Source organism: Panthera onca, chromosome C1, assembly GCF_046562875.1.
Source record: "Panthera onca isolate mPanOnc1 chromosome C1, mPanOnc1 haplotype 2, whole genome shotgun sequence".
Taxonomy (NCBI): domain Eukaryota; kingdom Metazoa; phylum Chordata; class Mammalia; order Carnivora; family Felidae; genus Panthera; species Panthera onca.
Window position 1 is genome coordinate 201,689,745 of NC_138346.1, and position 60,948 is coordinate 201,750,692.

At 47.4% G+C, this 60,948-nt stretch overlaps 2 protein-coding genes and 1 non-coding gene across 5 annotated transcripts; all 3 read right to left on the bottom strand.

The window, feature by feature from the left end:
* Positions 1-1,754: 1,754 nt before the first annotated feature.
* On the bottom strand, positions 1,755-1,856 carry LOC132674037 (U6 spliceosomal RNA). Its single transcript, XR_009608360.1, has one exon. It is a non-coding gene; the product is annotated as a U6 spliceosomal RNA (small nuclear RNA).
* A 7,614-nt stretch (positions 1,857-9,470) lies between these two features.
* On the bottom strand, positions 9,471-43,299 carry DHDDS (dehydrodolichyl diphosphate synthase subunit). Of its 3 annotated transcripts, none has more exons than XM_060624453.3 (14): positions 43,177-43,299; positions 42,566-42,683; positions 40,758-40,874; positions 37,793-37,935; positions 34,285-34,401; positions 33,268-33,369; positions 26,776-26,890; positions 24,686-24,793; positions 13,626-17,245; positions 12,576-12,620; positions 12,348-12,377; positions 11,934-11,984; positions 10,751-10,846; positions 9,471-10,311 (listed from the first exon to the last, which is right to left on the bottom strand). In XM_060624453.3, exons 2-9 carry the CDS (start codon positions 42,626-42,628, stop codon positions 17,009-17,011), a joined length of 1,002 nt encoding a protein of 333 aa, XP_060480436.1. In that variant the 5' UTR covers positions 42,629-42,683; positions 43,177-43,299; the 3' UTR covers positions 9,471-10,311; positions 10,751-10,846; positions 11,934-11,984; positions 12,348-12,377; positions 12,576-12,620; positions 13,626-17,008. The 3 variants fall into 3 exon arrangements, with proteins under 3 accessions (XP_060480436.1, XP_060480434.1, XP_060480435.1); XM_060624451.3 differs by having other exon boundaries at positions 13,626-17,248; XM_060624452.3 differs by having other exon boundaries at positions 13,626-17,248; positions 43,157-43,256.
* A 4,275-nt stretch (positions 43,300-47,574) lies between these two features.
* On the bottom strand, positions 47,575-58,866 carry LIN28A (lin-28 RNA binding posttranscriptional regulator A). The gene is made up of 4 exons (XM_060626475.1): positions 58,836-58,866; positions 58,186-58,370; positions 48,609-48,793; positions 47,575-47,922 (listed from the first exon to the last, which is right to left on the bottom strand). The coding sequence occupies exons 1-4, from the start codon at positions 58,864-58,866 to the stop codon at positions 47,703-47,705; spliced, it is 621 nt and encodes a 206-aa protein (XP_060482458.1). The 3' UTR covers positions 47,575-47,702.
* Positions 58,867-60,948: the final 2,082 nt, after the last annotated feature.

Genomic DNA, 60,948 nt, shown 5'->3' on the forward strand with positions numbered 1-60,948 from the left:
CTCCTTATCTGGGTGGGTGGAGGAGAGAATGGAGGGTTGGAAATGGTGATGGAGAATATGCTTCTTTGGGGAGCTTCGCTGTAAAGGGGAGAAAAGAAATGGGGTGGTGGCTCAAGAGAGCCAAAGGAAGATGCTTTCAAGGTGTTTGCAGGTAGGAATGACCCAGCAGAGAAGAAATGGATAAGGCAAGAGAGACAGGGGACAACTTCACGTGGGTTTAGTCTCAGAACGGAGAGGGATGGGTCCAGATCACAGGTTGAAGGCTTGGACTTAGAGAAGAGAGAGGGTCCCCCCAGAGTAGGAGGGGATGTGGGGTGTGGCCGCACTACACTGTAGGTAGTAGAGGAAGAGGAAGACGAAGTCACTCCGTTCTGACTGTGTTGTCTAGAACTGAAGTTTGAAGGGAAGGCATCGAAGAGGGCGTTGGAGACGGGAGAGAAGATGAAGGTGGGAAGTAGGTTATCCGAGCGAAGAAAGGGGAGTGTTTCAGGGACACGTAACAGGAGAGCTTGGCGGCGCCGAGGGCCCACTTGAAGTGCGGTCCTACCCATGGTGTGAGTCGGGTTAGCCTGGCGGTGGGTGCTCTGCAGTGTTGAGCTGTGTGGGTGCGGGTGCCGGTGAGGTGCCGTGAGTGTGAAGAAGAGGAGGGAGCAGAGCGTGGCTTCGAGGCAGGCAATGAAATCTGAGCTGAGTCAGAAGGAGGAGAGGTGAGAGAAGAGGTGGCTGGTGGGGAAAAGGTGAAGAGGTAGGGTCAGTGAGGCTGGAAGCAGTGACTGTTATTCCATAAAGGCAGTAATAATATAAAGTTAACCACTGGACGAAAACACCCAAATCAAACAGCTAAAAGAAAAACAGAAGAAAAAATAATAGACAACGTAAGGACTATATATAACAGACACGGGGGGCGCCTGGGTGGCGCAGTCGGTTAAGCGTCCGACTTCAGCCAGGTCACGATCTCGCGGTCCGTGAGTTCGAGCCCCGCGTCAGGCTCTGGGCTGACGGCTCGGAGCCTGGAGCCTCTTTCCGATTCTGTGTCTCCTTCTCTCTCTGCCCCTCCCCCGTTCATGCTCTGTCTCTCTCTGTCCCAAAAATAAATAAAAAAAAAAAAAAAAAAACGTTGAAAAAAAAAAAAAAAACAGACACGGAATACATGTAAATATAACACGAAACAGTATGATGGGTAGAGGCCAAACATAGTTCCCATTCTGCGTTGCTGTGTAAGAACTGAGGAATGTCTACGTCTGCCCAGCACACACTGTTGAGTGAATAAGGAGGGTGGAGAAATGTATTGTATGCTGTCTTTATAGAAAAAAGGGGAACTATGCCATACTTATGTTTAAATTTTTAAAAAGATGGGAATGATTAAATCGAACATAACAGGCCACTAAATGGGAAGGGAGGGCGTAAAGTGGAGGACAGAGGAATAGAAATTAGACTTTGAATCGATCTTGTTTTGTAGATTAGACTTGGAACTATGTCAATAGTTTACATAATTAAACTGAAATTCTTTTTTTAATTCTGTAAGGAAATGCGAGTTGACATTTTCTCATTTCTGAGATCTGTAGAAAGGACGTATTTGCATATAGAATTTCCAGGTGTAACTCAGCTTTGCTCACATGTCACAAAAGGCTTTACAGGAATATTCTCACAGTGAGATATCATATTTTCATTATTCAGGGCCACACGTTGTACTTTGACTCTCATCATGTCCCCCGAGTTAACCCACAAAGGGTGGCAGGACGCTGGAGAGCTGCCCGAAGTATGGAAGCTTTACGAGTTTGCGTGTCATCCTTGGGCAGGGGCCGTGCTAGTCCCCTCAGTAGTGTTCCAATTCTAGTATATGCTGCCACTGAAGCAAGTGCAAGAAACTCTTAAGAAATGGAAAACTAGGGGCGCCTGGGTGGCTCAGCCGGTTAAGCGTCCGACTTCGGCTCAGGTCACGATCTCGCGGTCCGTGAGTTCGAGCCCCGCGTCGGGCTCTGGGCTGACGGCTCAGAGCCTGGAGCCTGCTTCCGATTCTGTGTCTCCCTCTCTCTCTGCCCCTCCCCCGTTCATGCTCTGTCTCTCTCTGTCTCAAAAATAAATAAAAAACATTAAAAAAAATTTTTTTTAAAAGAAATGGAAAACTAAAACAGGGAGGTTAATGTAAATGCGTATCCAGTTAGTGGCAAGCCACACAGAGAAGAACTATAGCAAGTTTAATTTTTTTTAATGTTTATTTATTTTTGAGAGAGAGAGAGAGAGAGAGAGAGAACGGGCAGGGGAAGGACAGAGACAGAGGGAGTCATAGAATCCGAAGCAGGCGCCAGGCTCCGAGCCCGACACGGGGCTCGAACTCACGAACTGTGAGATCGTGACCTGAGCTGAAGGTGGACACTTAACCTGAACTACAAACAAAACCTTAAACTCCCTTTTGTTATTCTGATACTGTTGTGTGATATGGGTTTCACACCTGAATAACTGGGATAATCTAATGTCATAATTCAGGTTACAAACGAGAACTGGGATTCTCAATGTTGAGGAAACAATACATAAGATAGTAAAGAAAAAGCTTTTAAGTCTTCAATTTGGATAGAAAGTATGAACATGTGTTATCTTTTAAAAAAAAAATTTTTTTTTTAACGTTTTATTTATTTTTGAGACAGAGAGAGAGCATGAACAGGGGAGGGTCAGCGAGAGGGAGACACAGAATCTGAAACAGGCTCCAGGCTCTGAGCTGTCAGCACAGAGCCCGACGCGGGGCTCGAACTCACGGACTGCGAGATCATGACCTGAGCCAAAGTCGGCCACCCAACCGACTGAGCCACCCAGGCGCCCCTGAACATGTGTTATCTTAAAAAGAAAACGGGTCCTAGCTTTGTATCCCAAAGGCCTAGAAACGATGACCAACACAGCAGCAATGGGCATTCTAGAGCCTAGATTTTGGTCGTGCGATACCATTCACCACCAAAAGGAATGCAGGATTTTGTTTTTTTCTTAGAAATAGCTGACTCCAGGTCTGGAGCAGAAGATATACAAGATAAGGCTGGAACATCCTATCATACTAGATAACAAGGAAGTTACCAAATGCTACCTAACCTACCAAAGGATTGTATCAGAAGGGCTCAGCAGCCACTTGAAGGGTGGCCCGTTGGATAAAAATAACAATTTGAGCATCATGAAGTCGAATAAACGCAATGAATTCAAACACACAAAATATGTTTAATTCAGTGATCATGATACTTAATGATGCTAAAAAAACAATCCACTGGTCACTTTTAGAGGATGCTGGTAAACCAACTCGTTACTTTGAAAACTGGCCAAAACTCGTTACCTTGAAAACTGGGCATTGTATCCTCTTTTTCCAGTATGAACTGTAATTCCTAGTAACCAAATGGCAGACGAGTAAAAGTTTCTCTTTTCAACAATATTTCGGGTATTGTATGAAGAAGGAATGGCAAAACTAGAATATCATTTTGCAACCCTTGATGAATTAATGAATCTACGTATTATGCTTCGATGGCTACAACATACAGAGACACCCAAATACGATGCGTCTCTTGATGAAAGCACACAATGCTGAGGTTTTCTTATCGCTGTTTCTGAATCCAATCATACCTCTGGATCTATTCCTATTTTTAATAGGAAATACAAAGGATAAAGAAAGCTATGAAATGACACCAGAGACATAATAGCAAAATCCAGACTGGGAAACAGAGATGGAGGGAATCTACAGGCTCCGAGATTACAAGAATATGCCAACCATTTACCCCACATAGACCCCATTTGGATTCCCATTCAAACAAAAAAACTACTTAAGAAAAAAAGCAATTAGAAATTTGAGAATTTAAGTATTTCATAATATTAAGGAGTTGATGTTATTTTTTGGTATGCTAATAGTATTATGTTTTAGACGTTCCTATCCTTTAAAGACACATATAAATATTTATGGATGCAATGATACATCACCTTACTGTAAGGGGGAGGAGCCAGTGTTATAAATTAAGCAAAATTAGCTAGGAGTTTATAATTGCTGAGGCTATGTGATAGGTACATGGGGTTTTGTGGTCCTTTTTTCATATGTTCATATATATATATATATATATATGGCAGCAAAAGACTCTGTTTTTGTAAGTTTATTTATTTATTTATTGAGAGAGAGAGAGAGAGAGCACGCCTGCGGGAGGGGCAGAGGGAGGGAGAGAAAGAATCCCAAGCAGGCTTCCCACTGTCAGTGCAGAGCCTGATATGCGGCTTGAATTCACAAACCGTGACATGACCTGAGCCAAAACCAAGAGTCGGACATTTAACCGACTGAGCCACCCAGGCGCCCCAGGCTTTGTCACCTTATTCTTTTGCACATATTTGAAATTTTCCATGACAAAAAAATTTTTCCAAAGCCAAGTCACCACGATTTAGGCTCTCACTGGAAATGTATGATGATGGGGAGGGAAGGAAGTATCTGGGGTAACTTTCAGGTTTCTTGCTCGAGGAATGGAATGGGTGGTGTTGTTTTACCAGATCTAGGAAAAGTAGGGGAGGTGGGTTTGTGAACAAGAAGAGTTCTATTTTGATCATGTTGACTTGGGGTGCCTGTGGTATATCTGGGTGGGACTGCACAGAAGGTTGGTGGAAATACTCAAGAGAGATGTGGGCAGGGAACGAAAATGTGAGTCACTGGATGACATCATAGGGAGAAACTGTAGAGAAGGGTGCACCAAGGGATTTGAGGAGTGGTCAACTAGACTTACAGTATCTTAGAAACTGGAGGGCCCCAGAGAGGTCTAGAACAGCTTATATATATAATTTATTTTGAGAGAGAGAGAGAAAGAGCACGCATGAGTGGGGAGGGGCAGAGGGAGAGAGAATCCCAAGCAGGCTCTGCGCTGCAGCACAGAGCTGGATGCAGCGCTCAATCTGGCAAATCACGAGATCAGGACCTGAACTGAAATCAAGTCATACGCTTAACTGAGCCACCCAGGCACCCCTAGGACAGTTTTTTTTTTTTTAAGTTGACTATTTTAATTTATTGTCAAGTTGGCTAACATTCAGTGTGTACAGTGTGCTCTTGGTTTTGGGGGTAGATTCCCATGATTCATCACTTACATACAACACCCAGTGCTCATCCTAAGTGCCCTCTTCAATGCCCATCACCCATTTTCCCCTCTCCTCCACCCTCCCATCAACCCTCAATTTGTTCTCTGTATTTAAGAGTCTCTATGGTTTGCCTCCCTCCCTCTCTGTTTCTATTTTTTTCCCCTTCCCTTCTCCCATGGTCTTCTGTTAAGTTTCTCAAGTTGAACAGCTTTTAAAAGAAAGGAATAGAGTCTTACCTCACGCTGTATACAAAAATGAACTCAAAATGTTTTAAGACTTCAATAGAAGAGCTAAAATTATTTAAAACTCTTAGAAGACACAGGTTTAAATAGTCTTTATGACCCTGGACTGGGCAACAGATTTAGATAGCACATCAAAGCAAAAGCAATAAAAATTTAAGTAAACTGGACTTCACCAAAACTAAAAACTGTTTTGTGTCAAATAACACTATCAAGTAAGTGAAGAAAACCCACAGAATGGGAGAAAACACTTGTAAATTGTGACTCTGGTAAGAATCTAGTATCCAGAGTATACAAAGGGGCTCCTGGCTGGCTCAATTCGTAGAGCGTGTGCCTCTCGATCATGGGATCATGAGTTCAAGCCCCATGCTGGGCGTAAAAAGTTTACTTAAAAAAAAGGCGGGGGTGGGGGGCATGGGCACCTGGGTGGCTCCGTTGGTTAAGTGTCTGACTCTTGATCTTGGCTCAGGTCACGATTTCACGGCTATAGTTCATGAGATCGAGCCCCATGTTGGGCTCTGCACTGACAGCACAGAACCTGCTTGGGATTCTCCCTCCCTCTCTGCCTCTCCCCAGCTCATGTGCACATGCTCTCTCAACATAAATACACATTTAGGAAAAAAAAGAAAAAGGCAGAGGATTTGAATACTTAAAAAAAGTTAACAAATGTCCAATAAACATGGGAAAATGCCCAACATCTTACGATTAGGAAGATAAAAATCAAGAGGTGCCTGGGTGGCTCAGTTAAGCATCTGACTCTTGGGTTTCAGCTCAGGTTATGATCTCACAGTTTTGGGAGTTTGAGCCCCACATTGGGCTCTGCTCTGGCAGCACAGAGTCCGCTTGGGATTTTCTCTCCCTCCCCTACTTGCACCATATTTCTATCTTTCATGGAATAAACTTTTTTTTAAAAAAAAGGAAAATGCAAATCAATGCCACACCAAAATATCACTTCATACCCACCCTGATGCCTATAATTAAAAAAAAGATGGGAAAATATGTGATGAGGATGTGGAGAAATTGGAACCCTCCTACATTGCCGGTGGGAATGTAAAATGGTAAAGCTGCTATGCGAAAGTGGTCTGGCCATTCCTCAAAAAATTAGAGATTCAACCCAGCATTTCTACTCCAAGGTATAAGCCTGAAAGAACTGAAAACATATGTCCACACAAAAATCTGTACACAATACAGTAGTATTCATAATAGCCCTAATGTGGAAACAACCCAAATGTTTCTCAACTGATCAACGAATGTATGAAATATGGGACAGGTTTTCCCCGCTACCCAAAAGTAGAGCATTCCAGTGAAACCTTCCCTAAGCCAAATGGTATAAAGTGAAGCAATTACCATTAATTATTAGGGAAACATTTTTGAGCTTTCCCAGACCCAAAAAATGTCAGGCTCTTCTGAGACCTTAGGATACTCTCGGTAATGGAAAACACAGGATAAATGGAGATAAAGCAGAGATACGCACACAGTTTAAAGCTTAGTGCAGTGGTTTGATGCAGAGTGTAATTCCTGGGGAAGGGGCCTTGCAGGGCCACCCCGGCTGCTCCGGGTGAGTGCTGCCTGGAGATGTGCTCATGACAAAACCAACAGCGAACACTGTATTTCCACGTTGTGCCTTTCTTTTTAGGTCTTTTGTAAAAGCAAAGTGGCATACTGTGAACTTTTAAAAAGTGGTAGATCCGTAAAGTAAGGTTATCTGACAAGTGGAACGAAAAGCACTCTGTAGCTCAGATGAACCTTAACTACCCCATGCTAGGGCGCCAGTCACAGGATGACACATTCTAGGATTCCCTGTAGGGGAAAGGTCCAGAAGGGGGGAATGGGGAGTGACTGTGAAGCACGGGGTTTCTTTTTCGAGTGATGAATATTCTGGAATTAGTGCTGATTGTTGCACTGCCTTGTGAATATCCTAAAAACCACTGAATTGTGTGCTTTAAAGTGGTGAGTTTTTAATGTGGATTCTATCTCCACTTTGGACTTGTGCTCAGCAGATGCTGCAGTGAGGCCAGGCCAGGGGGTGCTTGGAGACCGTGGGACCCCAGCACAGCAGCGGCTGTCCACTCACTCACTCACTGCACCTGCCCTCTTCCATCATCTACCCCTCCCCTATTTAAGTCCAGGAACTGGCTGAATCCTAAACAGATTGTGGCTTCATCTTTCTTGCCATGATTGGCTTGGGAGTAGGCAGGCCATCCAGTTCTGCCCAAAGAAACTCAGGTTGCCGAGGGGCTTCTGGGAAATAATTCATGATTTTCAGGACAAACAGGTCTTCTGCCTCTGGATACTGGAGTGTCAAGTTGAGGCCCAGAGCAGCTGCCTTGGGAGGTGAGGTGGTTGGACAATGTACTGAGGGCAACAGGGCAGAAAAATTGGAAATAACCAGCTGGGTCCTTAGAACCACCCTACCTCAGGACTTCTCATAGGGAGACAGATCTTCCTCCAGTTGGAAGTCATTTTCTTTTACTTAAAAGTCCAAAGCAACTATCCTAATACAGGGTATGGTGACTGTTCCCCACGGATGGGATAAAAGCTTGGGGATGGGGCCAGAGGGAGATGTGGCCATCTTATTATCGCACTATGATCAAACTTAGTTCAGGTCAAGGCTGGCACTGAGCATGATATTGTGGCGGTCTAAAATATCCTTACCATGTTTCCAAGCCCAGTGTCTTGGTTTCTAAGCCCAAGTACTCTCACGGTCCATAGCTAGGCGAGTCGAGTCAGCCAAGTGTATCCCGTGAAGGAAAAATAAAGCTCAAGCTCGCTCTACTCATCCTAATTTCTAGGTAGCAAAAATAGAGGGTTACTACTGGGTTTAACTTCAGCCAGTCACTCCACATCTGTTTTAACTAGAAGATGGGGGTTAAGACCTATACAAGATTAGCACAAAGACTGTTAAGTAAGAGTATCTGGCTGAGCTCCTAGCATGGTCTATAGCTCAACACATTTTATTGAATATGAAACCCTACATATATTGATTAGAGGAACCCCAATTGTGGCTTTCTCAAATTCTGCAACTTCTACTCAAAGACCAAGCTGTTGTACCCCTAATAGTAGTCACGTTCCACCCTGGAAGACAACACCTCCCGAATAAGAATTAGGAATCTATAACCTAGAACTATTTCAGCAATAAAGAAAGCAAGTGGCTGCAAATTGCCCAGGTGGACAAATTTTACTTTATCCAAAAGATGCCTCCAAAAAGAAGTCAGAAGTTATTTTTAAATAAAGCTGGGGGGTTGAATCCAGATTTTTGCTACTCACTCTATGTACACAGAACCCTGAACAAGTTTCTTCACCCGAGCTCATTTCCTCACTCATAAAAAGAGTTAACACTTGCATTACACAAGCATCCCGAGACCGATGACTGGAGGTAATACACAAAAATTTACCAAGGAAGAGCTTAATAGGATAGCTCTACTCTTTTGACTAAGGGGATACACAAAGCAATCGAAGATATTTTTTTACAGTCTCCAATTTACTTTATTTCCCCCAAACGATAGAGGTGACCTGTGAAAGTGAATTCAAACTGCAAGCAACAATTTATCTTCTTGCTAGGTCACCAAGAGGAAAGGGGTTCTCTGCAGGGTCGCTAAGCTGAAGCAATCCGAAAAGTCCTCATTAACATCTGTTTTTGGAGCTAGAGCAGTTCACCAGCAAGGACACGAATTTAAGAAGTCCCAGAAGACTTGCAGGTCTGTTTACGAACAGAATGTCATGATCGGTCTTACACACCCAATGGCCAGCTGTGTATAGACACAGAAGCACTTTTCCCCGACACAAGGACTAGAGCCGGACCCATTCATTTTCTCATTCTAGAGACTTTAAATGTGAATGAAGTGGAAAGGCTCTTCTGCTGTCAGCTACCAGGCCACAACCTCCGCTCTATCCAAAACTCTGCCTTTAAAAATACGCTTCAGAAGCAAGTACAGAAATCACTCCTCTGCTCCCAGCCACTCACCCCCAGTCCACTGCAGGGAGTTTTCCTAACTCCACCTAACACTGTGCTCTCCACCTACAGACGGTCTCAAAACCAGAAATGGCCATCCCTGAAACCTCCACACCTCACACCAGAATGCATCCTGTCCCGAGAGACCTGGAGAAACCAGGCTCCCCCACTCCTGGGAAAAGATTAGAGGCAGCATTCCAAGCCAAACTGTATCCAGCTTTATTAAAGATACTTTTCATAAACAATCATGGTATTTCAGGCAGGACATGGGCAGACAATCGTTAACAGTATACAACAACTTTCAAACTCCCTTCTTCAATGGACTACCAAAATCAGAAAGCCACTATAAAACCCAATGAAATCTTCATTTGATGCTCTGAACAGGGAAAGTTTAGAGTGAGGGTTGACATTTCACATTTAGCATGTTGTTTAACAACTTTTCACAAGCCGACCCTGACTTTCAGGAAATGAAATGAAAATGGCAGAATTATCAATCTGAAGCTCCACAAGCTAAAAAAGGAACTCTTTTGAGGGATGCCATCTCCATGGTGACACTGTAAAGTCCAGATTGCCTGACATACTGGGAACCATTTCTTGGGGTCAGGTTCCAACAGGTCTCTGGGTTTAAGGGAGTCAAGTCTATGTTGAAGGCAGAGGGAGAAAAGGACATAAAAAATGAATTTTAGATTTTCCACCCTACAAGGCGTTTGTGCCAAGGTGGCTAATGTGTGTCAACATCAAGGAATTGCTCCTCCTGGGAACCAAGAGGAAGTTTCTCAGAACTAGAAGGGAATGATGTTTTTCCCCTTGAATCAATCTAGCTTCGGAGATATTCTATTAGTGACATATGCCCTTCCCCCAAAACAACAATGAAGTGTTCTGTGTGCTAACAACATAGCTTAAAAAAAAAGTAAAACAAAATTCTGCATTTTTATAAAACTTGATAAAAAATAGTATTTCAAACTGTACAGTCACCAGAAGTACACAGTTATCAAAAATGCACACACTTCACTTGGCGTCTCCGGCACCTTCAGCTTTCTGTGCCTGGAAGAAAAAGATTAATAAACATTACCACCTGTAGATTGCAAAACTAGTTGCGTTCACATTCCATCCCTAGCATCACTTTGCTCCCAGGCCCAAGTTTGGGGTCTAGATCCTTGGTTACCTTGGTAGGTAACTTTCCTTCTGGACCTTACTGTAAAATTGGGAAAGGGGGCACATTAGAAGACTAGAGTTTATTCCCAGCTTGAAAACTCTACGGTGTAGCAGGAGCTTAGGACAAGGATCTCACACTACAGTGCCCTTTATTGGACCGCAAAGGTTTTAAGAATCCAGAATTTAAGTTAAGAGAAAAACCATAAGCGAACTCTCTGGACTGAAAAGCATACTTCAAGTGAGAGACACAGAAGAAAGGCCATAAAAGCTTTTGGGATCACTAACGGATTCAGAGCGGACTTAACAAAAAGTGAAACGGCAGGCATACCTGGTCTGTTTTGGCATCTCCATTCTCTGCTGGGTTATTCCCATCCTTGCCAGCATCAGCTTTCCCCTTTTTCCCTTTGGGTACCTTCTCTCCCTTCTAAAAAGGGGAGGGAGATAAAAAAAAAAACAGCAGTTTCTTCTAACTTCATATTAGCAGGGTATTGTCTGTAAAGTTCTGTTAAGAAGTAGGATTATTTATCAAAAGATAACACACACACACACACACACAAAACCTATAAACCCCTCCGCACTGGTAAGGCCAAATTATCTATCATTTACTGTGGTCTTTAAGTATATGTGTCTTTATGTGGATGTAAAAAATAACTAAGTAAATAAAAATACTTGGGTTTCGGGGCGCCTGGGTGGCTCAGTCGGTTAAGCGTCCGACTTCGGCTCAGGTCACGATCTCGTGGTCCATGAGTTCAAGCCCCGCTCAGGCTCTGGGCTGATGGCTCAGAGCCTGGAGCCTGTTTCCGATTCTGTGTCTCCCTCTCTCTCTGCCCCTCCCCCGTTCATGCTCTGTCTCTCTCTGTCTCAAAAATAAATAAACGTTAAAAAAAAAAAATTTTTTTTTAAATACTTGGGTTTCAAATGTACAATTTCCTCTAAATGGAGGACATTCTCCCTGACTCTTGTTGTTCACGTATTTTTATTCTGATAAGAGTTCTTGATTAGAAAACATTACAAACGTCAGGAATAAGGCAAGCTAGCCAAACAATTTAGAAGATCCATTAATGGTGTGTCACCATGATGCTGAATTAAGACACTGAAAGACAGACCTCACTTGGTGAAAATGATCAATTCCAACGTTTTTTATTAAAAAAAAAAAAAAATATTTTGAGAGCGGACGAGATCACGAGAAGGGGAGAGTGGGGAAGAGAGAGACAGACAGACAGAATCCCAAGCAGGCTCCACACTGTCAGCGCAGAGCCTGACGCAGGGCTCCATCTCGTGACTGTGAGATCGTGACCTGAGCCGAAATCAAGAGTCAGGCGCTGAACCGACTGAGCCACCGAGACCGCCCCCCGACATAATTTTAATGCCCCGTCCAAATTAACTTTCTCACAGCTCAGGTTTGTGCCAAAGGGGACGCCGTTCTACAGCAGTACTCCTGTCGGCAACATGGGAAACTGCACAGCGTTCTGCAACACCTAGAAGCCATCTGGTGTCTCCGCTCCACTCACCTTTGCAGGGGCCTTTTTAGGTTTGGGCTCTGGCTTTGGAGGAGCAGGTTTCTTTTATTTCAGAAAAAGAAGACGACACTATTAGTATGGTGGACCAAAGAGACAACCCATCCCCAAACCACGGTACCACTGGCACAGAAGTTTCTCTTATTTCGTTAAGTTTTTCAGGCTGGCTTTCAGCTGGAATATCCGGTCTTCAGAAACCCACTTAACTAACACACGCAAGTGTCCCGCTCTCGCTACAGCCATCAGCATTTCAGAACCAGCAAATGTATCAAATGGGTGAGCGTCCACAATAGAGCGGATCATTCACAACCAGCCACTGACCCAAACCCATGGGACACAAAAGGAGATTGTTCTTAGTGCTTTTTTAGTTGCAGGGATAAACACGATAATTTAACAGCAGACACTTACAGCAGATAACCTTGCAGATCTTCTCTGTGGCTATTAAGATAACGAAAATAAAAAAAGTTAGAAATAGGGCAGTTGAACTACTCAAGAAAAACTATTAAGATTAAAAAATCCGTTTGTTCTAGACGACAGAAAAGGAGGGAGCTTAGGGTAATTCAGCACTAGGGGTATGGTTAAGCAAAGGAGCCCAAAGGCTTTAAGACTCCAGAAAAGAGACGAAGAAAGACTTACCTCATCCTTCACCTTGGCTTTATCTCCTTTAGCATCCCCTTCAGCCTATAAAAAACAAACAAGACCTAAGAAAGTTGTAGCTTCTGAGGCCATTCTTAAGGACTCTCTAAGCTTAATTATCCCAAAGGAAAGAAGTGAAGGGAAAGCCTTGCGCACAACTTCTCTAGGACACGCAAATCTTCCGGTTTTAGCATCCCCAGCTCCCGTGACGCTGCCCGAAGTGCTCGGAGAGGGGACTGCTCTTCTGTGTAAGCGTCGCGCCCGAAGTGGCCCAGAGAGCGCAGGGACAGCGGGTACCCGGGCCCCAGCCTGCCCAGAGTCTCCGTCGAGCCGCCCCGGGCGGCGCGCGCTAAACCGGAGCGAGAAGCGCGGAGCAGCGCGGCCCGCGCCGCCGCGCCAGGGAGAAGCAACAGCTGCAGATGGTGCAAACAAACCCCTCCGGAGGCGGGGCCCGGGCGCCGTTACCATAGCAGCCGTCGAGGGCGGGAGACTGGAGGCGCGCGCAGCCGGGGGAACTCGTGGGCGGCAGCGGCGCGCACCGGCGCGAGTCTCGTGCGCCGGGGCCGTGGGCGGAGGCGGGGCCACACTGCGAAGCCCCGCCCCAAGGGACATGGGCCCCGCCCCCTCACGGCGGCGGTTTTTTGGCGGCAGCGCGCTCCCCCGCCCGCCAAACCCGAGCGCCGCCTTCCCGCCCTTTCGGGTTTGAATTGCCCGCCCGCGGGGAGGGGAGGGGGCATGGCGATGGGGGAGGGGGCGCGGGGCGGGCACGTCGAGCCCGAGGGGAGTGGGATAAACAGCCGCCAACATGGCTCCTCCCGCCGCGGCCGCCGCTCCTCCAATATGGCCTCTGGCGCCCGCGGGCAGCCGAGCCGCGCAGGGTTAGCCCGGGGCAGCCTGACACCGTCTCGAGCTCCTGTGTAGGGCGCCTGAGCCTGTCCCGGACCGGTGCCGATCCTCGCGCCCCAAAGCCGGGGAAGCGGCAGCGGCGGCAGCAGCGGTGGTGGCGGCGGCAGTGGCGGCCCAGCGCCTGAGGGCCCTCGCGCCACGTACCTTTCTCTTGGGCATGGTGGCGACGGCGGCGGGACGTAGGCGCTGGACGCGGGGATGCAGCGGCGCGCGGGCTTTGGCCGGTCCGGAGGTCGTTCTCGCCTCCTCTTCTTCACACTGCTCGGGCTCCGGGGGGTTTATAAAGTTTTTATAGCGCTGGGAGCCCCGGACCGGTTAGAACCGGATTTCACCTCCCGCCGCCGCTCATTGGCCCAGCTGGGGTCACGTGGGCGGGGTTTAAACTCACCTCCTCTGGAGGGAGTGAGGAGGGGGGTACGGGGGGGGGGGGAGGGCGCGCGAGACGGCGGCGCGCCTAGGGGGTGGGGGCGCAGTGGGGGAGGCGCGCGTCGAAGGCAATAAACGAGGAGGGGGGGAGCGTGTGTGAGTCGGCGGGCTTTGCGTTTCGGCTCCCGCCAAGAGCTGGCTCTTGCAAACTACCAAGTTCCTTCCACCTTATGCAACCAAGCTACCCACTTCTCCAAGCCATGCGACACTTAGGGCGCATCTCGGCCGCTTTCCTTCCTGTTCCCGCTGGGGGCCCCAGAAGAAGGGTTTTAGAGGCCTGGCCGCACCACCCTTCTCCGCCGGAGGCGGGAGGAAGCGCGCGGCTTGGAGGCACAGGCTGCAATTCCCAGGGCCAAGGCTGACGCTGAAGTGGGGAAAGAGCGGGGAAGCCAGCTTGGCGCAGCCGGACGTGCATCCTTCCAAGCTGCCACTCCAAGGAATCCCTTCGTGCTCCTCACCTGGAAGGCGGTCCACTCGAGGTGGGGTGGGGGTCCGAGGGGGAGACTTGACACGCCGAGGTCCCTTTCGGGCGCAGTGGGGCAGGTAGGAGCTGTCCTTTCAGCACCCGTTTCTCAGCCGCCTCCCCAAATGCCAAGGAAGCCCCCCCACCCCAAAGCCTGTCGGGTGGCTCCCTTAGGTCCCTGTGTTCGCGGACCTCAAGACCCCGCCACAGAATGACGGAAAGCAGCCGCCTAGGCCTACCAGCACTCCCCTCCCCCTATGCTCCACCCGCTCCGGAGACATCAAGCTCAGCTGCCCCCACCCGACGCGGCCACCAAGCCTGGGCGCTGCAAACGCAGCTGGCGAAATCCCTCCTTCCACACTGGCAGGCTGGCTTCCTCTTACTTGCGCGAGGACAAGGAGGGTGGAGGAGAGAGTCCGGGGATTAGGAAACAAGTAGAGGAACAGGTGTTGCGATGGCAAAGGGCTCTTCCACTGGCTCCCCCACCCCACGCGCCCCCAAAGCTGAGGATTCTGGAGGTCGCCAAGCGCACCTGTGAGAGGGCAGGCCATTGCAGCCGCAAAACAAGGTGTTCCCTCTGCTGTACTATTTGTAAACAAGTTATACATCTAAGAATGTTTAAAATTCTATTTGAAACCCAGGAGAACACGAGAACACAATAAATATCCTCAAGTGGGGGATTGGCTCACAGGTGAGACATTTAAATAGGTCCCACTTAGTTTCTTGAGGCAAAGGATGAGCCGGTTTGTACAAATCCTACCGGTAGAAAACAATCACAATGAGTTCATATCCACTGTTTGCAGCCCCTGCTCCTTGGCAGTGGTGATCCCTCCACCCCTACCCATCCCACTCTGTGTCTCTTTCTCAGAATACAGGACCTAAGGCCAAAGAGATACCAGCTCCGTTAATCATCTGTACCCCATTCATATTGGGGCAAGTCGGACACAGAACGGAGACAGGACTCAATAGCCATGCTCACTGGGCAGATTCCGTTTGTTGCCTCCAGCCCCTCATTCCCGCCTTAATTGTAGGGCTCTGCATTATAGCCGCATAATTCATGCCTCCCTAATTAAGGCTGTCAACAGCCCCATTGTAAAGCTGGAAAATGTACAGCACCTGCTCTCTGGGAACCCTGTGCCAGGGATTGGTTGTGGGGAATGCCAGGTGTGTGGGGGGGGCTTGCCAAAGGGTGCATTGATTGGCTTCTCAATCGCAGTGTCTGGCATTTGTTTGATTCTGGGAGCAGGGATGATGGCCAAGGGGTCTCTTGTGCCAGGTATACTGGCACAGGAAGGGGAAGAGGAGACTGGAATACAGGGCAGTGGGGGGTTAAAGACTATGCTCTGAGCACTGCTTGCAAGACCCCACCTCTCCCCTAGAGGGAGGTGCTGGGGAAACAGTTCGCAGAAAGTGAAATGGGAAGGCTAAACGGAGTGGTGTTTGGTCAGTGTTAAAGGCTGGTGCTTGCTGCTCCAGGCACCTGAAGCAGAGTTGCTCAGGCAGACAGCTCTTCAAAGGCACTAATCCTCTCAGCAGCTCCGAAGCAAGGCCTGGCAGGGAGAGGACACAGCCCTTGACTTGGCCTTCTCCCTGCTGGGCAGCCCTGGCCCTAACAAGCTGAGACTCTGCCACGCGGAGAATAAATCGTCTCGGGGGGACTTAAGGGGCCAGGTCCAAAACAAGAGAAGCCTCAAAGGCTGAGGCGGTGGGAAGCAGAGTCTGAGATGGTGAGGACAGGCGTCAGTCAGTTGGGAGAAGTGCTTGTTCCTTTGCTCCGGGTCCTGTGAGGTGTTCCGGGGAAGGAGGCCTGTGGTGGATTAGATTCACCAGGGCCTAGAGGCCCTCCTGTTACCCTGTGGCCACGAAGGGGGCTGGTCGCACAGGGGCGTGGAGCCTGGCCCCGTGCCCTGCAAGAGGAGGAGAAAAGCTTGTGTGGGCTGAGTCGACAATAGGTAATTGGATTGTAATCACCCGCCTGGCTTCTGCGCGCCATTGGGGGCGCTGAGCCTTTCAGTGAGCAATCAGCACTGTGTGGTGGGAGGGGGTAGAGATTCAATAGCAAATCCCAGGTGGAGAGCCCAGGGGGAGGAGCAGCAGATGGGCAAATTTTCTTTCTGTCTCTCCCTCCCCTCCCTTGCCCAAATAACGCTGGCTGCCTATTAGCTATTTACCAGCAGATCCAAGGTGGGGCCAAATCTTTTGTGAAAGTCGGGTGGAAGGCTAAGACGGATGGGTAAAGGGCCAGGGTTTTGGGGAGACCTCCTCCCTGAAATTCTGTTATGTTGAAGGATGTGCTGGTGGAAAAGTGAAATGCATCTAGAACACAGGTAGAGGTGGCAGAGGCGGAAGGAGCGGGCAGCGAAGAACTGGGGCTCCCTGCTCTCCAAAGCTACAGGTGACCAGAGCTGGGTTTAGTGTACTTGTGGGAGACCATCCCCTCAGTCCTCCCCAGGGGCCACTGTCCCGGGCGGTCCAAAAGGCGTATCTCTGGCCAGCAGACCTGGCCTCTGGGGCTCCCTTGCAAAGTAAAGGAAACACAGTTCATCCTTAGGAAGGAGGTGCCTTTCACCAAGAAAAGAAAGGGGAGTGGGGCCCTGGAGGCAGAGGGCAGGGCAAAGTGGCAGGAGGCCAGCCCCACTCAGGCTGATGCAGTGCCCAGACGTGCCAGCCAGTCAGCCCGCTTGAGTTCCAAGGCCTGCAGGAAGCCTTGGACCCGCTCTTCCCGTCTGGCTGAGAGTTTGTGCAAGCGTGTCCGTCGGAGCTGGGCGTCCCCACTGGCCTGGAGCCCCTCTTGCAGCAGCTGCTCTGTCACTGCGGCCTGGTCCCTCTCCAGCTGCTGCCTCTTCCGCTCCTCTGCATACATGTCTCGGGCCTTCTGCTAGAGGAAAAGCAGGGATTGGGAGATCATTTTTTAGGTGTGAGTGAACTGGGATGGAGGAGGTAGGGGGTGGGGCACCAGGCGGGCCAAGCTAAGCGGAACAATGGGGAGTTTGTACCGGATTTGGAAAAGCTTGGGAGTAGGTGTGCAGAGGTGGTGCCCATGATGTATAAGCACGGCCGTGGGGGTTCTGGGTCCATCTTGGTTTGTTTTGGGTGGGAGCCTCTGTATTTCCTGAAATTCTTCTCAGGTTCACGCTTGGAAGGGAACCAGGCAAATAGGAGTCTGACTTCTGGTTCCCCCACAAACTAGCTTTGTGGCTTTGGGCAAATCCTCTCCTAACCTCATTTCTTCATCTATAAAGTGGGGGATGTGCCTACCTTGAAGAGTTTTAAGGATTAGCGATAATATATGCAAAACCCTCTCTAGCATATTAGCAGGCTCTCAAACAGAAACAGCAATTTCACAAGTTATTGTCTATTCTCTGCTGCTGGGAGGGCTCTATTCCTGCCTTGGGCAGGTCCGCTGGGTCATTTCCTTTGGCTTCCCAGGTCACTCTAAAGGTGCCGTCCTCCCAGCTCCCTAAGCTGTTTTTCAGAGTTTGGCTCCAAACTTGCCTCCTGTATAGAGACTGGCCTGACTCTTACAGCAAATGATCCTCCTATGAACACTGTGAGAAACGGGTTCCGCTCTCTTAAGCCACTTGCTGTTTTCTGCCTAGTAGAATAGGTTTTAGTGTCCATAGTCCATTTTTTGTTAGAAACTCAGCACTTGAAGGCTCGGCAGAGCACCCTGGACTCCTGGAACCAGCTCTCACACAGGCGATCGTGCTCCCTGGCAGCACTTCTCATATGTTTATGTATCTTCAGACAAACTCCTAAAAGGCAGAGACTGTGTGGCTTTTCCTCTCCGGCACTTGGGTGCCCTGTACTTGTGAAATACTTAATCGGCCGGCCAGATGATCCCAGGACGGCAGGGGAGATGCTCCCGGAGAGGGGAAAATCTCTTTGGAGCAGAACCAAGGCCTTGCTGTGCCTCACTGATGGGCTCTGCTCCTGCTGTCCTAACCGGCCGCAGAGCCTTTGCACCAGAGCTCCTTCTGCCAGACCTATTCCATGTGTGAGAAACTACACTTTGCTGCCGACCTGGCATTTCATACCCTGATGACCCTTACCACAGTCTACCTTGTATTACCGTATTTGTGTACCTGTCTGTGTCCTGCTCAGCCTGTAAACCTGGATTGCTCTGTCTTCCCCCTTTAAAGAATATCTTACGTGTGCACAAGCACTTGACCCTCACACGGGAGCTACTTTTTATCTGCTGGAGACGGACCTGGAAGTTCAGAGTGGGGAAGTGATTTGCTAGAGTCTCTCAGCAACAAAGATTTACTGCATGAATAAAGATGACAAGTGGAAATTCTGGAAAATCCCTCCCTAGGGTCCTGTATGAACCCAGGCATCCAAGGGTACTCTTCTGTTAGGGTGATGAACTCACATGTGGAGCTACAAAGACTAAAATGGGTTTGAGAGGTCGCTGTGAATGCCTCCCGTCTTGCTGGAAGGGCTTCTTCCTGGCCTTGGTCAGGAGGAAACCCGGGTCCTGCATACAGGACCTTACTAGTGTGTGACGTACAAGATACGGTCTCAGCAATCCACGTGCTTGTGGGCCGATGAGGACACAGATCTACATACAAAGTCCCATAATACTAGGTAGAATGTGTAAGGGTCATCAGAGAAGCAAGAAAAAGGGCGACGTAGCTCAAAGAGAGACACTGTGGCTGATGGGGGTCAAGGAACAGTGACGCCTCATGGACAGACAGAATCCGAGCTGGACATGAACCAACGCGGAGGATCTGGATAAAGGTGGGGTGCATGGTGCCGGGGCGCGGGGGCCGGGGGGGGGGCGGGTCGGGCATCGGTCAGTGAGAATAGTGGCAAAGACACACGGAATGGATTGAAGAGCTTGACCAGGCCGGAGTGAGTCCTCTGCACAATGGGCAATCTGAGGAAGGATGAGGAAATGAACGCCTGACCCGCGGCTGGCATCGATGGTTAGCTGCTCTTCCATTATCACTGCTTGCAGCCAGAGCTAAATAGGTAAGTTCCGGCAAGCCAGAAAGGAGGGGAGCACCCGGCCACAGAGGGAGGAAAACATGCTGTGAGCAAAGTCACCGTGTGAGGCACAGGCTTCTTCTGAATGGCAAGCTCCAGACTGAGCGCCGGGAAGGAAGAGACTGCAGTCAAGGGAGAGCCTGGCCCCTAACTGCCAGGAATCAGTGATTCACTGTTAAGATGACACAGCCAGGGGAGATCCTTAAGACATTCTGTCCCACCTCCCCACTGTACAGACAAGGACACTGAGGCCAAAGTGGGGAGGGACTTGGCCTAGGTTACACACAGGGATAAAGTTCCCTCTGTTGGTTTCTCCATTACGGGAGCTTCTTGAGAGGTCTATGGGAAACGTGTGTTGTGCCTCTGGATAAGCTGCACTTTCTAGGGGTGGAGGGGAGAACCAGCGGCCTGCATATGGATGCCTGTCTGTCCAGCCTCCAAATGCTCTGGATCTACCTGCACAATTCAGAGGTGTTCTAAGTCTTCTCAGGTACTCAGTGTCAGAAAATCCGGGCTCAAGAAGTCCTAATAGTCAATTTCTCTCTCCCTGACCATACCGCCCACTGTCCCTGTATAACGGCCAGTCAGGGCATTAATAATTTCCTTAGAGACTTTTTGTACAGACCTTATGCGGTCTTGGTGCAAGAGCTCCATGGAGCTTGCTTTGAGAAATGGGGTTCTAACCTATTCATCTAAATCTCTCCTGGGCATTAAGCCTCTCTGCTCTTGTTTTCTCCTCAGCAGAGTGAGGGAACAAGATGTAATAGCCCCCCAGCACATAAATCCTTCAGTCCTCCACTACATTGCCTGGGCCTGGGCTGCAGGCATTTGGTTTCAAAACATTCATTAGCCAATGACAAGTCCTCCCGTAAGTCCTCACTTGCCGCAGTCGACATGCCCAGGTCAGTAGCACGGGGCATGCATTACTGAGGGCTGCCTGAGACAGCTACCCCTGCCAGAAATACAATGTACTGAAGCACCCCCGGGGGCTCCCTGCCTAGGGAACTGTACCAGGGACAGGATGAGCAGGGTGCCCTGAGTCTATGGCTTTTCTGGAGACAGGAGAACTCTGATGAAGAGCTCGGAGACACACGTGGGGAATGATGTTGGCCACCGTTCTCTGAAAAGGAACTCCTTTCCAGCTCTGCTCTCAGTACTTTAGGTGTATTAGCTTACTGAACCCTATCACAAACCAGTGAGGCAGGTATTATTATTAACATTACTCCTCTCGTTTTACAGAGGAGGAAAATGATACTCTGAAGGGTGACAGTCAGTCACAGAACTAGTAGGCAGCGCCATGATTCAAAGACAGGAATGTCTGAGACGACAGTTCAAGCTTTTAACTTTTCCTAAGAAGAAGATAGTGACTACCTGAATAAATAAAATAAAATAAAATAAAATAAAATAAAATAAAATAAAAATAAAATAGTTGACTGATTCAGCCTTGTGTTTTATCTCTGACAAATGCACCAAAGGAAGTTCAGTGGAGGGGATGCCCAGGTGGCTCAGTCGGTTAAGCATCCAACTTTGGCTCAGGTCATGATCTTGTGGTTCATGGGTTCGAGCCCCATATCGGGCTCTGTGCTGACAGCTCAGAGCCTGGAGCCTGCTTCGGATTCTGTGCTTCCTTCTCCCTCTGCCCCTCCCCCCTTTCAAAAATGAATAAACTTAAAACAAAAAAAAAGGAAGTTTAGTGGGAACATGTATCTTCTGCAACACCATTCTTACAGACTAGGTGAAACAAACACTTCAGTGACCCCTTATGGACCTTCCAACCATGCAGCTTGTAACTGAGGATCAGAGGCTCTGCACTGCCAGCCCCCCTCCCCTGCTGATGTTTTCCCTGTCCTACTGCATCTGAGTCAAGATTTGCTCCTTCTGCCAGCCCCCATTCTCTAGGGCCGATGGGTGATCACCTGGAGACTGCCAAGGTCCCCTCAGATACCAAGGTCTGGCCCCAAACAGCTTGTAGCTGACTCCCTGCGTCCCTTAACACACACCAGGTACGCTCATCCCAGTGAGCTGCTCTAGGTCTAGATGCCACTTTCCTGCCCTCTGCCCTGGCTTCCTGCAGGAAGAAAGACACACCGTGCTGGGCTTAGAGCTACGGCGGCTCAGATTTTAACAGTGGGAATTTGGGCGATGGGACGGGAGCACAGACATGGAGGCGGAAAACTGAACAAGGAACCGGGAAGAAGAATCCAGTTTGGTCATACAATACAGGGTACACAGAAGGGAGACACTGGAAAGATCAGCAACCTGGTCCGAGGCCAGACTGGCGAGGATGTTGTTAGTTTGGAATCTACCCTCAGCTTCTGCTGAGGTGCTAAGATTTCTAGGAACAGAGCTCTGAGGACTCCTGGGTAGAGAAAGCCTGGCCAGGATCCCCAAAGGGGCTGCTAAAGAGTCAGGACAGTCAGTACTTCTGCTAGAACTTTGGTTTCCTCACTTAAAAAACTGCACCAGTAACGTCAGTATCTTACCTTCTTGTACTACATAGAATCTATGTCAAGGATGCCTGACGTGGTGAGAACTCAATAAATGTTTGCGGTTATGATTCACAGGTATATGACAGAACTCTTAATAGTCGTCCTCGAACATGTCCCCCCTCACCCCAGAAAACAGCAGAACTCTCCCCCCCAGCTGCCCAGGCCAAAGCCTAGATGTCTTGGTTCCTGGTAACATTAATATTTGTACTCATTTGTTTTATCCTCCAGGATACATAAGAGTTTCAGACTTACATCATCAACATGATCACTAACAAAAACCTCTTAAATAATGTTTAAATTTCCTTTTGGTTTGTACTATCCTTAGAATACATCCCCCTAAAGATGTACGGTAGAGAACTATGTTTGGGTTACGTAACTTGAATTATTTTCTCTACGGGTTATATTATTGACTTAGAGTTACTTTCATTTGTTTCTGTTTTCACATTTCTTTTTCCCCATCTCGGTCCACTCAGCCCTCCCCCTCCCTACATCACTCCCCCCCGCCACGCCCACCCCCCGCCTTGAAGCACATTCTCTCACCTGGACTACTGTAGGAGCTTGGTCCTTGACTCCTGCCTCCCTGAAAATCCTGAGTGATTTTTGCAAAATGTAAATCAGATCCTGTCAGTCCTTTGATCGAAATTCTTCAGTTGTGGTGCCATTGCCCACAAGGCTCTATATAACCAGAGGCCTGACTCCCTCCCAGCCTGCCCCACACCCTTCTCTCTCACGCAGGCTGGCCTGTCTGTTCTTCCACGACCCAAACTTGATAACCTCCGTATCCTTGCACTGCTGTTCCTTTTGTAGAGAATAATTCCTTACCCCCAGATTTTCACACATTTGGCTACTTCTCGTCTTTTATACCATGGCATAAAAACCACCTCCTCAGAAAGGACTTCCTTGGCTGCTCCATTCAGGATCTCTTGCTTTCTTTATTACTAGCACACCACTCTACTTTCTTTGTGGCTTTATCACAATCTGAAATAATCTTACATATTTGTTTACTAGGTTATTATCTTCCTCAAGTAAGATTATAAGCTCCACGAAGGTAGGGACTCTCTAGTACCTGACATACTAGGCACTAGAGAAGAATGCAATGAATGAAATTGAGTCCTCTGACAGCCATGTGGGAAAGCATCTCAGAAACCCGAAATTATATAAAAGGGTTCTGAACAGCCAAACCAGAGATAAGAATATCCATACGCAAAAGCTCATGCACCAAGAATTCTCTGGGCTTCAGAGACCGTTTACTCTTACTTCATAGACATATTTCTAACAAGCTTGACTGACTGGTTTCCTTGCCTATACCTGATTTAAATCAGTAACTAGGAAGAGAAGGTGGGATGCTGCCAAAATTAGCCTCTTGACTGGTAAAAAAAAAGATGGAAGATGTACAAAAGCATACAAGAAATCCCAAAGCCAAGTATTTGGGGAGCATCTAGCTTGGGCAAACAGTCCCCCCTTCAAGGGCATCGCTGTCCAAGGAAGTGTTTCAAGACAGCAGTTGCCATTATCATTATTAGCATCACTAGAATGTGATTATTCTAATCATCATCATCGTTAGCAAGGGCCTGGTATATAGGTGTCAAGGATTATGTACAAGACACATTTCAGAAAGTTTCCCATCAAAAAAGGATAGAACAACAAAAAGGATAGACACAAATTTTGGTTCTTAAAGGAGCTTTGGTCATGTAGAAAATTCTGATACTCCTTCCCCACCGAGGGTGGATAATTGAGACTGTTGTTTTTCCTTTTACTTCAACAGAACTTCCTCTTTCAATTCCTCATATTCTGAGAACACTGACGAAGCATATGACCAAAGCTTCATGATTTGACGGACTTATTCCAGGAATTCTGGACTTGGGATTCACGGACAGGTTCTAGGGGTTATGTGAACTAAGTGTTTCAGTGATAGGTAGGATCCTACGCAAAATGCCACATGGTGGGTGTGATCTATGCAACTTTTCTAGGGAGATGGTCTACGGTTTTCATCAGATTCTCCAAGAGGATTAAGAAGCCTTGACTTAACATCATTGTTTCCTCCTGGCCATTATCTCTCTAGACTCCAGCACCAGCACCAGCTAAGGGTTCCAAAATCTGTGGCCTGGAGACAGTCACTCTGCCCCTCTCTTTCCATACTTGGAAAATGAAGACACCAAACCTGTGGGATTGCTGGAAGGGTTCAATGAGAAAACTTCCGCGAAAACAACGAAGTGCCTCAGGAGACCCTCAAAGTTAGCTGCCATCATCACACACACACCCATTATGATTATTAAGAACTCTCATCAGATGCCGGCGACTCTGCCTCCGAATAAAACCTGTTTCAAGATCTGGTGATCAAAGCCGAACTTCAACTCTTGGCAGAACACAATTTTGTATAATAGAAAGACAGTGCTATCTTGTCCTTAATCCCTTCTGGAAGAGGCTTGAATCTCGCATACTCCCACTTCTACAATCTTTGATTAGCTTAATACCGTCAGGGAATAACGGACAAGCTCCCTGAGAAGCCTTTCCTGGGTTTCTGTGGCAAAGAGACTAAAGATGTGTAAGTTGAATCCCAGTTCCGTCTCTTATTGGTTATGTGTCCTTAACAAAATAATTTCGATGGATTCACTTGCACGAGTGGGGCTGATAATACCTACGTCACTGGGATCTTGGGGGCATGCAACAAGATGGTACCTATAAAATGTTCACAGTGCCTGACCACAGTAAATAGGTTGTAGCTACTATCGTCACTAACACGCTTAGTAGCAAGTGCCTTGTGTAAGTTGTAGGTGGTCAATCAATGCTAACCTTTTCTTCTCTCACATCCAGTCAGACCAGCCCTGAGCTCTTACCTGGAGCATGCTATGGTTCATCTGGTACTGCAGGAGGGCCTCACAGAGGTTCCAAAATGTGTATTCCGGCCACAGAACGGGTTGGAACACCAAGCAGGAGTGGGAGGTCTGGTAAGCGGGGGAAGGAAGACAGTATAGTTTAGTAGCAGGTTGCTGGAACACCCTCTGGGTCAGGCTTCCAAAGGAGCAGGCTGAGCATGACCCAGGAGCCCGGAGATGAGCTGACACAGGCACCTTGAGCTGCCGCTGCCTCCGCTGCCAGCCCCAATTTACCTCACTCGTGGGGAGGGATCATCTGAGGCACCTGCCCGCAGCGAGGCAGAACTAAAGCAAGACTAGATCAACATTCCCACCAGGATTTTTCTAAGAGCCAATTTTAGGACGATGAAATAACATCTGGATTATGTTATTGGCTCTTGGCCCTTAGAGGTCATCTGGGAGACATGGTGTCTGATAAAAGTCAGCAACGAACAAATGGTGGCTGCTGTTGTTATTTTTAAGTAGCAGAGCAGGGCACAGTGGTTAAGATCACGGGCTCTGGGGCCAGACTGCCTGGCTTTGGATCCTAGCTCCACCATTTACCATCCATTTGACCTGAGGCAAGTTACTTAACCTCTCTGGGCCTCAGTCTCCTTGACTGTAAGACTGGGTAATAAGAATACCTGGTTTTTACAGTACTGTGAAACTTAAACGAGATCATGTACGTAAAACAGACTACAGAGCTGGGTGAACTTTAATAATAATCACTGATAGACGAATCCCTTTTGGAACATCTTGACAGCCACTGCTTGATCCCCTCAGTAGTGAGGAATTCAGTGCCTCAAGAGGGACAATTTGAGTTGTCAGACAGCTTGTTATGCAAAACCAATGTCACCTTCCTTGGAACTTCTACCAAGGTCTCCGGTCTTTTCTCTGGAACAAGTTTGTTTCTTCTTCAAAGCGACATTCTTTCAAATATTTGAAGGCTAGATTACAGCTGCCTGTTATTTGTCCTCAAGGTTGTAATGACTTGTTCAGTTTGCCTTTGCCAACTATAAATTTGAAGACAGCAGGGATTATTTCTGACGTGGCCATTGCCATATTCCCAGCACAAAGGAGGAACTCTATTTTTTTCCGAGGGAATAAACTGTCACCATGCCTCCCTTTTTCAGACCACTATCCTTCACTCATTCCTTATATATGACATGAGTTCCAGATTCCTTGCCATCCAGGTTGACAGGCTCTGTTAAGTCCTCCAGTTTACCAATGCAGTCTTTTAAAACTCAGTGCCCAGGAGTAAACTTTCCAGACATGATCTGACCAGCAGAGTAGACCACAGAAACGTAAGCTGCACATGCTTTCTTTCAATAAAGCCAAAGGCTGAAAGTATCTTCAGTAGCTAAATCATTTAAGACTATAGTCCATTAAAATTTCTGGAACTTGCTTCTAAGTGGAGTCCCTCCAACCTCTCCTTGAACAAGGACTTCCTACAGTCATGTGCCACTTAGGGGCCAAGTTAACAGACGATGGGGATTTTCTAGCAAACGCAAACTGATTTGGCTGTGAGCTTTAGGGGGGACCACTTACACTGGGGTAATGGAGCTGAGAGGCAACAGCAGGCCCCTAAGAAAGAGTCCGCATAGAGTTTATATTCCTTGTGGACTGTGCTTGCATAGACGCGGACATTAGTCTGAAGGAGACAGATGAGGAACTGCTCGAACCCCACGCAAGGTTCCAGCTCAGAGGCGCTGAAGTAACTGCTAGATTGCCAGGGCAGCAGCTTATGCTCAGGGACAGGGCAGAAGTCCAGTGCTTTGAACAGGGGCACAAGTGAGGTCTGCACCACAGCTGGATAGCCTTGATTTTCCTCTAGGCTCTTTAGACAGCAGGAACCACCCAGGCTGGCAAAGCCAGGGACAGATGAGGAAGGGACAGCAAATGTTCCCAGGCACAGTCTGGATACACTTCTCCAGATTCCCCCAACCCCACAACCCCGGTGCTCTGGTATTAGCACAGCTTGGGGTGGGGATGAGCCCCACTTAATCCGCCCTGTGGGCACAGTCACGGCTTTCAAGCTGACATAAACACAACGGTGGTTGCAAACGACTTACCTGCCAGAGCAAGAAGTCGCTGAGCCTCACTTCCCCAGAAGTCCGGATCAAGATGTCAGGGTGAGGGGAGTGGTTGGTATAGAGGCACTTATCAAGCAGAGACTCAGAAATATCACTAAGGTGAGTGAGGAAGAGACAAAGATAAGCACACATCTCTTTCTGGATTATTCTCGTGGTGAACTCATACTAAAGGCTTCCCAGTTTATAGAACACCATTAGCCAATACAAGCAGAAGGACCCTAACATCCAAATGAGTGCATGATTTGAGTCCTCACAACTACACAAAGTATTTCTATCTTCATTTTATAGATAGGGAAACTGAGGCTAAGAAAAAATAAATAACTTGCTCAAGGTTATTTCACTACAGGCCTAACATCGGATGCACCTATGAGACTACGTCCTTCACTTAAAACGTCTTGTTTTTTAAAATGCACATATCTGACCCTGCAATTTGATGCAATACTAACACAACTATTTTTAATAAGTATGAATCTAAATGCACTGATTGGGAAAGATGTCTCAGATCTAACGTTGAAAAAAGCAAGCCTCAGAAAATACACAATGCAGAAAACATACGCACACACTCAAATACTCACATATATGAATCTATGTATCTACAAAGAAAAAGTTTAGAAAGACACACACCATATTATTAATAGTGATCACTTCTGGAAGGTTGGATAAGAAGGAAAGACTATCTTTATGTACTTTTGTTATTGTTGGAATTTATCATAAAGAACATCTTTTAAAATTTTTAAGTCCTATGGGCCCTGAAACACCACAAAAAATCCACATTACTTAGGATTTAAAAGAACAGCAATACGCCCACCCCTCCTGTGTTTGTTAAGAGCTACTTTCTCAGGCAGACAGACATTTACAAAGGTGACGGAATGGAGACAGAATGGGGACCGCCACTATGGAAAGAGGGTATTTGCAAGGCTGGTGTCTGCTGGGTCCAAGAACACTGTTTATTGGCCCTTGCCAAGCACCAAGAGGCAGAATTTGGAATCTCTAAGTGGTAAGACTTGTATCTTGGGAAGGGTCTAGCAAGTAAAAGTTCTTAGTGGGAAGATTCTTCCAGGAGCAGGGTGAAAAAGAGAGATCTGGGCAGAGTATGTAAAACAAGACTCTACACTTACCAGCAGTGTGCCTTTGGGTAAGTCATTTCATCTCTCAGAGAGAGTGCTGCAAATCAGAGGGAGCTTTTTTTTTTTTTTTTTTTTTTTTTGGTAACATCATATGGGAAACGATATTCACTTACGACTTGCAAAACGAAGGGCTCTAATTCAGATTTCCCTGATAATCTGATAGTCCTGTCTTAGCAGCATGGTCTTAATCCTCTAATTAAGAAATTTGAGACGCTGTATAATCCATGTAATTTCTCTACTCCCTTATCTTTGAAATGGGCAAATCTGTCCTACCTACTTATACGTTGTTTTAAGGGTCAAATGAAATGAAATACATTTTTTTAAAAAGTGATCTCTAGACCCAATGTGGGGCTCAAGCCCACGACCCTGAGTCACATGCTCAACTGACTGAGCTAGCCAGGTTCCCCGAGAAATCATCTCTATTAAATAAAGTAAAATACCAACTTTCACCTATAAAATTAGAGTAGTTCATATTAAAGAAAAAAAAAAAAAAGGCTTGAGAAGAATAAGGCGAAATGGACACATCCAGACCCAAATCTGGAAGAAGCCATCTACAATGCTGACAAGAGTTAAGTTTATAGATTTCGTTGGAGCCTTATTTGTAATAAGGAGAAATTAAAAACATCCTACATAACAAACAACTAGAATGATTAAGTAAATTAAAGCAAGATATATTCTGCGGCCATTAAAAATAACTTGAAAAATTACTGAAAACATGAGGCACGTGGGGCGCCTGGGTGGCTTAGTCAGTTAAGTGACCAGCTTAGGCTCAGGTCATGATCTCATGGCTTGTAGGTTCAAGCCCCGCGTCGAGTTCTGTGCTGACAGCTCAGAGCCTGGAGCCTCTTGGGATTCTGTGTCTCCCTCTCTCTCTGCCCCTCCCCTACTCATGCTCTATCCCTCTCTCTCAAAAATAAACATTAAAAAAACAAACAGGCATGGAAAAGGGCTCATATTACAACATCAAGTGAACACAGCATGATTCGGGTTGCAAAGTGTTCAGTGTGATTTCTTTGGTTATAAATACTTATGTCATTACTAGATTTGTGTTCTAAAAAGATGACTCTGGCTTAACCTCCAACCAGAGCTGATCACTACTTTTGTCAGCACCAGCTTGTGCCCTGTGCATCCATTACTGTGGTACACAGCACCGTGGATTACTCATTTGTGTACACGAACCACACTGTGGAGCTGCTTGAGGGCAAGCCCCTTGACACACGCATCTCTGTATTCTTGCTCTTCCAGCATAGGACCCTCTTGGGACAGAGACTCCATACGTGTTTGAATAAATGAATGAATGAATCACTGAAAACAGATCTCAGAAATAAACACATGTTGGTTTTCGGAATGTGAGGAGCTTATAGGCTAAAAAAGTTTTTGAGGGGCGCCTGGGTGGCTCTGTCAGTTAAGCCTCTGACTTCAGCTCAGGTCATGATCTCACAGCTGGGGAGTTTGAGCCCTGCGTCGGGCCCTGTGCTGACAGCTCAGAGCCTGGAGCCTGCTTTGGAGTCTGGGTCTTCCTCTCTCTCTGCCCCTCCTCAGCTTGTGCGCTTCCTCTCTCTCTCAATAATAAGTAAATAAACTTAAATCAAACAAATTTTTAAAAGTAAAGACTAAAAATAACTTTTTTTTTATGACGTACCTGCAAACACCCCAGAACCCCTCACAAGTAGTAGACATCGTCATAGTTTGATGGGAAAAACCAACTCCGTTGATTAAACTCACACACAAATACTTAAGCATACAGGAAGAGCTAGAAAGACATATTTAAAATCAAAGTATTGCCAGGAACATTGGGGTGGGATCCTGGAAGATCTAAATTTTCACCTTTATATATCCAGTAGTTTGCAAATCTCTGAACGTGTATGGCCTTTGTAAAAGTATGTGTGTACCGGGGCTCTGATTGGCCCAGTGTGAGTAGAACACCAAGCTTTCTAAGGTTGTAGCCTCCTTACCCTGGTGACCCTGCCCAGCCCATGCCATGTCTGCTTGACTAATCCCATGTAGGTAAGTTACTAAGCCATGCAGGGCAAAGAAAACAAATACGGGAAAACTTACGGGGCAAGAAGAAGAAGATAAAGGTCAGTGATTATAGCAATATGTTCTGAATATCAATACACTGAACTAGGAGGCAAGATCAGGTTCTAGTTCGGGGCGTGAACACATACAAATCTACTTGCTAAATAGCATTCTTTCTTTGCAGCGTAAACGTTTGTCTCTTTATTTATTTTTTAAGTTTATTTTGAGAGAGAGAGAGAGAGAGAGAGAGAGAGAGAGAGAGAGAGACTATGCAAGTGAGCAGGGGAGGGGAGGAGAGAGAAAATCCCAAGCAGGCTCTGCTCTGTCAGCACAAAGTTCAAAGTGGGGTTTGAACTCACGAACTATGAGATCATGACCTGAGCCAAAACCAAGAGTCGGATGCTTAACTGACTGAGTCACCCAGGTGCCCCAACATTTGTCTCTTTAAATGAAACATTCACTGTAAAACACAATAATACTGTGAACAACTATGAAATCACCCCACAAGTCAAGAATTAGAAAATTACAATGCACGTGCATCTACTCACACATCCTTCTTCTTCTTACAGATCTCATCTTCCTGCCTGCCCTCTGCCAACTTAACCAGCATTTTCATTTTTTTCCCCCCAACAGTTCATTTTCAATCCACGACCTAATTGACCTCTCTACAGGATTCGACCCCGTTGCTCCCACCAATGCTCCCACCCTCCCAACCTGCACCAACCAATTCCCTCTTCTCTTGGCTTCTGTAATACTGACTGCCTGGTTTTCTTCCTGCCTTTCTGGCGGCTCATCTTCTTTTCTCCTTAAGGCTCACTCTCCTCTACCCAGACAGCAGAGCTTAGAGTTTCTCGGAACTGCATTCTCAGCCCTCTCTCCTTCTCACTCTAGACTCTCCTCAATGTACTCATGTCCTCTTTGCTTCGGTTACCAACTGCTCACAGATGACCTCCACACTGATATGTCCAGTCCCCATCCCTCCTCACAACTGTCGATCTGAGAGCTATGTTCTACATCTACCATATATCCCAAATCACACTCCTGACCTTCCTCCTCATACTGGATCTGCCCTCAGGGGTCTGTGGCACAGGAAGGGCACCACTCTGCACTGTTCCAGAAGTCAAAAACCATGCAGTCACTCATAACACATCCTTTCCCCAGACCCGGTCCATTAAGGCCTCTCGATTTTATCTATAACACTTCATGCAGTCGATTCGACCTCTTCCTCCTCCTCCTCCACCACCCCCCCCATCCCCAGTTCCATTCCGGGTAATCTATACCCGAATTATTCTAACAGCCTTTCTGCAACTGACAAACTCCTCACATTACCTCTTCTGTCCCCAGTTACTGCTTTTCCTTCCTTCTTTCACGACTTATTTCCTTGGCAAAGCCTTTCCTACCAGGTCTATTCCTCTTGCTATAAATTCTTTTTGTACTATACGCCAATGCTCATATAGCATTTATCACCATTATAATTGTATATGAATGTGCAAAATAGATTATTGTCTGTTTCCTTTACCAGAGCTCCTTGAGAACAGGAAATATGTATTTTTATTCTTACCACTGTACTCCCTCTGTACAACAATGTGCTCGGCCTTTATGTGGCACTTTTAAAATGTCTGTTGAGTGAATAAATGACTGATTGAATGAATGAACTATGTGGCACAGAAAGACCGCCCAGCTGTTGGAAAGGAAAAGGATTTATAGAATAATGTTAAAATCTGTCTCCTTATGGAGCACCTGGGTGGCTCAGTCTATTAAGTGTCTGACTTGATTTTTGCTCAAGTCATGATCTCATGGGTTCGTGAGATCAAGCCCTGAGTCGGGCTCTGTGCTGACAGTGCAGATCCTGCTTGGGATTCTCTCTCTCCCTCTCTCTGCCCCTTCCCTGCTCTCTTGCACACATTCATTCTCTCTCTCTCTCTCTCTTGCTCAAAACAAACAAACATTTAAAAAAAAAAAACCAAGAGGGGCGCCTGGGTGGCTCAGTCGGTTAAGCGGCCGACTTCGGCTCAGGTCATGATCTCGCGGTCCGTGGGTTCGAGCCCTGCGTCGGGTTCTGTGCTGACCGCTCAGAGCCTGGAGGCTGTTTCGGATTCTGTGTCTCCCTCTCTCTCTGACCCTCCCCCATTCATGCTCTGTCTCTCTCTGTCTCAAAAATAAATAAACATTAAAAAAAAAAACAAAAAAAAAAACAAGAAACAGAAAAACACCAAAAAGCCCCCACAAAAACCCTATCTCCTTTTCTTCTAATTCTATTCTCCCTGAGCAACTTTTTGATTTTTAATTAAGTTTCCCAGGTAAATCAAATTATCCCCAAGAAGGGAATCCAGAAAATTCCTGGGTCCCAAGATCCCAGATGCTAGAGGTAAAGGACAAGAACTCTGGAATCAGACAGCATTAGAAAGGAGTCACCTCTGGCGCTGACCGGCAGACTAGCCGGGGGGATGGTCACTCTAATGCTCGGCTCAGTTTTCTCATCTATAAAATGGAGTAAAACACTCAAAGCTCTCACACAGGGGATTAATGACTGAATGAAATACAGCACATTACACACTGCCTGGGTTCTTTCTGCTGTTATTTTATTCTTGCTCTTATTAGTTTATTAATATTATTACCAAAAGTTACACTAATAATAACATGAGAGGGACCAAGTGGCTAGATGACTTCCAGCTCTAGAAAATTAGGATCTCACATGTTATTTATGAGGAACAATATTCTTTTCGAAAAATACCTGAGTCTTGCGTGAAACTGTAATATGAAGAGACCTAAGGACTATACCCCCCAACAAGCTGTGTTCCTGAAAAATCATTCTAGGAAAAACACTGCCAAAGGGCCAGGAGGATGTCTTTTTCTTCTTCTTCTTTTTTTTTTTTTCTAAAGATTTTATTTTTAAGTAATATCTACACCCATGTGGGGCTTGAACTCACAACCCTGAGATCAAGAGTCTCATGCTCTACGAAGTCAGCCAGCCAGGCGCCCCATGGAGGCCTATTTTTTTTTTTTTTTTTTTAATTCCAGTACAGTTAACACACAGTGTTATATTAGCTTCAGGTGTAAGAACATCATTTTTTAGTGAATGCCTCGGACATGCTATCCGTTATACCATTTTTCTGGGGCTTCTTAGTGTTTGGTGAACACAGAAATTCTGAAGTGAGCTATAACAAGCCAATCCTAAACTCTATGGGAGGGGTGGGGGGGCAGGTGAATCATGCCCCAAATCTGTCCACATGTATCCCCGATTTGACTCCTGGCCCAAGTACATGGCGCGGGAAGTACACGCCTGGTTTCCCTACCAGTTACCACGCTAAACAACTAAGGGTACCTGGGGTCCAGCAGGCCTTGCTCCACTCCCCAGGCCATCTCTCTCACAGCATTACTGATCTCATGACGGGACGTGTATGCAAAGCAGACATTGAGGAAACACCTGAGAAAGGAAGACGAGAATAATTTAGCAGAGGACAGGGACTAAGGACTGGAGTCACTGCTTGCAGGGCACCGCTTCCCTGCAAAAGCAAAAAATACCAAATGGCAATCATGGCTATCACTGAAAGGTGAGATGATGAATTGTGTTTTCCAAGTTTTCTTAGAATGACCATGTCATTAGTTTTGTAACAAGGTGAACACTAAATGACACATACGAGCCTCCCTCCTACTGCCAACCAGCTTTCAGAGGATGTAATCTACTGTGATATTAGCACAAGCAAAGTAGAATACGAGGCAAATCTCATGCAAACTAATCCACTGCCAAACACATATTATAAACCAAAGGCACACATAATGAAGTCTGGATTACTGAACTCTCTTCGCCTCTGCACCTGCGTGACCTCCCAATATCAACCTATTCATGGGTTAAAGGAGTGGAACAGGAAAAAAATTTCTTCAAGGATCTGTCTTCAGAGACAGAGATACATTGTAGACAAAGGTGGGGTATCAGGTCCTGGCAAGTCCGGGCCGGTCCTCAAGAACCCTGATCCAGAGCTCAAGGCCATATCCACAGCTCATCCACTCTATAGCCCTCATTTCTGCCCTGTCCTCTGACAAGTAAAATAATAATTATTATTATGTACATGTGCATATGTAAACATACATGTATATGTATATCTTGCGGGGGGATAGACACATGAAGGAAGAGAATGAAAAACTACATATGTGCACATGTAACATGGTATTAAGGACCATCTCTGGGCTGTGCTGCAGATGCAGGAAGTCTCTAAGCATCTCAAACCCCTCTTTGCCTCTTGTACCAAATGCACACCCAGAAAGACCCAGCACGTCTCTTTAAAGCTAGCAGGGAGTCCAAGATTGATACAGGTCCCTCAGAGGAAATCTGAACACTTACTTGTTGTAGTTCTTGGTGGCCTGTACCGCCTGTGCAATCAGCTCCTGGAGATCCAAGGGCAACAGATGCAGATCGCCCAGGACCCGGATGCATACCCCATGCTTCTGCAGTTTCTCCCTGGTCAGGAAAAGGAGGCGGGGTTGGAACAGAGAGCCTGTGGAGCTGGAAAACTGATGACACTCACCTCCCGGTTTCTAAGTGCTTTCCTGTGTGTGTCAAGCACTATTCTATGCAGTATTCTGTGCAGTATTTCACTGCATCCCCTCCACGACTCTGACAGGAGTTCGGCACATTCCCCATTCTCCAGCAGGAAACTGAGGCTCAGGCACGCTAGTCAGAGACTGCCCAAGGTCAAACGGCCATCAAGCGCGGTATCAGAAAGAACTGAGTCTGTCTGGGGTGTCCAGGTGTCTCAGTTGGTTAAGCGTCTGACTCCATTTCGGCTCAGGTCATAATCTCCCATTTTGCAAATCTGAGCCCCACGTCGGGCTCTGTGCTGACAGTGCGGAGCCTGCTTGGGAGTCTCTCTCTCCCCCCAGCCCCTCTCTCTCAAAACAAATATAAATAAACTTAAAAAAATAATTGGAAAAGAAACCCAGGTCTGTCTGATTTGAGAACCCGAACCCAAATTCTTTACCACACATTACACCGCTTCATGGGTCCTTGTGGGCAAGTTGCATTTTATGTACTTAGTCCCATTTTGACAGGAGAATAAACTCAAGGGGAGGAGTTGTATTATTCATTACTTCTGTACCTTCTGGTGAAATATGTTAATAACAGCAACATCTAACATTAAGTTTATGTTTACTAAGTGCCAGATGTTGGTCTAAGTGCTTCACACGCATCAACACATCCCACCCTTACCCCAACCTTTGAGGCAGAGACCACTATCATTCCCCTTTTATTGACGAGGAAACTGAGGCACAGGGAGGTTAGGTTATTTGCTCAACCCCAGACAGCTGGTGGGTGGAAAGCTGAATTTGAACCTAGGGAGTCTGGTTCCAGGGCCTGTCCTCTTCATCATGGCATTTCACTGCCTCCATACCGTAATTCCCAAACTCTGCACAGTGAGCATGAATTCAGTTACCCAACCAGCTTCCCTCACCTGGGGATGCTATGGAGAAACTCAATGACTAGCGTTTGGAAAATGGGAACTTAATAGCAAGAAGTATACTGTAAGGTGGGGTATCAGGCATGTCCTGGAGAACCCTGATCCAGAGTGCAAGGCCACACCTTAACAGCTTATCCACTCTATAACCCTCATCACTTTTCTTCGAGGGTGAAGCAAGATCTAACCACCTATTTTTGAGAATCCACTGAAGCGGCCACAGACAGGTGACTTGAGTGACATCTATAGGGAAGGAGAGGCAAAAGCCCTGGCAAGGAGCCAGGAGATCTGGGTTCCCAACCCGGTTCTGCCGTGAGCTTGCCGTGACCATGGGCAAGTCTTTCACCTCTGTTCATTCTAGGGTTGTTTCCCAACTGATGAAACTGAATTAGGTCAGTGGTTTTCCCAACCTTCTTTTCGCTAAGAGCTCTTTCTTCATAATAAGTGTTACTCAGAAGCCCAATATATACGACAAGTAAAATGCCAAACGGCACCCTGTGCCCTATTCCCTCTGGCTTCTTTGTATACCCACTGCTCAGAACTCTGAGATTCTGGGGCACATTGTTGGAAAGCCACTGTTAAAATCTCTTCTTGTTCTGTCCAGGACTTTAGAACCTAAGACTGTTTCCTCTACTGCTGAATGAAGACAGTGACCTCAGTAACTCCTCTACCTCCGTGTATTTTGATCTTTCAGGAACTGTAAGATTACTTCCTGTGTTTCGGACGTCAGCGTAGTAGACCACAGCTCAGCTCTGGAGTTGGAAAGATCTTGTCTGTCTTGGCTCCGCCTATCCAATAGCTGTGTGACCCAGCAGGCAAACCTAAGCTTCTCTGGTTTTTACTTTCCTCCTCGCTACAATTGGGATGATAATATTTGTCTCATAGGATAATGTGAATATGAAATGAGAATACATGTTAGGCTCAGGACCTGACACATAGTATAAGCACTTTAAAAAGGTGAAATTAGGGACACCTAATTCCGTGTGGCTCAGTAGGTTAAGCGTCCAACTTCGGCTCAGGTCATGATCTCACGATCCATGAGATCGAGCCCTACACCAGGCTCTGTGCTGCCAGCTCAGAGCCTGGAGTCCGCTTTGGATTCTGTGTCTCCCTCTCTCTCTGCCCCTCCCCTGCTCACTCTCTGTTCTCTCCCCCCTCAAAAATGAGTAAACTTAAAAAAAATTTTTTTAAAGGTGAAATTAGTGTGAATAACAGAAGAATCTGAACCACCCCAGCCCCTTGGGTGGGAACTCTGAGCCACACGGGCTCTGCTGGGGACCAGGAAGCAATGTCTCTGGCTGAATCTCATCATCCAATATGGACAGAGAAGCCCGCCACCCTCCCACCACCAGACCCAGACAGGGACAGAGATGACAAAACTGTTTAGGCCCAGCTCCACTGCTCCTCTAGGCTCTCTATTCTCTCTATTCTCTCCCTGGTCTTGGTATGGGAGGAGCTGGGCAGAAAAGGGCTGTTATGAAGATTCTGGGACAGTCCTGGCTGGAAAGGCTTCCATGCTTTCAAGCAGATAATCTCCATCAAACTTCTTCTCTGCCCCTGTCTGGCATTGCTCCCTAAGTAAGCTTAAACTTCATGACAGCTAAGAATTGTACTGACTCTTCCCGGTAAAGGCCTCTTAGACATCATCTGTCCCTTCCAAGAGAACATGCACAGCAATATAGTAACTTTTCAGGGATGACTACGTGGCAGAAAAGGACTTTTTCAATGTTTCTCTCATGCTACTCCCTGATCACGGTTTATCGGTCATGGGGTAGAAATCTGATGCAAGTGGGGTATTAATTAAGGGCTTTAGTTCATTCTGGGCTGCTGTCTTGAAGCAGAGAAAGGTGGAATGCAGAGAGAAGGAAGAGGCGCTATCTAATGGATTTCAATTCCTGGTTTCAGTTTTGCCTGAGGCTGGCTATACTCATCCTTGCATTCTGTGAAATACCTCTATATCCTCAGATAATTAAATGCCCCCTTTAAAAAAGGGGGTGGTGGTGGTGGTGGTGGAGAAAAACTAGCTTGCCATCAAAGAGACCTGACTGGGGTGCCTGGGTGGCTCAGTCAGTTAAGCGTCTGACTCTTTGTTTCAGCTTAGGTCTTGATCTTGTAGTTTGTGAGATCGAGCCCCACATCAGGCTCTGCATTGACAGCATGAAGATGTTTGGAGATTCTCTCTCCCTCTCTCTCTCTCTCTCTCTCTGCCTCTCCTCTACACACTCTTTCTCTCTCAAAATAAAATAAATGAACATAAAAAAAAAAGAGAGAGAGAGAGAGACCTGACTAACATTAAAAGGGTTTAGAGGTCCCTAAATAAGCCTCAGGTAAGAGCGTTGAGGGTCAGTGTGGGGCTGGAGGTGGTGTAAGAACACACTCCCCCATCCCATGGCATCTTACTGTTCTTCCATCAAGCGGCTGAACTTCTGCCGGGCCAGATCCATTAGCCCGTCTACCTCACTCTTGGAGCGTTTGAAGTTCTCAATGCTGAACGCGTAGACCGTCACCTCTAGGATGCCCAGGTTCAAACACCAGCGCAGAGTCTGAGAGGGAGAAGGCAAGGAGCTAGGATACAAGGAAGGGAAATAAGAGATGCCTCCGCCCCGACTCAGTGTTGGAGGTGAGAGGCAGACTCTTCTCCTCCCCAAACCAGGTAAAGCTAGGACAACACCAGTGTTTCTGTCAGAATAGCAAACCAAGTAAGTAGAAAGCCACCACTTGAGAATATGAAAAATGTGAACTTAGTGAGGAGTGCTATGCTGGTATTGTTGGTTTACTGGAAAGAACTCTTCACCGAGAGAGTTCTAGGTTCTAGTCTCAGACTCCACCATGCGCTTGCTATGTGACTGTAGGCAAATCATTTAACCTCTGTGGGCCTCAGTCTCCTTATCTGTAAAACAGGAGCACAGTCCATCCCTTGCAAGGTGGCTGAAGACCGATATAAAACACCAGGTTTTATTATTCTCGGCACAACTTCATTATTCCATTAGACTGAGAGGCTGATGAGTTCTAAGAATACAGGCAGCAAGTGCACAGCCGTGTAGCAGTGAAGTCTGCAAAGGGTTTTCGCATTCATTATTTCATTCGATTCTCCCAACAGCCCCTTGAGAATGTCATGACTGTTTTCATGCTTACTTTATAGATGAGAAAACCTGAGGCTCAGACAGTAGATGAAATGTGTCAGAAGGCCACAGCCCTAATATACGAGTCCGTTCTGTGAAGTTCTAGAACAGCAAGACCTCAACTCTAGTGACAGAAATCAGAACAGTGGTTGCCTGAAGAGGGGAAGAGGAAGTGGGACAGGGTTTGACTGGGAAGGGAGGGGCACAAGGGAACTTTCTGGAGAGGTGGAAATGTTCTGTCTTGACAGGGGTACAGATTAGACAGGTAAATGCAACTGTCAACCACACCCCCCCCCCCATTCTGTGCATTTCACCAGATGAAATTATACTTCAGTGAAAAGAGAAGTGAAACTCCTATGTGAAGCCAGGCCCCTGGGGCTGCTCTAATCCAGAGCCACTAAGGGCAGAGAGCGGACTAGAGCTGAGAACGGCAGTGTTGAAACAGGGAGCCTGTCTCCATAGGGGACACAGACATTCAATCAGAACTGAACTTGAAGAAGAAACAAAGCAGAAGAGCTGCCTTTCTAATCCCTTAACACACATACATGAAATTCGTTGCCACCTTGAGAAAATGACCTGTGAGAGCTTCACACCGGAACAGGCTCAGGCTCTACACACCTTACAGGGAAGCCACCCTTCGGCTGGCACATCTGGATCAGAACCTACCACTGACTGGAGTCAATATAGCTGTTAATAATCACAACTTCAACTTTTTGAGCGCTGCCTTTATGCTAAGTCCTGTGCTACGTGCTTTTCACTGTGCCATTTTGTTTATTCCTCACATCATCTCTGGAGGTAGAGATTACTGCTGTTCTCATTTTACTGACGAAGAAACTGAGGCAAAGGGAAGCTGTGTAACCTGCTGCAGGCCACAGCGCCCAGAAGCGGCAGAGCAAGGGTTACAATGAGTTCTGAGCGACTCCAGACCGTAAGCTCCTCGGCGCTAGGCAAATCTGCCTCTTACTTAGTCGCAAAAGAGAAGCTGGGGTCAGCAAACCAGAAGACCACCTCAGCGTGTTAGGGAGCCCCACAGCCACTCACTCAAGGCCAAAAAGATCAATGCTCTGGCATCAGGCCATGTTCTTGTGCTGGGAAGCTGAGGTCTATCCAGACCATATTTCCATTCTTCTTAAAGTCAGCTTCACAACAACAGACAATATTCCATTCTTCTTGTTAAATTTAACGTTTTCCAATTTACAACAGGTATTAAAACTGTAAAACGGGGCACGTGGGTGGCTCAGTCGGTTGAGCGACCGACTTCCGTTCAGGTCATGATCTCACAGTTCATGAGTTCAAGCTCCACATCGGGCTCGCTGCTGTCAGCACAGAGCCCATTTAGGATCCTCTCTCCCTCTCTCTCTCCCCTTCCCCTGCTGTGCTCGCTCAAAAACAAAAAACAAAAAACAAACATAACTGTAAAATGCCCATGACCTTTGCTTAGAGTGGTGACTCGGGCTGTCTGGCACTTTTCCTAGTGTAAGCACTAAAAGGCCTCAGGCAAATCAGGATAGGTATAGTCACCCTACCTTTGTTCCAGAAATGTCACTTCAAAAATTTATTCTAAAATTGAACTGTTTAAGGGGCGCCTGGGTGGCTATGTCAGTTAAGCATCTGACTCTTGGTTTTGGCTCAGGTCATGATCTCACGGTTCGTGAGTTCGAGCCCCGCATCGGGCTCTGTGCTGACAGCGTGGAGCCTGTTTGGGATTCTCTCTCTCTCCTTCTCTCTCTGTCAAAACAAGTAAGCTTAAAAAAAAATTATTAAAAAAAATGAACTGTTATAATGTCTGGTAATAGTGGAACAGCTAAACAACTTATGTCAGATCCTTATGATAAAATATTCCACAGGCATTAAAACATATAGGTAGAAAACCTATGTATATACACCTAGAAAAGGACTTGCCAAAATCTCGTGTAAAACAAGGTTACTGAAGATACATATGTCATTTTTATAAATGTTAAGTCACGTTAGAACATATTACAAGGACTGGGATGAGGCCCAGAAAACTATAAACTATTGATACACTAAGGTGTAAGGGAAGTCAATTTTGTTCTTGTTTCTAATATTTTGTGATGATTCACTCTGTAATTTGATTTCTGTTAATGCTGATATGAGACCCATAACAAGCAAGCAAGTGATAAAGAGCTATAAAAAAAATACTGTCAAACCACAGCAAACTCAGCACCTGATTTTCTAGCTACAGTCCAGTTCTCCATAGACCGTTCCCGGCCACCCACACTCACCTCAGCCAGCTTGTTGAAGCCCTGTGAGTGGCCTTCCTGCCGCTCTACTTGGCACTTCTTGGCGTAGCGACGGTTTCCATCCATTATAAAGGCAACGTGTTTCGGCACTGGGCCTGCCTGGGAAGTGAGAAGACAAATGATCGGCACAGAGAGCCACGAAACCCCAAGCTGATAGGCTTGAGTTCTATGATAAAAGCCCCCTGAGGAAGGGAACTGGATATTCTGTGCTTTGGCTCAATAAATGGGTATTAAGCACTTTTACTTATGCATGTATTTATTTATATGGAGCACTTACTATACGTCAAGTACTATGCTAGGCTTTTTATACTTCATCTAAGTTTTTTTGTTTTTTTTTTTTTCATATAAACCTATAAAGTAAATAGCAGTGTCTTCATTTCACAGGTGGGAAAAAAAAGTCTCAGAGAGGTCAAGTGACTTCCACAAGTCGCACAGCTAAGAAAAGGCAAAGTGGGAATTCACACGGAGGTCCGTATGCTTTTAGAACTCATTTTTAACCACATGCTCCTGACCACCACTTTGGTTTCGTGTCTCCACCTGGCAGGCACAGGAACGATATTGATGGCTGTGGTCCAGTGCAAGGGTATCCTCCACAGAAAAGAGGAATCCACTCGATCCAATCGCTGCCACACAGGAATGGGGGCCCAACGTCACTGATCTTCCAATTACATAAGAGAAGCCAAGCATCAGGACTTGTATCAAAATGTAAATGTCAAGAGCCATTTCAAAGCAAACAAAAAAGACATTTTGGGGGCCAACAAAACTTCTTATCTGGCGTATAGCAGCCTTTAGTTGTCTATCACAGCAAAAATTCACTCCTTAGCCTAATTTCACTGGCCTTAGGGCCTCTTCACTGACTGCTTCCTTTGCACCTCTCCAACAGTTTTGGCTTTTGTCCTCTACATGTAGAATTAAAAAAAAAAAAAATTTTTTTTTCCAGTCAAATCATGTAGTTTGTTCTTCCCAACAAGTGACTGCAGTAGTTCCCAAAAAGATACTTTCTACTTGCTTGCCTGCTTGAGATCACTTGGCATGTGTGTTTGAGTGTGTATGTGGGGGGGAGGGGAGCGGGGGGGGGGGGGGGGGGGGAGGCTTTGCTGACTCATAAATTCACTGCTACCCACTGCTTGACAGTCTGTGGTTGAAAGACAAAAATCAGGCTGGCTGGCTTAAATCTCAAACCTGTTATATGGACAAAATATAACATTGTTGCGATTCCTAGAGAAGAAGCAGAGGCAAGATTTGGGGAAGTAAGGGGGTGTAGAAACTGGAATGATCATAGTCCTCAAATGGCTGAAAACAGCCCCAGTAATAGCAGTAATTAAGAACTGCTAGACAGAGTGCTATTTTTGGTGTTATGTTTCCTTTCATCCAAAACAACTATATAAAGTCACAGGGTTAATACATGATACACTGGGACTTTTGGTCTGTTTGTCTGTCTCTAGAGCCCAAACTCTTACCCATCATTCTCTACTGCCACATCAAGGAAAGATTATTCTATCTACATCCAGAGAACAGTACAAGGAAAAATAGATCAAAGTTCCAAGTAACAAACTTCAAACTGTAAGGAAGACCTAACAGTCTATGATATTGGGAGGTCCTGGGGTTCTTGAAAGCATGAAAATTAGGACAATTACCTGCCAGAAACGTAGACCTGGAAGTTACCTTTCAATTCAGACTCTTCGGTTCCATTGCTAAATTCCACTTAACATCATGGATTACTACTCCATGTTAATAACAGGTTTTGACACAAGATTACCCAACTAACAGGCAGGCCAACTGGTGCTCACCTTTATGATGTTGGCACAGAACCGCTCCCAAAGTGACAACTCTCCTTCCTTGATCCATGACATAGCTCCTGCCCTGGCAGAGGATGAGCCCAGAACAAGAAGACACCAGCCCGGTAACCTTGGATAAACAAGAAAGAGAACAAATCACCAAAGCTTGCAAACAGCTTCAGATGACTGTGCAGAGTAGCCAGCATTAGGATCCAAAGACACTGGTCTAAGCCTATAACTCTTCACCACCCAGAGTTTATAGCGAATGAGACCTTTGGGGTAGAGGCCTTTCTCTAGTTCTGGCTTGGTGGACGTTGCTGCTATCCTCTTTTCCTTGGAAACTGCACCGACTTTTCTCGGACATCCAAGTCGCCTTCCTGCCACACCACAGTGCCTGCATCCTGATCCTTCCCCGCTTCTTCCTTCTCCATCCTCCCAGAGACCGTTTCTCATTCTGCGTTCCAACACACCAACCCCTTCAGGGGTTGCACCCGACACCTCCAACCTCAGAGGTCTCCCCATTATCATTCCCTCAATCATCTCCTCCACTAGCCCCTTTGTTTCTCCCACAGCCGCCCCCCACCCCCCGTCCCGCTCAGTCACCTCTCTCCTCTCTCGCTCACCGCTTAAACCCAGCACCTGCTCCACTCCACCCGGAACCTTCCGACTGCTCCAGTGGCTCGACACTTCCTCACGACGTGGCGCTGGAAGAATATGTCATCGCCGGGCGCTGGAACACGCCCCCTCCCGCCACCCAATGGGCGGCGTCGGGCCCTGCGCCTGCGGGCTTGGGGGAGGGGCGGTGCTAACGTTCCGGCCAAAAGTCGCACTCCCGGAGGCGGGGCAGGGAAGAGCTGCGCTCACGTGACCGAGTGGGGCGGGCGGGTTCCGGGCCACGTGCTTGGGGACCCGGCCGGGAAAGGCGGGGCTGAGATCGCCTCCGGGAGCGGGGAGGTCTGTATCTCTCCGCAGATAGGGAGGCCTCGGGCGGGCTCCCCTAAAGAGCGAGAATTCGGGGATCCCCATGCCGAAGCGCAAGGGCGTTACAGCCGCTGGTGGCAGTTTAGGACTGCTGAGGAATGAGTTTGGGCGGTGTCCCGCACGCTGGAAGGCCTAGAGACCTGGCCCAAGTCTTTCAAATCCTGTATTTACTGTTTGCAGTTTTGTTTAGTGGATTTTAATCATTTGGCAAATTCCTAGTTCTAGTCAGTTTCACAGACCCAATTACTATCAATCCATTTTGTGCTGATTTAAAGCACTCATATTTTAAGATTTTCAGATTCAGGACCTACCCAGAGCAACTCAAAATGGGGTTGAGGCCAGAAAGCTCTGCTCTAAGAACGACTAATAAAATAACTGAGAGGCCATCGATTAACCTTGATAGAAAAATCATAGGCATTAAGCTCCGTACCAAACCTTTAAGGAAAACTGTTGCAGGAATTTGAGCACTCACAAAAGGAACTGAGTTGTTTTCTGAAAATTAGAAAAGCAGGGAAAACAAAAACCCCAACTTTACAATTTCCAAAGAACCTTGTAGTTTCTCACTTTGTAATCTCATCCGAGGAACAAGGTAAGGAAGAGTTACTGCACTGGTAACTCCCAGTTCATCATGTGTCTGATGAAAGGGTTACTTTTAACACACATGATCAAAGAAAGCCCTAGAGATGAGTAACCCACCCATGAATAGTCTTAAGCTTTTCCATCCTTCCTGCTTTGCATCCTGGGAGTTAAGTTTCAGCCTAGCTGATTACTTCAGTTTTGCAGAAGACCATTTACTGAAGCCCTGTAATAGTTTGCTACTTTTAGCAGCTTCCATGGTCAGCTTTGACTTTTGGGCGTGAAATCTCTGGAGTGGATATGTAATTTCTTGGCCTTGTTCTGCTGTTTCTGTGCGCTTTGTGTAGTAAATGGCATGCCTCCAAGCAAGTTTTTTTCTTCTTAAATCCTTCCCTTGGGGGTGGGGGAACTAGATGTTTTAAAATACAATGTTCATTAGAAGGCTAGCACACTTGCACTCCAATAAAATGTTAACGTTTTTGTATAGCTAATCAGTGTTACTTCCTCTGGCCTCAATTTCCCTAGTTCCACATATTCCCCTCCCTGGGGTGCTACAGGGGGTTAATTAATTAAGATTTGTAAAAGGCTTTGAGGAGCAGGGGAGAAAGTATTAGGGTCTCATGCCCCAAGCCATGGCCCCATCCTTTCATCCCAGCCAGTGGCACAGGCAACCCCATTCTTATGCATGCCAAGCTCCTAATCCCCTCTTGAATGTGGCAGCTTCCAAGGAAAAGGACAAGAGGCCTTAACTAGAAACAAAAATCCACTGTAATGAGGTGCTAAGAGGACTGAATTTTCAGGATTCATTTCTAACAAAATGGCTGAACAGGAAACTTAATGGTTCTTCTGTGACTTCTGAGTCCCAATCCAAGAAGGTGGGAATTATGGAAGAAAAACACCCTAAATATCCAACAAGAGGACAGTTTCAGTACCAATAACTTTTTATTTATTCATTGGATTTTCCCAGGGTAAAAAGAGAAGGGAAAAGGGTCAGCATGTGTATTACAAAACAATAGCAAGTGGGGAAAGGAAGTACCCGGCACAGCAAAATCAACCACATAAACACCCCCCAGAGATGGAGTCACTAAAGCCCAAGGGGGCTCAGTCTCCTGCAGTTCAGAAATGAGGGGAAGGGATCAGGGAAAGAACAGATAGGTACAAGCTTTCCTACCCCAACCCACCCCCATAAGTTCAAGATTTCACACAAAGCTTTGGTTTCTAGCAGTAAACATGGAGTTACATTCGTTCGTCTCCTATTAAACAATCTTGTGGCCACTTTGACATAAGTTTCTTGCACCTGCATAAAAGTTCCTGAGTGACTTGGATTATACATTCATCTTCCCTTTCTTGGTCTCCAGACCCTATTTCTACATGGAAGGCCCCCCTCATTGCTTTTGCTTCTCTCTACCCTAAGATTAGTAGGGTTGATCCATTCAAATACAAGTGTATTGCTATGAATCACATCAAGGAATGGTCTTGACACAAGATATTAGGAACAAGGGATGGAGTGTTTATAGCTTTTTCAGGGTTTAAAGGTATATGTGGGAGGGGGGCTGTTTTGGGGAGGGGGATAGGGTAGGAGTCAAGTTTTTAGAATAGAAGATCTGGTCCAAAATAGGAAATAGGGGAAGGAAACACAAAAGAAAGGATGGTTCAAGACCACCACACTTTAAGAGGGGTCACCAAGCTATGTTCCAGATTCTCTTCCTGGTGCAGAACCTTTTGTCAAAGATGCTTTGGCTATTTTTCTCAATACAAAAAGAAGTTTGTAAACAATAAAACCCCAAAAGAACATGGAGAAGACCAACACTTTATATTTACACAAACCAGACCACCTAGCAATCACCCAATCAGCTATTCGTGAAGTCCTACAAAACCCAGACAAATACGATATAACTAGCAGTGGAGGGGGGGGGGGGAGCAGCGATTGGAGGAGACAAGAACCCAGGATCAGACACACATCACCCAATGCGTTCTATTGCATTTGCCCCGTTTCAACACAGTGAGGTAGGTTTGTGGTGATCTCACAGCATGTAAACGAAACCTTTTCTCCTTTAGCTACCACGACATTAATCACTGCTACAGCAGGGCAGGACACTGGCTCTGGGCACCACAACGCCATGGCTTATGGTCTCTCTGGAAGCCAATAAGAAAAGCCCAGAAGTTACAAAAGTTGAGAAATTTAGCCTTTGCTTCATACACCCATCCCTGGGCAGCTCAAGATGGGTACAGAGGTATTGTTCTTAAAGCTATTCTTACCAACTCTTTTTTTTTTTAACACACACACACACACTCACACACACACACACACACACACACACACACACACACACTCACATACACCCTGTTGTGCATGGTAGGCCTAGCCCAATCCAGTGAAGGATGGATCTGGTATGTAAAGTGAGTCCCGTGCCCTGGGATTAGAAGTCTGGAACAGAAATCCTTTACTTATAGACAGCCCTCTCCTAACCTTGGCTTTGGCTCTGCACCTTTTGGCTCGGTGCAGCCTCTTCAAACCTTCCTGTACCACCTTTTCCTGTTCGGACCAATTTCCAATCTTCCGGTAGAAAGAGATCAAGTCATGGGGGCAACTGAGCTAAAACCTAGTCTCCCATGGAACATTGAAGGCGGAGGGGTTTTTAAGAGGACACTATGGCAGAAAAGCCAGTTCTATTTGGCAAAAATGAGGTAGTTCAATAGGCTATGCACTCCAAATAGTTGTTCTCCCTGATGATAAAACAAACAGTATTCCTGCCGTGCAGACCTGAAGCTGCTGCCGACTTATCCCTGAGATCGCTCATGTACCTGAGAACACAGTGCAGGAACGAGGGCCTTAAGATTAAAATACACAAAAGTACAAAACCAGAACATTTATATTACGAAAAAAAAAAAAAGTTAAAATGCACAAGATACGTCATTCGCACACAGCTAGTGCAGTTGGCATCCTGGAGAAAGTGGGGCCCAAGGTGCGGTCATCCAAGGGAGCAAATAAATAAAATTCTATCGGCCCAGAATGGGGTGAGAGTAAGCTTAGGAACAGCAGGTCTGCAGCTGTTCCCCCAACAATCCCATTGCTCGGGAGAGTTCTCAGCATCTTATCCCAAGAGCGGGGTAGGGGACAAGTTGTGGAAAAAACCCTGCCTTACCCTTGAGAGATTCCCTCCCACAGAAAGTAGTGCTCCGTGGGTTGGGCCCATCAATCTGGTCTCATGCTTGATCTTTACATTCTGGCATGGGAAAAATTATTACTACATATCCTTCTTTGAAAGGAAAACAACTTCCCTATCCAGACCACTTTCAGAAGCTGGAGATCTGGGGGGGCGGAGACTCAGCTAAAGCACACGGGGAGAGATTTTCCCCAGAACACGCTCACAAGCATTTGGATAGAGCATGGTTGGAGTTCATTTGCCTCACCCCTTCCCCCTACCCTGCCAAGAAGGAAGAGGGGGTGATGCTGTGGACCCCGGCCTGAGACACATGGCAGCGCCAGCTGCCCCCTACCCACCCTGTCCCCACTTTCTCCACTCTGCCGATTGATGCCTGCTCCTCAAAACTTCCTGATCACAAAAGCATAGCCCCCACCCACTGTAGCTCAATTCTGGGCCTCTGGGAGCAGGGCAGGGCTATGGATCTCTTCTTCTTCTTCCTCCCGAAAGTAGGCTGGCTTTCCCTGTGAGCTGGGGGCCTGCTGGGCTTTCAGTGGACACGAGGCCACCATGTGGCTGATGCTCTGGCAGAAGTGGCACTTCTTAGGCTGGGGTGGCAGCTTGCATTCCTTGGCATGGTGGTCTAGACCTCCACAGTTGTAGCACCTAGTACAAAGCAGGATGGTAAAGTTGAGAAAGGAGCCAGAGCAGAAGCCTTCCTCTGAGTGAGGACACCTGGGCTCTGATCAGTTACTATACTCACTCTCCTCCCTGGAAACCAATTTCCTCACTTACAAAAGGAAGACTTAGGACTAGGACTAGATACCTCTAAGTTCTTCCCTAATCTGTAATTGTCTAGATGGGATCTTCAGATTTATGTCCACTTGAAAATTCTGAAATAATCAAGGACGGGAAGTCATGGACCCCAACTGGGAACCGCAATTCACGAGATAGGGAAGACACTACCATACGCTTAAGAAACTGTACCGGTCATTCACTAAAAAGAGAGAAAATTAAAGGAGCCAGGCAACTATATGACCTGCTCCAGCACAGAGCAAAGACCAAAGAAACTAGCCACTTGGAGACCTAGTGAAGAAGCAACAGGTACATCCACCATCTTGTTCCCATCACTTATACTTTCCCATCTGTGATCTTCTTTGCTTCTGAAATAATTAAGTGCCCTTCTCACCTACAGCCCTTTCCTCATCTCCCATACCCTAAGGCAGAAACGCCAAACACCCACACGTTGCCAGGGACTGCAGGCTTCATTCATTGTGTCTTTGGCATCCTGGCCCAAGAAAGGGGCTAGATTGGGAGAACTCTCCCTAGTCCAGCCACCTTCCCGTCCATACCTGTCTCCCTTTGATCTGCGCTTCTGCATGTTCTTCCCTTTGGGCCGCCTCTCGCTCCCAATACAGAACACCCCACCGGGGCCCGTGACCCGGATAGATTCCAGGCCCTTAGCAGACTTCTTAAAGGTGAACTCCACGGCCTCACCCTCCTTCAGGCTCCGGAAGCCCTCCATGTGCAGCTTGCTCTGGGGAAGGGAAACATGGTAGATTTTAATGTTAGTCTCCATTCTTCCACCAAAAAACTGCATACACGCGTTCTTTAAGGTACAAGTGTGATACTATTTCCGTGTTATCAGTTAGAAATTATCCACTCAAAGAGCTACCACAATTAAGAACAAGCAATCCATGTTACATTAACAAAGAATAATCATTACATAAACAGATGCCATAACTTTTTTGCAGCTCTTCTCATTTAGACAAAAGTAGAACAGATGGAAAATTCTTAAATGTAACAGTTACGAGAAATCAACAAATAGTGGTGCCTGGCTGGCTGGGTCAGCGGAGGATGCAACTCTTATCTCAGAGTTGTGAGTTCAAGCCCCATGCTGGGTGTAGAGTTAAAAAAAAAAAAAAAAAAAAAAAAGATAGGTGGCTCAGAAGGCTGAGCGGCTGACTTTGGCTCAGGTCATGATCTCGCAGTTCGTGGATTCGAGCCCCGCGTCGGGGTCTGTGCTGACAGCGCAGAGCCTGGAGCCTGCTTCGTATTCTGTGTCTCCTTCTCTCTCTGTTCCTCCCCTGCTCACACCCTGTCTCTCTCTCTCTCTTTTTTTTTTTTAATTTTTGTTTTTGTTTTGAGAGAGAGAGAGAGAGAAAGAGAGCGCGCGTGAGCGGGGAGGGGCAGAGAGAGAGGGAAACACAGAATCCAAAGCAGGCTCCAGGCTCTGAGCTGTCAGCACAGAGCCAGCGCGGGGCTGGAATGCACGAACCGTGAGATCATGACGTGAGCCGAAGTCGGACGCTCAACCGACTGAGCCACCCAGGTGCCCCCCAGATTTTGATCTTTGCACTGAGATTGTGAAAGACAATGACCTGAGTTTTAAAAACACACACTGAAATATTTAGTGATAATGGTGCTTGATACCTGTAACCTATGATTAAGACACGATGTTACTGGCAAGTTAAAGGGAAAAAGACAGTATGACCAAAGCTGATGAATCAGTAAGTTTATAAGGGAAAGCCCACTAGGAGGTTCAAGTATATATAGAGAAATCAACAGGGAAGGGCAACAGTTCAATACCGTCAAGAAAATTACCTATCTGTTTTAGCTACCAAGGCAGAATTCTACACTTTTATAGCACTTGTATGCAAGCTACATTCCAGAGAAATTAAATATCAAAATGTTAAAGTACGGAACAACCTGTACAAGTCAAGACAGATAGACTGATAAAACTATAAAAAGCTACTATAAATCAGTAAGAAAAAAAGAATCACAGAATATAATGCCTAATACATTTTTGGACGAATTAATGAACCAAGAGGTAAATCTGAATTGTCTGACTTGGAAAGACGACCAGGTCATACCGGTGAAGGAAAAAAGATCTAGCGTGTTTGGAACAACCCCATTAATAGACTACATGTTGATATCAAAATTTAAAAATATCGACACTTGCAGAGAGCCTGGCAGCCTTCCCCAAAATAGGGAGTTATCACATAGCTAGTTGAGAGGCAATAAACGGGTCAGAAGAACCCAGGGTCCCGATTCAAAGCTCACAGTCCATTCTACCTTGCCACTTAATGCATCAACAGCAACACATTAGTGGAAGTGACAGCCTCTCCCCAGAATAGACTTCATTATAGCTTACTCCATTAGAGTAAAATATCCAAAGAGTGTGTCAAATGTCAACAAGGTGTAGTCGTAGAAAATAGGGATCAGAGAAGCAAAAGGGATCACTGTGCACCTAGTCTTGACGTGAGGGAACATGAATAAGTAGCACTCTTATATTACGCAGGTGGTGGTTGGTAGGAGGAATATTTCAAACTGGGACTTAGGTGAGACATGCTCTTTAGCCAGCCTGGATCCCCACTTTCTCAATCGTGGACATTGTTGTTTTAATTTAGATGGCATTGCTTAAGACAAAGATTCCATGGAGGTAATTGGATAAAAGAGCATAGGGCTGAGTGCCAGACACACCGTAGAGTTCACAAAATGCTGGTTGTACCAATTTTTGGCTGCATGACCTTAGTCAATCATGCAGGTCTGGACCTCAGATCCTTCAGAGAATTGGGGGAACAGTAAGTTACCCATCTAGGCCTCTAATGAAGATTATGTGGGCATGGAAACATCGGGAATGTGCTCAGCAAATATTTCATGTATTATCTGTAGCTTTTGTCCACCGGTTCCACCATAGGAATATCCTTTCCCTTCCTTTTTATTCCCCCAGGAACAGCCAGGGGACGTGATGACCTCTCCCCTCCCCCAACGCTGATGTGAGGCAAGGGGCAGAGCATTAAGGCAGGAACTAAAAACACGGCAGAAAGGTGAAGGGCCCTTTCCCCTTTCCTGTTGCACAGAATCGACCTTGATTTGAAGGCAGATATGCCTGGTCTCATTCAGCTGGGATAAACCAGTTGTCAGGAGGTACAATCCCAGGTCCTCCCATTTGCCTAGTGGACTCGGAGGCCGGGACACTCCTAGTTCCAGCTGTGATTCAGCAGATAAGTGATTAAGAACAAGGGTTTGGAGTCTGAGGCCTGTTTCCTCCTTTCTGTGCTAACCTATAAAATGGAGCAAGTATTAATTTTATGGTGGCCCTATGAGGTTTTATGCATGAAGAGTAGTTAACACATAGCCTATCACACATAAATCCTCAGTGAGTGGCAATTATCATCAACCTCTTCAGACTGGATCAGGGCAGGGTAACAGTGAGAACGGAGTGTCAAGAGGCTCAAAATTTTAACTCGGGTTTTTAGTGCTAACTGTGGAAACTCAGATGGGTTTTTATACCCATCTACACCTCCTAGGCTCGCTGTGAGAACAAGAGAATACCAGTGGGGGCAATACGAAACTGACTGGTCCTCTCAGGTCACCCACTCCATCACTGGAGGATTTGAGGTTTATTTAAGACTGTCAAATTTAAGAATGTAACCCTGCAGGGACCTTACCGCAGCCAGTCGAGATTTAGACTGGTGGTCTGCAGGGGTGGCTCCCTGCACCCCCCCCCCCACCCTGCCCCTTTCTACAACACATAGTTTGAATTCCTCTCTTATCAGATAGGTAATCGCCGTGCAGCCCCACTGAGCTGGCCTCACAGGGCCAGCATCAGAAAGGAGCCTGAAATTCTTGTTACCACCCCCACCCCACCCCCAACCACACACAAAGCAGGGCCCTGCCCCTCTCCCCATCCCCTCCAAAAAAGAAAAGGCCTGGGGGGGGGGGGAGGGGCAAAGCTTGAGCTCCCCGAATAGAGCCCAGCCCCAGGAAACAAAGAGTTGACACTGGTTGGTTCTGGTGGTCAGATTCCTGGAGTTCCAGAGGCTGTAGCTTCCCCGGCTCCCCCGACTCCCCCCTACCCCACATTCATCAGTTCCTTCCTCTCCATAATGGGGTTATGGTCACTGAGAGAAATGGATAGAGACACCTTTCTTCCAGTCAAGCCTGCTGGGTTGGCCAAAGTCACCGCCAGCAGGCATCCTCACTTCTCCCTGCCCTGCCATCCCAGGCTTCCAGGGATAGGAGGACACAGGAACCCCTCTATGTTACCTTCGGTCAAATCCTCTATGCGGGAACCCAAATGAGGGCCATTTATTCAGGTAAATTATTTTCAAGGTTGGTGGGGGAAGCAGGCTTCCTTCCTATCTTCCTCACCCAATTTGTTCAAGGCAGGAGGGCAGGCAGCCCACAAGGAGCCCACTCCGCAGGGGAGGATGGCATTTAATCAGACAGAAAACAGTTGCAAGGAGACCTTTCTTTTTTTGGATGGCAGGGAAGGACTTAGGCCAGTTAAATACTTCGACCTTCTGCTTCCTTAATACCTCACCACGGCCTCCACCACCATTTCCCGTATCAGATACTCCATCCAGCATCGACCGCTGGCTTCAGCAGTGGCTGATACGAAAGAGCTTAGGGAACATGGTGTTGTGAAAAGCACACAGGAACCCGAGTTTCCCACAACTTGCTCTGTGGAAGTCAGACACATGCTGGTTCTTTAATCATTTGCAAAAGCCGGGGATCAGACTTCATGATAACCAGCTCCCAACATTGCCCGGTTTTAGTCACATCGCTCCTTTCTACATAAGTGGCAAGGCAGAATTTGGGGGAAACTTGCTTTGGTCCCAGCGATCAAAGGTTGCATTCCTGGTTTTTCTGCATCACTCAGGCCCATTCCAGCTCCAGACTGTCGAGTGAGTGTCTATCCATTCAGTTCCAAGTGCCTAGCCATACACAAATATTTGTGGAATAAACCAAGTTGTCCACCACCCCAAACTGCTGATATTCATCTAAGCTTACTATAGGCTAAGGAGAGCTCTAAGCACATCACATGTTGTAATGCATTGAACCTTCATATCAAGTCTGTCAGATAGGCCTCATTATGACCCCATATTACAGCTGGTCATGGAAGCAGAGAAGTAAAGCGTTCTCCAAATTCAATGCACTGATCGCCATCAGCCTGACCCTACAGCCAGTGCTATGCAGTATAATGCAAGTCATATTTGTAAATAAACATGTTAGATGTAGATATTAAAACTTTCTGATACCCACATAGAAGTAAAGGAAGCAGATGGAAGAAATGACTCAGTCCCGAATTGTCCCCATAGTCCTACCTGGGCTTCATTCCTGAAGGTAGGGTTTGGTAGGGGCTAGGAAACCAACCGGTTCTACCAGAAGCAGTTTATTTGATGATATGTCAGGGAGGGTTGAGGAAAGAGATCTGTCTGGAACCAAAGGCTGCCAGCAGAGACAACCCCCACCAGTCACCTCTGCTCAGACACAGCCAGGACTACCAGTTACTGCCTGGAGTTCTCCACCAGATGGTGCTGCTCATCAGCTGTCAGCATAAAGGCAGCTGGAGGGAGACTGGAGAGGAGAGTTGCTTGGTTTTGAACTGTGAACCAGAGATTTATCTCCCCAGCTTCTTAGGGCAGGCATCCTCGGTCCTCAGGAAGCAGTTAAGGGGACTGAACTTTCAAGGATAGGGCGCTGACTTCTCACCAGGTCCCCACCCACTCAAAGGGTGCAGAAGAAAGGGTCCTGGAGTTTTAAAGCCAGAAACCCAATTGTTCTTATGTTCTCTGCCATTTACAAAAGCCACGAACTCTTCTTGGACTTTGATTTCCTGTCTGAATTAATTTAACTCCAAGCTGAGATCATTTAAAATGAATCTGTACAAATTTCATACTGTTCCTGAAAATTCTCTCTTCCTCTCCCGTACCTCCTGACCCCAGACTTAATATAGATAGTAATTGTTACTCCAGCTTGCAGGAAGAAGGGAGGGGTGGTGGTTTTGCCTAGAGCAGTTTCCCCCAAATATAACAGGGAATTCTAGTAGGGTGAGGACCTGGTGATAGTTTGGTTAGGAATGTTCAAGAAACAACCCTGCCCTGGGGAAAGTCACTAAAAAACCACTTCCGGGGCAAGGCCGTGTCACCAGCTAAAAAGGTTCCAAGTTTCTTCTATTGAAAACTTGCTCAGGATGGTGGCACAGCCTTTACTTGGGCCACGGTCAAGAAAGCATGGCTTTTCAGAAAGGACCCAAGAAGATTCCATAATGCTCAAACTCTACCAACTTTCTGAAAATCAAAATGATTCACTTACTTTAGTCTCATTTCTTTCCTATTAAGGTGAAAATGAAAAACTAACAAATGACCACCAAACCTGTGGCTTCCAGTCCATGAGCAAAAATTAGAGAGTCCTATCTGGGTCTCAACACTTTTGACATTCACTCCAGTTCGTGCTGCATGAAGCGCCCAGCCCTATTCTAGACATCAGTTCAGAGAAAGAACAGTAACACTCCCTCCCTTATTATGTCCAGTCTTTCTCTCTGGAGGAAGACCTCTACTGACCAGGACCCCAAACTTGTCCTCCCAATTCAGGAACTCCTTACTTCTTCGTATTAGTTCCTTCTGCCCACCAAGTCCATACTAGGAAACTAGACAGCTAGTCCCTTTCTTCAAAGAGCTTATAGGTCAGAGGAGGAGATAAGACCAGCACATCACTAACTAGATATGAGGTGAGTAATCAGAGGCACCAACAAGGTTATAAACCAGGTGGGAAGAAAGCTCCCTCTACATTCTCCCCTCCCCACCCCATCCAGAAGATTCTTAATCCAGATCCTGCCTGAGGTCGCTCTCTCCCACTCATCCTTTTCAGAAAAAGCAAGCCACGTGGCTTCAGCTGTTTCCAGTTTCTCTGTATTGAAATTTTTTCTCCTGACCCAAACTCGGTCCCTCGGTCCGATTTGGGATCTTCTTTTGCCTCCAGGCCTTCCAATACAGTATTTTAGCTGGGAAGCCATTTTAAACATATTTGGGTTCTGAGCAGCTGTAGAAGCAGGGAGGACTTTTCTTGTTTTCAAATTTCTACCAGTCTTGGGGGTTTGGGAGTTGAGCCACAGGAAACATGAGTTAAACCAAAACTCTTAAAATGGCTATTAAGATTTCAAAATTCTTAGTGAATCTTAGGAAAATAGTTTAGTGCTTTCTTGCACCTCCGTTCCCTGTAGAACTGCGTTTCTCAATTGAGGGGGGTTTTGCCTCCCAGGGGGCATTTGGCAATGTCTGGAGACATTTTGGGTTGTCACAACCGAGGGATGCTCTGAACAAAGAGTTATCCTTCTCAGAATATGTCAACAGTGTTGAGGTTGAGAAACCTCGGTTTAAGGGCTGGCCATCTGCCAATATTAGGATTCATAAACTCACCTAACCCTGGGGACAAGCAGAGAGTTCTAGATCTGAAAATCTGTGTCTGAATAAAAGGATTGTTTAGAGAAATCTCTTCACCTTTTTCTTTTTTTCCCCTTTAAGGGGAAGGGCAAGTTTTCTTTCCTACTTATCCACTGCTGGGGGTGCATAATGCATTTGAGAAAGAAGAGTGTGTCGGGAACCAAATAAGCCCAGCCTTGGAAAGGAAAATGTTAAATTGCTTTCCCCCCTTCTTCCTCTTTTCTTAGAAAGGGGCTTCCCGATCCTCCCTCCAGGCAGATGTTTATCTTAGGACAATTATCCTTCTCACCACATTAGGCTCCGAGGTACCCACCACCAGCAGCCAAAGGAGGGGAGGTTTTCTTGCTGAAGAGAGTGCCTTACCCCCCATGCACACACTGGGAACATTTTCCTTCCCTAGAAAAATTTTTAGGGATCATCCTTCATCTACTTAATTCTTCTCCAGTAGAGCCCCCAAGAGATATTTCACATTCCTCAAGTGCAGGGATTGTAATCACCAGTCTAACCGCTACCATAGAGTTTTGAGATCACCCCAAGCTCCGGCGCTTGCTCCATAGGCTCAGGGAACTTCCAGTCATTGTCCTTCTAGGACTGTTTCGTGGAGGGTGTTAGGGGACTAAAATTCTCCAGTCCTTATCCCAGCCCCACTCCCTCTTGATAACTTATTCCACTGTGGAATGTCCTTGGACATTCCAAGATCCCCAAGTCCAGGTTATCTCCCAGCTAACCCATCTGAAGGAGCATGGCGCAGGCTCCCCTCCCCAAAACCTGAAGGTCCCTGCTTTCCTCTATGCCATCCAATATTTTCCACTTGCTTTTGATCCTAAGGTTAAGTGGACTGAGGCACAGATTCATTTGTTCGGGAACACCTTCCTTGGGCTTTGGATATCACCAAGGAAACCCAGATGATGAGGGGCTACATTCCTCCCAGATCCTATTCAGCAGCCTTTGGAAGGGAGGCAAGAAAATTTGGGGTCTCTTTTACTCCAAGCCTCCCAAAGTTGGGGAAGCTGTCCAGTCCATCTCCAGACCAAGAGATTTTAATCTCTTTGTGATCAGATAAATGGAAGAGTGGGAGAGCTGGCTACCCCGCTGAGGAGGGCCATTCAAAGCTGGTTCCTGTAATAAAGTGATTTAATAGATCTAAAGAGGCCAATTCCCTGCATTCTCCCACAATTACTTCCTGAGGGTTATCATTCACATATGTAAATGAGACAGGGAGGGGGGCAAAGCCACTAGCCAGAACTAGTTGTCTGATGGGGGGGGGGGGCGTTAAGACTGGGGGGGAGGTCGAGGACACAGCAAAGAGGTGGCTAAGCATCCTGCTGTATACCCTCCCAGCAGATGTTCGAGTAGTCCAGTGACTCCAAGGTACCCAACATTAAGTGCCTCCCTGCATCCCATATCTCCCTTGTTTCCCCCCACTCTGTGTCCTCATTGAAGGCCATGCTCGGGAGACTTCCCCGCTGCCTCGGACCAGTCCACCCAGGATCTCCCTTCTTCACCCCTCCCCCTCCAGAATACCATCCCTCAGGCTCCAACCCTTAATCCCCACATCCTCCTTTCCCCTCCCCCTCAGCTCCTAAAGCCAACCTCCCCGAAGTAACCCCTCCCTGCCCGGCCTGGGTGTCAACCTACTGGACCTGAGATCATCAATTTCTCCTTCCCAGGTCCAACATGAAACCTCCAAAGGTGGAAGGGACACCAGCAGCAACTTCCTTTATGTGGTTGTTATGGGTGGCTGGTGTCCCAGGACCTCTGGGACACTTCTAAGATATTTAGGAGAGGGTGAGAGGAAGAGGAAGCCAGGGAGGAGGGAAACCTGAAGTCTCTGGCTCCTTGTTTGAGGCCGGAATGTTAGGACAGCAATCAATGGCTGTCTGGGGCCATAAATGCCAAGCAGAGAATAGGTCCAGAGGCTAGCCTCCCTCCACCCCCTGCCCTGCGACACTGAATTTCACCCCCACTGGGCTGCCTTGCTTTAACTGAGAACTTGGGGTTGTGACCTAACTCCCTCCCAGCCTGGACCAGGAGTCTAAGGCCTGGGCTCCTTAGGTTTTCCTTCCTGGAAGAAGTGGACGGCAAAAGCCCAGTAGGCGAACTGTGTGCCAGAGGCGGGTACTCTGAAGAGGTTTCAGGCCCCCAAACAGATTCTTCAAGGATCTGCCAAACTCACTCGGGCATCAGGGCTTTAGTTTTGCGTGACCACCTGGGTGCTGGAAACTAGCTGACTTTTCAGCTTTACCCCTGTTTGATCCTAGAGTGGTTCGCCTGCCTCTCTCCCGCCAGGGAGCTCCATTCACATGTTAGTGAAAGACGCTGGGCGCTCAGGGCCCTGCTCAGAACCGGCATGTGCTTCCCTGGCCGGCCTGCTGGCCCTCCCCCCACCGGCAAGCACAATACAACCTTAGTTTCTGCCACATGGGGTCACCTCCCTGCCCCCTGCCCCCTTCCCAGGGGAAAGAGGTAACAGACACGTGGTAAGCCAGAGGGGTTCCGGGAAGGGGGTGGGCGTGCTGATAATCGGCTCTGCCCGCCCCCCATCCCGTTGGAATTAATGGGGACTCAGAACCGGGGTGCCAGCGCACAATGAGATCCCACGGTTTCCCTCAATCCAACAGCCGAGTCCGTCCGCCCAACCTTGAATATGCGCGCCAACATCCCCTTCCCCCGGCAAAGTTGCCAGAATCGGTCTCACCTGGTGCACAAAGACATCCACTGGGGGGTCAAGCGCGACCCCGGCGCGGGCGGTCATGGACAGGAAGCCGAACCCCATGCGCACGTTGAACCACTTACAGATGCCGGCACCGTGCAGCAGCTGCGGCTCCTCGGCCGCCCGGGCGGCGTCCTCCGGCGCCTCCTCCGGCGCCTTGGCGCAGCCACCTGGAGGTTGGGAGGGCGCTCAACTGGGGGGGCCACGGAATCGGGAGGGCCCTCTCGAGACCCAGCAGGGAGACCCGAGTGTCCAGCCCACGGGTGTGCACCCAGGTGGCTGTAGCTACCAAGAAGCTGGCGAGGAAAGACCTGTCCTGGCCGCCTCCCGCGCTCCCCAAGCTTCCACTGAAGCCAGTGTTGCCCCAAAAGTTTTGCTCCTCTTCCCACAACATGTTGCCCGGGGATAGCTGGCCGGACAGGCCCCTCCTCTTCTGGCCGCCCGCCCCCGTAGCCTCGGCGTGCACGCCGCTGGGACACCAGGGTTCCTTGCTCCAGAAATGGCCCCTGAAGCAGGAGGCCGCACAGACTTAGGGTCCTTCGGCCAGGCTGGGGGACATTTCCCAACCTCCCTTTTATGTGGATCCTGGGCGCCCCTGAAGCCTAAGGTGTCCCCAGTAAGTCCCGAGCTCGAACCTGCGAACTGCTGGTTTGACACAGAGCCCATGGTAGTCGGCTGAGCCCGCGGCCCCGGGCCCCTGGTCGGGTGGCTGCTGGCCCCAGAGAAGTCCGGAGGCAAAGGGGTGGCTCGGAGAAGAGGCTGCTACATCTTCCCCAGCACAATAGCGGTGGGAGGGCCCACGGCTTTTCAAAGGCTCCCAAATTCTAAAAGACAATGACCCAACCCCCCGCGGGCAGCCCCCTCCCCTCCCCTCCCCTCCCTCTTCTTTCCCCTCCCTTTCCTTCTGGCTCCAGCTCCGGCCCTCCCCCATCGCTGTGGTCTCTGACACCTCTGGGGTGTCCCTTCTCAGAACCTTGAGGTTTGACACCCCCTCCCCACACACACATCTGGAGATGAGAGCCGTCAGCCCTAGAAGTCTTGAGGACCCTGGAATTTGGGATCCTGTACTTTAAGGACTTAGTGGGGGTCCCCAAAGCAGCATACAGGTGGGGGGCTTGTGGGGGGGGTAGTTTTAAAACCATGTGACTGCTCCCACACACACTCACACACCACCCCCGCCCCCCGCGCAGATAATTATACATTCCAGAGAGTTGGGGGAGGGAGGTGTGAGCCTGGCAGCGCTGGCCAATCAGAGACTCAAACCACCTGTCAAGGGAGAAATGGATGAGCCCTCCCCCTCCCCCAGCTCTTGAGCGCCCCTCCCCCTCCCTTCCCCTTCAGGCCTCCGAGCTGACCCGGCTGCTTGGAGCTGACCCGCTCTCACCCCCCACCCCCGTGTGCTTAGATAGACCTGGAGTTCAGGACACTAGGAAGCCTGGGATGGGGAAGTGGGGGGGTGGCTGGAGACCCAGCCGGGCTGATCTCCAGTCCTGACCAAGGCGCTGCCTCTCAAGACGCTGTCTCTGACTGAATGTCTCTCCCTCCCTGAGTTTCCGACTGTTTTTTAGATCTCTCAAAGTGCTCCTAATTGATTCTGTGTAAAAAATCCTTCCTTTTTTCCTTCCAAATCTGTGTCTAAAATTGACTCCACGTGGTGCTTCCTGGGAGAGCAGAAGGAAACCTAAGAGGCTTGAAGTGTGTTCCTCTCTCCTCCAGCTGCCCTCATCCTGTTCCTATCCCAATCCCATCCCTATCCGTTGCTGGGAGAGGGACGAAGTGGGTAGGTGGGTGGAGGCATTTCTTCCAGTCCTCCGGACACTCTTGGGTAGCCAGACCTTCCTTCTTTCAGAGTCCCATCCTAAAGTGCGCTTCCCTCCCCATGGTGGGGTTGGTGGGGGAACTGGAGTAGACGATCTCCTTACTTGAAGAGGTAGCTCCCCTTCTGGGAGATAAAGAGGGTTGGCCAGGGGGGGGTGGCTAGTGCCCTGGTCGGAGATGGACAATGGCCGGGGGCTCAGTGCACGGCCCTGGCCCTGCCCCTTCACTTCCGGTGCTCAGTTCAAACTGGACAATGCCAGCTCCGGCCAGTTCCCCTCCCCCACTGCTACAACCCATTTAAAGAGACAGAGCCTGCTTTCGGGGGCATCCGCTTACTCTGAATTCAGTCTTCTCCACCAAGTGTGTAGAACCTCTCGCGCTTCTCACCCTGAGCGTGTGTGTGTGTCTGTGTGTGCGTGCGCGCGCGCGCCCGCCCGCCCACGTGTATATTTAAGAGAGAAAGGGAATGAGTGGGGGTAGGGAAAGGAAAGAGGGGAGGGAAAGGGGTTGTGGAGAGATTTTTTTCCTCTCTTTCCTACATGGAGAGTGCTCTCCAAAAGACGAAAACTTGAGTGTACGGGATAGGGGGTAGGACTTTGGGTGATAAAGAGGACAAATGTGGCCCTTCACTACTCAGCCTAAAAAATACATATCATTAAACAAATATCATTAGTAATGTCCCACTCCCAGTTGAGAACCTTAATTTCGTTCTTCCAAGAGTTCTTCCAAGTACATCAGCCAAAGCCATTTTTGTTTATATAATCCTCCCCACCTAAGTCTTATCTCCCCTCGGTATTAGGGCCTTTAAAATATATTCACTCCCTGTATCTCTATTCTTAAGATTCAGGAGCAGGTGACTGAGGTCTGGCTGAAGAGAGGGAAAAAGGAATTTAGTGGTTTGGTCTCTCTTGGTCCGCTCTCAAGTAAGGG

Bases quoted from the DNA above. Each gene is read 5' to 3' on its own strand.
- LIN28A (XM_060626475.1), bottom strand. From the start codon at position 58,866: ATGGGCTCTGTGTCAAACCAGCAGTTCGCAG. The intron at 58,371-58,835 runs GTTCGAGCTCGG...CCCAACCTCCAG, and splicing joins GTCAAACCAGCAGTTCGCAG to GTGGCTGCGCCAAGGCGCCG. The intron at 48,794-58,185 runs GTGAGACCGATT...TCCCTTCCCCAG, and splicing joins TGGATGTCTTTGTGCACCAG to AGCAAGCTGCACATGGAGGG.
- DHDDS (XM_060624451.3), bottom strand. From the start codon at position 42,628: ATGTCATGGATCAAGGAAGGAGAGTTGTCACTTTGGGAGCGGTTCTGT. The intron at 40,875-42,565 runs GTGAGCACCAGT...CTCACTTCCCAG, and splicing joins TCTGTGCCAACATCATAAAG to GCAGGCCCAGTGCCGAAACA. The intron at 37,936-40,757 runs GTGAGTGTGGGT...TCTCCCTCTCAG, and splicing joins GCTTCAACAAGCTGGCTGAG to ACTCTGCGCTGGTGTTTGAA.